The sequence below is a fragment of the Centroberyx affinis genome, unplaced genomic scaffold (genome assembly GCF_046629955.1).
Source record: "Centroberyx affinis isolate AG114_WGS23_722 - 3 ecotype Tasmania unplaced genomic scaffold, CSIRO-AGI_Caff_v1 ptg002593l_1, whole genome shotgun sequence".
Lineage (NCBI taxonomy): Eukaryota > Metazoa > Chordata > Actinopteri > Beryciformes > Berycidae > Centroberyx > Centroberyx affinis.
This window is the reverse complement of record NW_027280796.1, coordinates 103150-175238: the sequence shown is the minus strand read 5'-3', so window position 1 is coordinate 175238 and position 72089 is coordinate 103150. Positions and strand designations below refer to the sequence as shown.

The 72089-nt window shown below is 42.2% G+C and overlaps 1 protein-coding gene across 2 annotated transcripts; it reads right to left on the bottom strand.

Moving 5' to 3' along the window:
- Window positions 1-40728: 40728 nt before the first annotated feature.
- On the bottom strand, window positions 40729-69818 carry usp25 (ubiquitin specific peptidase 25). Of its 2 annotated transcripts, XM_071534658.1 has the most exons (26): window positions 69634-69818; window positions 62928-63005; window positions 61960-62104; window positions 61027-61150; window positions 60664-60826; window positions 59410-59496; window positions 57934-58071; window positions 56947-57023; window positions 56687-56760; window positions 55712-55863; window positions 53870-53997; window positions 53642-53737; window positions 53292-53456; window positions 51515-51753; window positions 51291-51361; window positions 50939-51167; window positions 50207-50470; window positions 49555-49694; window positions 48532-48705; window positions 47545-47640; window positions 46147-46325; window positions 45317-45395; window positions 45012-45091; window positions 44463-44586; window positions 42560-42752; window positions 40729-41609 (listed from the first exon to the last, which is right to left on the bottom strand). In XM_071534658.1, the coding sequence occupies exons 1-26, from the start codon at window positions 69673-69675 to the stop codon at window positions 41437-41439; spliced, it is 3510 nt and encodes a 1169-aa protein (XP_071390759.1). In that variant the 5' UTR covers window positions 69676-69818; the 3' UTR covers window positions 40729-41436. The 2 variants fall into 2 exon arrangements, with proteins under 2 accessions (XP_071390759.1, XP_071390758.1); XM_071534657.1 differs by lacking the exons at window positions 47545-47640; window positions 48532-48705.
- Window positions 69819-72089: the final 2271 nt, after the last annotated feature.

The window sequence follows — 72089 nt, the reverse complement described above, 5'->3', positions numbered from 1 at the left end:
TGCAACACACCCAGAAATCACATGCAGCTGGGAGGGGGGGGGGAGAAGCCAGGCATCGGTCCAAAAGTTCACGTTCATCCATTCGAAATTAAACCATTTGTCTTTAATTACCAGTTTTCGAGCCAGCTTGTACAAAAGCGTGAAACATCCTCACATGGCCTGGAGGGGTGTCTGTGTGTGTGTGTGTGTGTGTGTGCGTGCGGTGGGTGAGGGAGTGCTAGAGAGATGCGCCCCAGTTGAAAACATGTGGCTCCTCTCACCCCAAAGCCATGTAGCCCTACAGAGCACATGTGTCAGTCAGCCATGATTCGAGGCAGAGCAAACGGGATGGGACAGAGCGGGGATTATATGGCAGCCTGGTGTTTCCACTGGGGTCTCCCCTGCTGGGCTACATGGTCCCAGCTCCCTTTGTCTGCTGTTAACCCGTTAAATCCCGCGGAAGAGCCCATTCAGAGAAGTGTCACACACCCCGGGGGGGCATTTTGTGTGGAATAATGATCTTAAAGGGGTTACATAGCATTGCCACTGATTCCAGCCCCCCCTACACCCGCCACCCCCCACACACATTCATTTGTTTCCTGGGGTGTTTGTAGTTTCAATTATTGTCAGCCCTTGTCTTAAGTTGTTGCAAACACCTTCAAACGACGTTCCCTAGGAGGATGTCCCCATGTTCTCAATCAACACCAACACAGTTGTTGATAAAATCACTCAGTGGGCATTCAGTAATTCTTCACAGTTGTGGATAAGAGGGATATTGACTTTTGGATATCATACCTCTTATGCTGAATACACACTGCTATGTAGCATTTCAGCAGTATAGCGCTGGCACTTTCTCCCTTCCTCTCTCATGTGTTTGTGTTGAGCATAGCAATGAACACTTTGCAGTCGACTGCATCACGACGGCCGTGTGTGTATTTGTGTTATAGACAGAGATAGAGAGAGCACACACGGGGAAATGTTGCGGGTACACAGAGAGAAAGTGTAATTATACTGCAGTAATGCCCTCCATGATTAATGATGTGGGCCTCTGAAACCACACCATCGGGCCAATGGCAAATTACCACGATAAAAATAAACCATGATGTGAACAGGTCAGCGAGGCCAGAGCACAAAATGTCTCTTAGTGTGTATTTATATACAGTGTATGAGCGAGCGGGGAACAAGGTCTAGTAACCCAATTAGTGTTCGTCCCAAACCAGCTCCATCTACATCACCGTGCTATGCAGTTCCTATAGTCGTACAAGACAGCATATATGTTGTGCTGGCATTTTTCGCCGGCAAATATGAGACATTCGTGAGAGAGAGTCTGAGATGCTATCGTGCATTTGCACTGGGAACAGGCACAGAAACGAGGGCGGAGGAGCATATGTTAGCAATGACAGTGATGGGCTAGCCTGGGTAAAGCCATGGGAGCTAGTAAGAGAGAGAGAGAGAGAGAGAGAGAGAGAGAGAGAGAGGGAGAGACGATGAACGATGTCCTCTAAATTCTTGTTGACATTGTACCATCATCGCTGCACTGGCAGGGAATATGGTACAAATAAATATCAAGTGTACAACTGCATGACCTAATCCTTATGGCGCAAATTATTCCCAGAAATCAGCGGAGGAATGAAGCGGCTTTGGCTGAATCCGGACAGCGCAATAAACCTGCGACTGAACTGAAAAAAAAAATCTTGGAAGGTTCTCTTGAGCCAAGTTCGCGTTTCTCGTCAAACGCCGCGACTACACCGCTGTACGCATAACCACATTTGATCAGTTCCCTACAGTTTCCCCCCCCCAACCCCCTGTCCCCTCCACCCTCCCCATCCCCAACAACACACACACACACACACACACACACACCCTTCTCGGTTGGAGAGCACTTGACTCGTACCCAAATTGAACTCTTATGCACTTCTATGAAAGATAATGCCTTTTTTCACAGGCAAACTGCAATGGAGTATTTTACTGAGAGGCCGACACTCAAAGTAGCAGCAATCAGGGATTCTTGTGGTTATAAATCAGCTTTTGGAGATCCCCAGAGCCGGTTTCAAAAGCGTGGAAATTCCGCAATTAATTGACAACGCACAAAAACATGGTGCAAAATTTATAGAGCTTTATGTCAAAATCCTGCACATTTTCCACTTGAGAGATAACTTGAATGTCACTGCCAGAATGAAGCCAGAAAGAAGATCCCTAAGCAATGGCACTAAAATAACATGCTATTTTTTCCCCCTATTTATGTCTCAAATCTGTGACAACCTAATATCAGTAACTACCCCTAAACACACACACAAACACACAAACACAAACCACCCTCAATTAATTAAAGGTACAGTATACTGATATGGTTAGGGCAACTTATCAGTAACACAAAAATGCTATATCAAGAATATCAACTGCAATAGTGACAGTACAGATGACATTTTTAAATCATAACTACCTTCAACTTTCTGATATCTGCACTGAGATGCTAGAATGAAATGTGTTGAGTGGATGAAGAGCCACCTGCCTTCACTTCATGCCACAGTGATCTTTATCACAGTTATGACTGACTGATTTTTTTTTTTTTTGTTCCTCATGATTCATTTGTATGGTTTGAAATGGAGTTTAAAACTTGTCAGCATACCTTTTACATGCTGTCTTCATAAATCCAAACATCCACAGGCTAAATGAAATAAACAAAACACAATGTTTCAATGCAAGTAATCCATCTAACTTTATTGCACATTCAAATAGATAATTAATGACCCATTAAATGCACGGCCTGTGGTTTCTTGCGAGTATGAATTTGAAGTGTGTATGCATCTTAGCATCAATCAGATGAAAGCCTGACAAGCGGCCCCATTCTTTTTTAATAACAATAAATCAAAGAGCGCACATGGCCATCTCTCTGAGACAGAGATAATCAAAAGCAGAGAGTAAGATGGCCAAACATCATGTCCGACGTCCCCCCAAACCCAAAATCGACTGCTTCCAATTAGGATTGTAAAGACACATGCAAAAAATAGAATGAACCCGTCAACCCTGCCGCCTTTGACACACACACACACAAAAAAAAAATTACTCTATGTTTTCTTTTAAAAAAATAGCACATCTTTTCCATAGGTCTCCAGCTCTTCCAGTTTTCTCTGCACAAAACAAAACACTCGCACTCGCACAAAGCGTTGTGCGCCATTCTCTGTGCGCCTATGTTAGTTTTCATTTCTCATTTCTTTCATTGCTATTTAATCCAGTCACAGCTCCCTGAGCAGGTGAAGTCAGCCAAAGACTTTCCCACGGTCTGAGAGCAAATCCAGCGCCCCGAGCCCTTCCTGAGGGCCGGCCATCTGTCCGTTCTGTTTGGAGTGTGTTAGGGGGTAAAGCGTCAGCTGCATGACCAAATTCAACGTTCCAACACACCCCTCCTCCGTCAAGAAAAGCCCAAAGCATCCATTCAACTCGACGCGCACACACACACACACACACAGCTTGTGCCCAAACACAAACAAATCAACAAACAAACAGACAGATGTGACTTTTCACATTCAGCATGATTTGCATTCAAAAATCCTCACGCATTTTCTGTATTTAATTGTAACATTTGTAGTTTGCTAAGACTGGTCTTTTAAACATATATATAAATACTGCTTTTTTTTAACAGCTTACAGTTTTTTACTAATTAATGCTGAAAATATTTGTTGAAAAATAAAACGCTACGTAAAAGCACAATGTGTTCAACGCAATAATTTCCTTTAACGACACACCCTTTTTTTTGCTTATTTGACTACGATCGTCTAAAAGTTGAAAGTTGCTGGTTGGGGTGAATCCTCATTAAGAAGAAATCCCTGCCTCCCAACAAAGGAGTTCAGCACATAAACCTTGACCTTTGCTCCCTCCGAGGATAAATCATCTATGCTAGTGACTTCCACAGAACAATACAATTTCCGCACAAAGGCAGCACAAAATCTAGACCCAACAAATTCGAGAACAGCGTTGCGCCTCGCCGCTAAAAAAACCCCAAAAAAACATCTTACTTTGAATTAGGATTCGCCACGATCATGTGACGCATTTCTTTCTTTCTCAAGCACATGCCGCCGCCCCCATCGCAAAAAGCGTTCCCCCCACTCTTTTTTCCCCTCCTCAAACTGACATGTGCTATCATTTTATTTCCCCTCTCAAAGAGCGACTCTGCCCGCTTGTGGATATGGTCCTCGCCCCGGCCTGACGCATTTTTAAAATGCGTGACATTGCCTCTGTGGGAGCATGAGAACGGAGCTTCCTCAATAGTAGGGTCCCCATACCCGGCCCGTAACCATGGAAGCAGATGCCTGCCCTCCCGGCCCTCCTTACCTCCTGGCGGTCGCGGGCTGTGAGCTGCTTCGGCAGTGAAAAGAGGCCATGCCTGCCTTTCTCCTCGCTCTGACCGAACTTGCCCCGCTCCTCAAAAGGAGCCATTGAACAGGTCACTGGTCTAGACTTGTTTGCACGGTCCAGGGAGCAGCCTTGATGTAACCCTTGCTCTCCTCTCTCTCTCTTTCTCTCTCTGCCTGCCACACCAGCCGCCCAGCGACTGCAGACTGTGGAGGGGTGGCGGGGGGGACATTGGAGACGTGGATTTGAAAAGGAGCCCGTCCGATTTTGCCATTGTGCCTTTTCATTCATCGATCGAATGAATATCGAACCTTCTGTCCCTGCGTGTGTGAAACGGATAGCTTAGCAAGCATTTTTTCTCCCCCCCTCTCTCTCCCCAGGTCTGTGCTGTGGGCCCAGAGCTGTGATTTCTTTTTCACTCTCACTTGTAAGAATAGAATTTTATAATTTATTTTTTTTATTTGAAACATTTTTTTTTCCTCTTTAATAACCCCTGCTACCTTCTAATTCTGGCATAGCCTCATATTTTGATAAGTGATTCACACAGCAATGAGGTCTGGGGATTTCATCACTCTTCACTGAACATTGATTAGTCTGATGAGTGTATATTTTGTTGAGTGTATATTTCTGATATTTTCATTTGGTGCTAAACAATTGCTACATATCTGTAAAATAATCTAAAAGGATGTAATAATGCAAATAATTAATAAAACAATATAAATCATGGATGTTAGAATGAATCAAGGAATAAACAAGTGGAATTAGGTGCAAATTAGGTGTGTAGCAATTGAGAAGTGTATTTATTCAAATATCAATCAGATATTTAAATGTACTTGCTATACTCCTAAAATAAATCCAAAACCTTTACATTCAAACCTTAAATCATCTGGGGAGAAAATGTTTGGAAAAAAGAACAAAAAACAAAACAAAAAAAAAACACTTATATTGCAGCTTTGTTTCAAAAGACTGTTGAAAATTGAAGTTGAAATAGTTGTTTTTTTTCATATATATATATATATATATATGTGTGTGTGTGTGTTTTTTTCCTGAGAAAGATTTGATTTTTTTCAGATGTAGAGTTTGCAGGTTAATGCATACATTGCTACATTACCTGATTCCAACTAGTACTTTTCAATTTAGACAATATGACAAACATAAATGACTACAATTTTCATTTCAAGTCAACAAAGGCTCAGTTTGTCAATTGAGTAAATTACTTCAATATAATGATTACTCCAATGCCACCAAAATTATATCTGTTTATATTAACATGACAAAGTAGTTTGCGTTTATATATTGACCTCCTGCAGTAAATGGTTATGGCTGAGTATATATGGATCTGACAGGCAGAGAGAGAAACAGAGAAGGACAACGAGAGCTTCGACAACAGCTTTAGTAAAAGGTGAGACGATCAATGTCAACATATCAATATTGTTCAATCAGGGATGAGGCCGGGGATAAGGTGACTATTTGTGCAAGCCTCTGATTCATAAAGCAAAACTCATTTCATTGTCCAAGTGGCATAATATTTTATGACTTGTCACCCACTACTTTTTCTCCAAGTTTAAACTACTTTTAAAATGCTTTAAAAGAAAACAGCAAAATTCATCCCAGGTATTTTTCCATGATTTATCTTACATATGTAATTTTTAAAAGGAATTAACAGAATCAAATTAGGCTATGTTCACATAGCTGGTTAAAGTATTAGTGATTGACTTTATAGTGTCATCATGATAACACCCTTTTTAATATTTAGACTAAATAAAGAAGAAACTGATTCTAATAGTAAGAGGTAAATATATATATTTGAACTGTGTTAAGTTGGGTAATGTCAGTTTGAAAGACAGAACATAATCAAATCTGGTGAAAAACAAATCATAAATGTAGTAAATTTGCTTCTTGCAGTCAGATTTGGAAGGTAGAGACTGAGGAGCAGCTCCAGCTCCCAGGCTCCATGTGACAAGTTGCTATGCAGGGGCCAATCAAAGGGGGCATAAGGGGGAACAAAACAGGGCAGAAAATGAGCAAATTCAAAGGCAGAGGAAGGAAAGCAAAGGAACCAGTGAAGTAAGAAGGCAAAGGCATTGTGTGCGCAAAACAATCAAGGCTGCTCCCACAGTGAGTACCAGGCCTGCCTCCGAAAACACTGCTCCCACCACAAGCCACAGCCGAGCAGCGCTGGCTCAACCAAACCACACCAGTTTAAGGAGTCTGGTGTTCGTTTAAATAAATCTGGCTTTATGAGAGAAACATGAAAATAGCTGGATTTAATAAATTGGCTGAAAATGCAATGGCAAGAATGACCGTGAAAGATTCTGTTACATTGCAAGTGACACTTCAATTTATTTGCTTTGGGTTGAATTTGGTAAAACTGTAGGAAATTTATGGTCTGAGATAATTTTCCATTAAGAAATTAATTTTGACAAATTTTGATCTAAACAATATGAATAGGAATAATTCTTTATAATTACAATTGTGTTATATATATTTGATAATTTCAGTGAAAACTAGAGAAAGGATCATATATATGAATTTTTATATTCCATTTAACATTCCTATATTGAACAAAAATAATGATAACATTAAAGAAATAATTATCATTGTTAAGAGTAAAAAATATAGTTAAAGATGTGACAATTTCAGGTTTCCTTTCATTTTTTCCTTTCTTTTTTTTGCTACTTCTTCTCCTTTAATTTAAAAGAGAGAAAACATCCTCAATTAAAATAGATGCAAAGTAATCTTAGTCAATTCAAGCCCCAAAAATAAAGCAGAACTGTATTTATTAATTTGCTCAAGAAAAAGACCTGCAATACTCTAACAACAGAAGTGGCAGGTTGACTATCTAGAGCTGGATGATTTGGAGCAGGAAGAGGATTGTTGGAGAAAATGGAGGGTGACAATGGTTTTGACTGCAGCTCAGTGACTGGGACCGCCACACACACACACACACACACACACACACACTTGGGAACAATGGTGGAGACGGGGGGGAAAGGAGCGGCGAGACGCCTCGGCTGAACCAACACGCAGCACACCGGCAGGGATAGGCGAGCCAAATCTGCCACAAAGACACGCTAAGCCTTCCTCTCTTCCTAGCTCATATTACACACACACACACACACACACACACACACACACACACACACACACGCCTTCATTTTAACAGAAATTATAGGATGGTGCAATTTGTGCCTGACTACAGGAAAAACATTTTATCTATTGTCCAATGCGAGCTAAAATCATTTTTGCACTCAGTCACTGCAGCCTTAAACCAATTGCAAAATGAGTTAAACAATTGTGGTCATCTCTTACATTTGCTTTGTATTACAGCATGGTTAAAAAAGAAAAGAAAAGACAAAAGATCCAAACATGCCCTTCAATGAGGCACATCTTTTTCAAACGTCATCTCAACTTCTCCTTGAGTACTTAGGAGGAGTGGAGCAGAAAGTGAGACTCTTAGCCCTGCCTGGTCCTGCTCATACTGTAGTGTGCATCATCCATCACATTTGGGTCGTAATTGAATGACAGGCAGAACAAAAATCGATTAAAAGGTAACAAAGGACGGCGTTGGATTTCTTTGCAGCGCTCACTGTCTCTGCACCGCGCAAACAAACACAAACACAGACACACACACACACACACACACAAACACACACATGAACCACAGCCTCGGCAGATGTTCCCTGGGACATGCGAGCAAACCAGGCGTCCCGTCATCGCCATCGTCCTGCCTGGATACAGTGGCAGCCGAATGCCAAGTGCAGCCCCCCCGCCATGTCTGATTTCACTGCGGCAAAGACGCGACTCGACGACAGGAGCACACACGCGCCGTTACAAGGCGGGGACGCTAATCGAATACAAGGGAAAGTTTGCAAGGGATTAGAAGTTCCAGCACCCAGTTAGATGTGTCTCTCTGTTTTTTGGGGGTTTTTTTGTTGTTTTTTTTTCCCCCAACTCTGACCCGATCCCTTCCTGGTTTTCTGGATGCAGATTGGCCAGCCGGCAAACCATGTGACTGTTCAGCTTCCATGTGACATATCTGTGGAGCTTCGGTCCTGTTTAACGATGGTTATGGAGGAGAGAAGATACAGACTTGACTTGATTACCATTGCTGCTAATTAGGCTTCGACTGATATGGGGTTTTGAAGGCCAAGACACTGATATTTTTAGACTTGTGTCTCAAATAGCTCATATTTTCTGCCGACATTCAATATCTCTAAATTTGACCTTTTTAAAAAAAAATTACAAGTAGTCACTGCTCGCCCCAGAATTGTATTCTTGTCATGGTGGAAACGCCTCTGAAGCTGCATTTAGACCGCCATGAGACACTAAAACTCTCCACTGAAACCCAGACTGATGCAATTCTTTTAAGGTGTGCAGCTCTTTAAGACGGGGGTGACCCACCTATTTAATGGTAAGGGACACTCTGGGAGACATTAAGCCTTTAAATGAAGAATTAAAAACATTATTTAACAATTAAACGGATACATAAAATGTGCAAAGAAAATTACATTTCACTGCAGGGTTTACGGCCTGTTTTTATGTAGCTGTGGTCAGGGAGGAACCTCCATCATATCAGTGGAGGAAATGACTGGCTGATATCCGATTTTCATTAAAAGGCCAATATCAGCCCGATATATCGGCAAACCAGTCTAACCCCACCGCAGACCTCCTTGACGCATGCTCACGCACAGACATACTAACTTAGACACCATCACTCATGATCCCTTGTCCCTTCTCACGGCCACAAAGGCCTGTGGCGCCCTCCCTCAGGTCAAGCCCATAGGCTCCAGCACAAAGCACAGAGGGCATCATAATCTCCTAAACCCCTGGAGTCGGCCCTGCTGAAAAAAAAATCCACAACGCTAAGCAGATCCAAAACATCTTCACTACATCGTCTGGCCTGTACCGTTTCACTATATTTGGCTTCGTGTTGGCCGATGTGAAAATTACTTATCGCATTGTTGATTTAGTTAACAAAATCTGAGCGCTTCATAATTAAATCTGCCAGTTGTGATAATGATTGTGGACATGAGAAATCGTCTTAAGAAAACTCCGTCTCATCCGTCCGACAGGCTCGACATGAAAAGTTATGCTAATTTGCGAGGTGAAACGTCACGCGGGACGCCTCTGTAGATCACAAACTGTAAGAAAAGCTATGATCATTCTCTTCGGCTTTTCAAGCGCGCGCCATCACTGTCACCAAAGTCAAACATTAAGCTTTCGAAGGTGCTTTAGAAGGTGAACTGGAACAAAGGGCCCTCGCCATAACCACTACTCAAAGGGCCATTTAATTAGGTGTAGAGCAACAAATCCTCCCTTTTCAGTGGCCGGACACTTGTGGCGGTGGAGTGGAGTGTATCGTCGGTGAAAGACTCCCGTCATAACACTAGAGGAGTGTCCCCTCCCTCACAAAGACACACACTGACTCGCTAAATGCCCGTGTGTTAACAAGCCCATCGTCTGCTTCTCTAACTCATTGTCTCTTGAATGAGTGCTAATGGAGAGACAAAACAGCAGCACACACACTGAGGCCCTCCTGCAACGTGCTGCTCTTTTTATGGACCGGACACTTGTGTTTATAACCTGAGGGACGACTCGCCATGCTGCAGCTTGTCACATGTTGGGCTGAGCCTGAACACGACGAGAAACAATACAAGAAAAAATGTAATTAAACGGACAGTAGAAAAATAGCAAGTGCATATTTCCAAATAAAATGAAGAAAATGAGTTCCAAAAAACTGTATAAGGCCTTCTAAGATGAAAAGGCTTAATTTAAATTCAGAAAAGAATGTAAAAAAATTATTATAAATTCCTTATTAAAAAGCAAAATGTAAAATAAATTTTAAATACAAAAAAATGCAGCAGTATTATATATACACTAAATGTCTCCAATCTTTCATAAATTAATAAAAAAGAATTTATAGTGAAATGTTATTTCTTGTTATCATAGCCTTAGTTTTTCTAATTCAAACAATAATTTGACATTTGATTGAATTAAATGAAAGTAAAGCCTTTTTTGCCCTGTTTATTTACTTCATTATATTCTGTATGTTTAATTCAGTAAAATTTCACTTCACTGAAACAAGCCAAATTGCAGAGATAATTTTCAAATGGTTTTGGAATAATAAAAAAAAGCTGATATGTTACTGATAATCAAACTTGCAGAGGCACACTTTTCGTAAACACCTAGCTGTATAAAAGACAAAGTCACTCAGACTAGCGTTGGATCGGGTGGTGGGCTCTAATCCTGGAGGACAAAACCAGCATATCCACCGAGACAAATCTTGTTTGATGGATCCCTGCTGCTAGATCCAGCCACAGCACTCCAGTCTGGGAGGCCCATTGTGTAAGAGACGCTCGAGAAGGAAACACACTCCAAATTTATTAGAAACGGGACTCCTCAAATACAATATTAATTCAGAGACATCATAATAAAAGCAAATTGCCTTAATCCAGCGTAGGCCCATGCAGATTCTCTCAATGGGAATACACAGTTTTAATGTCCTTGCTGCAGCATTTATGTCCTTATATAATTTCAGCTAAAGAAACTATTTATTGCTATCCGTATTTATTAATATTCTGTGCTGTCACCTACTGAATTTAATATGTATATTTTAACTGCAGCTACTCTAATAAAATATTAGTGCAAATATTTTCATGGTTGTGCATGTGTGCAGGGCATTCTCCTTTTTAAAGCAAAGGCATCACATAAACACATATGAGTCCCATTTCATTGTCAGATGTAATAAAATAAAAACCTACCATTGACTGCTCTATAAATTTTAAGCTTTTCATTATTTGGGTATTACATAGTAATAATTTCTTGGCCGGCTCAACAATAAAAAAAAAAAACTTTGAAAAACAATCCAACTACAAAACTGAAAGCCAAACTTTCTTCATTCTGCTCGAGGAGGACGATCATCTGGTCACAGAGACGGTTTGGGTGGGCGAGAGAGGGAAGTGAGGGTTAATAAAAGAAAGAAAGGATTTGAGAGAGAGAAAAAAAAAAAAAAAACGAGGGGAGCACTGCAACACTGGCGTCTCCCTGGGATTTAGCATGGCTGTCTGTGTATGTGTAGGACAGAGACAGCGACAGAGAACGAGACGGTGCTCAGTGTTCCCAAGTGCTCAAGTGTATCTAATTGTGCGAGTGCAATTATGAGCATCTGCAGGTCTTTTTTTTTTTTTTTTAAGTGTAAGTGTGTGTGTGTGTGTGTAAGTATGGGGTGAACGTGTGTGTTGCTGCTGAAAATGCACTCGCCTCTCAGCCTCTCTGGTCTGGGGGCCGAAGCTGGGCAGTGTCTTTAAGCCAGGCTCTGGGTCAGTCCAAACACTGGCAGCCATTCATGACCAGATCAAGTTGATGTGAGAATCTGTCCCTCCTCTGCCCCCCATTTCCATATGAATGTGGAATATGCTAAAGAAAAAAAACAAGCAAGATCCTTGTCCCGGGGAGCCACCACAGGGTGAGAAAACACACATTTGCGGAGTGGACTCTAGATCCCCTCCATGGCAAATAACAGGAGTAGTGACACCGTGAGCGCATTTAGATCGAATAAAAAAAAAAAAACATGAATACAATGAGGTGCATAACAGCTTAGATACATACACAAACGCTCTCTCTCTTTCTGTCTCCCCCCACACACACATACAATCAAACCCAGCCAGACAAAGGTCAACCCCGCTGTCAGCCCAGCAGCTTATGAATCAAAACACAAATGGATACACACATTCAGACATGCTTTATCATAAACACACACACACACACACACACACACACACACACACACACACACACACACACAGACACAGAAGGGACAGCTCCATGCAGGCTACATCCCAGCACCTCAGTAAAAAGGGGTTCAGCCAGACAAAGAGTCCGCACTGAAAGACAAACAGCGGGAAGCAAGGAAACGGCAACGGACGGCGAGAGAGACGGAGGGATGAACGGTACGCGTCAAAGAAGCGAGGAAAAAAAAACAAAAAACAAACCCTGTGATGGAGAAACATCCGCGGATTGAAAAGGCGGAGGAAGAGTGAAAAAGGAAGAATAGCGCAGATCTGCATACCCTGGATGTCCCCGCATCCTCGCTCCTGCTACCTGGCAGGCCCGAGGTGAAGCCCTCAGCGCGTCACCGTCACGTGTCCCTACATGTGTCTCGGCCTCCGTACGCGCACACAGACAGTGTCGCACGCTCCTATTGTTCCCCTCCGTGGGCTGGCCGGAGACAAACCCCCCCCCCACCCCCCCCACTCCCAAGTCCCGTCTAGCTGTTTAAAGGTGGGCTCAAACCCAGAGCGATGAGGCCATCTATTACCGAGACGGGGAGGGGAGGGGAGGGGAGGAGAGACGGAGACCCCCTAGATGGGGGGAGAAGAGCTCAGTCGGCTTTGGTCTGTGACCGCCGACGAGCACCGGGAGCCCAGAGCCTGCCGCCGCAGTCTGGAGACACGGACGCACTGGATCTCAAAAGTCTGCACGTCATTTCAAATGTTTTTTGTTTTTATTGCCTCGAGGCCTGAACTGAAACCCATTAAATCAGACTTTTTCATTTTTCATTTGGACACAGTCAGGGACGTAATGGAGGGTAAAAGGTGGTAAAGGTGCCCACCTTTTATTTGCAGAATAGTTTACCCTCCTTTTTAGGCTGGTATGAATCTTTATGAGGTAAAACCAGAGTATGCATCATAGTAAGTAGAAACAAATGGATGTATGATACGTGAAACTAGGATCATATGTTAATGCTTTGGTATGATTCATTTGTGTTTCCATTAGTGGTTATTTGCCTTCTGATGATCACCGACTGGGGGTCATAGTTTCAACACTACATCACTGAAAACACTAACCAGCAAAGTCAAGATCAAAACAACAAGCTACTCATTTCTGATAATGTATTAAAAATGGAAAAATAACACTGCATAAGTGTGCACCTTTCATTTAATACTCGGTAGAAGCACCTTTTGCTTTGATAACAGCAGTAGGTCTGTTTGGATAAGTCTCTGCCACCTTAGCACATCTGGATCGAGGAATTTTCTCCCATTCTTCTTAGCAGAACAGTTCAACATCACTCAAACTGCAAGGGGACCTATAGTCTGATTTAATGGGTTTTCATTTCAGGCTTCAAGGCAATGAAACCTAGAACATTTGAAAGGGTGTGTAGACTTTTGATATCCATTGTAGATGCAATCATGCAGCAGTGAAAGGCTCCAGTGTGATGTTAATGAAACTTTCACAAAACAAAAAGGAAAAAGGAACAGAGGGAAGAACAGTTTCCATCGCAGGATAGGTGGAAATGTGTATAATAGAGTTATTGTTGCTTTCGCCCATTCAGTCCTTAGTCGTCAACAGTGATGTGTATGTAAAATAAATAACTATAAAGCATTCATAGCTGGCCATGGTGCAGTAATCATAAACAGAGTAAAGCAACTAGCCCTCTACTTTGCGACAACATTGCAGGCTAATTTGATTATAACCGTCCCATGTGCGAGCTAACTGCATTAATGTAAATTCGGAGAGTGACTTTCCGTGTTTCTCCCTCTGGTCATTTTCTTTCCCTTTTTCTGTCCTCGTCGTCTTGAGAGGACGAGGACTGGGCTCCGTTCCACAAGTGCCGGGGTCTCGGGCGCGGCGGGTTCGCGCTACTCGGAAACGTCTGTCACTGCGGATCACTGGGACACAGAGAGACGTGTATGTGTGTGTTTTTATTTAGACGGAGCCAATCAGACAGCGGGGGATTTCGCCTCCCCTGGTCGCCCCTTGAAAGACACACAGGTGATATTTGTTAGGACCAGTCGCTGTGAGGCCTCCTCCCATGTATACACAACCTGATGATATTTAAGCAAGTTTGATTATGCTGCTATGCTGGAGTTGGTTTATTATTTTTCTCTATAATATCCTGTGAAAAACTTCCGTTGTATGCTGTTTCAGTGACCCTGACACAGTTTAAAAAATAGACTCTTACTCTCTGTGATATTGCAGCAGTGATTTATTTTCCTTATGCAGACTTCAGTCTGGTCTGGTTACCATCAGCCCAGCGCCGGCCACCTGTGCCCAGGTCCCTCCTGTATTTACGTTGCGATAATCGCAAAGGGGGATCTCGACCAGATTGCGCGTCTTATCTACAAAGCGCGCTCACTCTCGTCCGGATCAAAAAGTTGCAAGAGACTCGAGACAGATTCAAATCCTTCAATGTTGGCGCAAGATTTTGAATCGTGTCAAAACAGAATCAAAGAGAAAACCAAAAAATAGCACAAAAAAAGGGGACTGTGGATTTTTGTGGCAACAGGGACAAAAAATAAGGGGGGGTTGATTTTATCGGAGTGTTTGGACAATGTCCCGCTGGGTTGTTCTGGGTCCTGACTGAGTCGTACTGTGTGACCCTCTCCAGCAGCAGGCCCAGCCTCTGCCAGCTACACAAACAGTGGGAGAGAACATGACATCACCCCTCTATCATCCACTAGATACACTCGAGGCTCACAGTTCAGCAGGTTCAAATGCTCAATGCAGATGGAGGCTAATGTTAACTCACTGAGGCAAGGGATCCTTCGTACTATAGGCACCGCTTTTTTACTTTTTTCCCCCCTAGCACTGCCCTGTTTAACAGACGCTGGAAGTCATTACAAGGGGATTGTGTTACTGCTCGGTCTGAGGCATTTCTTTTTTTTTTTTTTGTCCCCCCTTCCCCTCTACCCCACCCTGAAAAAGAGACCAAAAAAACGGTGACAGAGAGAGATCCGCTGCAGTTTGACCATGCTGGATGTTGAGGGACTGCAGTCTCTCTGCAGGCATGTGGACGAGTAAGTAAGTGAGACCAACCTCAGCAGGAGTAAACAGAGACACAAATCTCTCTTCCCCCAGGGTGGCCCAGGGAGGAGACATCAATTCCCGCTCGCAGTCACCACTCCTCCATTCAAACGGATTTCATTACACCCTCGCGACATCACACCCTTCAACGGCTAACATGCGGAAATGATTTTGGATTTTGCCTCTGTTTTGATAAACAGGTTTCGGTGAAGGCTCCGGATTTGACAGTCGGCGAACGCCAAACGAGGGTATTGTTTTTTTGTTTTTTTTTTAAATGGGTCAGCCTCAAAATGGGGTGTCATTATCACGACATAAAACTGTCATGACCCTGTGATGCATTTTTCAATTTACCTATAACGCGAAAAGGAGTAGTTTCCGACAGGAAAAATACAACCTCGTCTGACCGGGACATGAAGGCCGGTGGAAGAGAAAGAAAGAGAAGGAAAGAAAAAAAAAAAAAAAAACAGCAGTCCACCATTTGGCCCACAATCTATTCATTGCTCCCGTTTAATTTCTTTTGGGTGCATAATCCTTTCACTTTCAATAGCAAATTTAACAGTCCCTAAGGCCTAAGCACCAGACTGGTCAATAGAAAACCAGACAACTAATTACTGAGCGCACCACACTCTCTTTCTACCCCCCCCACCCCCCTCTTTTTTTCTCTCCCTCTTTCCTCTCTCTCCAGCAGCTGTGGGGTTCATGTACACAAGAGCAGCAGTCAGGCAGTATTAGGTTTCCACTTCCCAGATCTCCCTTAAAAGCCTGTCCCATAATGGCCCTTCAGTCACACAAACACGCATAGGGTTTCACACAAAAACACACACACACACACACAGTTGCACAACCACATGTGAATATATAGCCATTCACTTGAGCCATTTTAATGATTCTTAAAATAGAGTTCTGTGTATTTGCCTGTCTAAGCTGTCACTGAGTTTGTTTTCTTATTTTTCTCTTTTCTGGTTTCTCTAGCAAAATATTTTTTACAATATTGAAATTGTCGAGGCTAAATGTGGTTTATGCATAAAGCTTGAATGTGTAGTTTCCTAGTGGCTAAACAACACTGTTATCCCAGGATACAATGGCGTGTTTATTGAGAAATAACAGTGTAAACCTTCATAATGTCTAGCAGTTAGACGCTAGCTTTAAGAGCGTGTAATTACCATGTAATTGACTTCTTGTTTTCAAGTAATAAATTAGAGCACAACTTGACAGGCTGTTTAGCTAATAAATTAACTGCTAAAAGGCTGACATACATCCGACCAGACAGTGGTTAGCACTTTGGGTACCTAAGATATTATTTAGAAAGTATAATCAAAAAGGTTATACCCATAGGTAAACACTAATACAGTTGCATAATTACTGAAAACACAATTATAATTATATCCATGGCCATTTCACACAAGGGAGCTCAATTGTAAGTTGGTTATTCAGTAAAAAAAAATAATAATATGGAGATTTTATATCTTGCTCAAAAAAAGATACCCATCTTTTTTATTCCTCATATTGTCAATTTATAACCCTAAACCTAAACCCAACTCTAATTCTGAATTCACTCAACATTAAAAAGACAGTATGATTGATTATAGACTGACTATGATAACACAGGCAGACTAGGCATAGAAACCCCTCAGCTGACCCCTCTAACATATGGTACTTGTGGTGTTTTCAGATGAGAAAGAACTTATCCCCTGCTTCCCGAGAGTAAATGCTCTAGCTGTGACAATGATAACATGGTCATGATAGCATGTTCAGTGCTAACCCAGCCCCATGTTGTGTGGTGTTGTGACTGCTGTCCTATGCTTTACAGCCTCCCTCTATAAACAGACCCGCTCTCCAGGCTTTGATCATGACCCAACGCACACCAGCCACTCAGCACAGCCCCTAATTTGCTGATGGGTTTAAAAACTCCCTCAATTAAGATCACTTCCCTCAGATAATGGGAAGAGTTGGCCCCACTGTGACCTGAGTGGAGTGGCCTTTGTCTCACTCCTAATGTTTGCCTTAGCCTATTGTGTCTGCATTATCCAGCTTCTCCACCCCTCCTCACCACACAGCTTTGACGCGACAACCCACTGCACCACACTGGACTGCCCCCCAAAGAGGAAATACTAAATGCATGGAAGCCATTTCCCAGTGTACCCCTCAGCTGTGTATGGCCTCCCCTCCCCCACGGTCCTCAACCCCCCGCGTCTGTGGGACCATCGAGAGGCCGGTGCTGAGACGGTTAAAGAAGCCTAGCTGTTTAAAATGGTGTAGAGTTAATGTCATGTGGCTAACGACGGTGGGCCCAACCCACACACACAATCACACACACACACACACACATATAGGCAACTGACTAATTCCACAAACAAGACCTGCCCCCCTCAGCTCGCAAACAAGGAGGACGAGCTCCTGTCTGCTCAAAGGCAAGCAGACAAATTGCCTGTGATCTCCTGACCCAGGAAACAGGCAACTGTCCAAAATAAACCCTTCTAAAATTGATGAAACACAAAATAAGACACATTTATTTGCAAAATGGAATAATATGTAAATTGGATCCATCAAGGCTCAGACAAAGCAACACAACCATGTCATCAGCACTTTTCATAAATGGCTAAGATTTGGCAGTGAGTTTGGCCTCAGCGTCTTTCACTAATCATTGGGACATTTTCATTGCAATTATATACAAAAACTGGCTGCAAAAAATCAGAATGGAGACATATAGTCCACTCCTAGTATACTTTTCTTATTTTCTTGCTCAATCCTTTCTTTCTTTCTTTCTTTCTTTCTTTCTTTCTTTCTTCTTTCTTTCTTTCTTTCTTTCTTTCTTTCTTTCTTTCTTTCTTTCTTTCTTTCTTTCTTTCTTTCTTTCTTTCTTTCTTTCCTTTGTGTCAGTAAGGACAGCTGGATAAGAAATGGATCACTGGTAAAGGGACACACAGTCTCCATCACAGACATGACATCACCCCCTTTATAATCAACCCAATGGGGGCCATTTGTGGTAGAATTCAATGCTGAGTGTGTGTGTGTGTGTGTGTACACGTGCACTCTGCAGGCTAGCTGTGTGTAAGCAATATCTTTTTCTAGTTAAAACACCAACATGTTGTTCTAGTTTGCCTATATTCTTATGGTAATAACAGGTTTTAACTAAAAGTTTAATGAAGGGTATTAGTTCTTTGCAGAAAACAATGAAACTAAACATCAGTCCTATTTTGTTCCATGAACCACGACACCCACTCTAATCATTAATAATCCCATGAAAAATGTAAGTTATTCATATGGCCATCTATCCTTCAGACCATACCACAAAATAAGTCATGCTCATGATCCATGAAGACAGGATTTTCCTTCACTACAAGAATGAAGATCAAGTTTGTTTCCATGTCTTGACTGGAACGCCTCAGAACATTCACAGTGACGAGAAATGGTATTCGTCACCCTTGGGTCTCAAAGATGCATAACTTAAGATTCATTTTGATGTCACTCAAACAATCACTATGGCCTTGGATGAGTATCGTCGCTCCCACTGTAATCCCTCCCTTCCCATCCCTTCAGAATCTCACTTGACAATTGAATGCAAGACGCAAGAGCTCAGTGGAGCTCGAGACGCCTCATCAACTCTGTAAAACTTAGTGAACAGGCTGGATGATATGGATCATATGCCTGAACATATCTCCACTCAGGGTTCACTCATTCCAGAAAGAGGTCGCCCTGCTGGTGAAGGGACCACAATAGCACTTGGGGCTGGAAGGCCTTGACCACATAGGCCTGTGAAAGTTTCAACAAGTCAATTGGAAGGACTTGTGGATCACAGAAACCTAAGTTTCTTATCAAAATAGCATACAAAAAGTGTGAGCACATCTCAGAGACTGTGTGCAGGAAGACTGTTGTGCTCTGACTGGGAACTAGTTGAGCAGATCCTCTTCTCAGTCTCACTAGTTGTTTCATAGTCTGAGGTTTCAGTATCTTAGGCAAAAACAAGGCCTTTGGACAAAGCAACACAACCATGTCATCAGTTTTCCACTTAATTCAATAACCACAGAGAAGGTATGCAGCTCGCTCATGTGCTTGGAACAGAACAGCCTGCAAAGAGGAAAACCCTCTTATGAAACGTGACAATGTGATCTTAGCTCAAAGTGATCTATAGAGTTATATGAAGCAGTTGTCAAGGAGTGCAGGCACAGCTTCACAGCATCTACTGCTTCATGAAAGACAAAGATGGATTTACATTTAAATAGTGTTTGCCATCCAAATTCAACTTAAGGGTATTATTAGAGTGTGTGGAAGGTGTTCTGGTGTACTATAAGGCATAATTCCTGTTAGATGTGTTCAGCAGCAGGCTGACCCGTCCTCCTAGAGATCTGCAGAGATGGGTAATGGCTCAGGCCAAATGAAGGACCTTTACTAACCAAGCTCTCCAAAGGTAACTGCAGAATCACCACATTGATCACTGCGTGAGAACGCTCAGCTTTGTCCAGGACATTCTAAAAGTCAGGATGGAGCGACCATCCCGCCCCAACCAGCAGACTGATGAGGTCCTTCTAAGGGGGTGATGCTTGTGCCAGTCATATCTGTCTCTGTATTCACAAGGAACAAGGGAGCTGGGGCAAGATGGAGTCAATCAGGCCCCTGTTATCTTGGTTTTCTGGGTTAGAGGCTCCTAAGGCTGCATGAACAGCTGCATTGTTGGAGCAGCTTACCTCATGACCAGTCTCATCATATTCCTTCCTGGGAGAGTGTGGATTAACAGCCACACACGCTGTACCCAGATTGGTCAAAGAAGCCATGTCCCACTCAACTGGAGGCACGTCCCCTTGCCCAGTCTCTAGAGTGTAACTTATCTTTGTCTACAGTTAGCAAGGAACTGACATGTGTTATTGGGTGCACCCTACATCATCTTCACAATCACCTCTGGACCTTAAATATCTTTGCTACACCTTGGAGGCAAGGTTGTCATGTCATTTGTTCATCAACATTAGATTAAAATTCTTGTTCAAAAGTCAAAGACTGGGGTTTTCCAGAGCTGCTGGCACTGCCTGAATGCTCATGACTACTACAGAGGGTGTTGTGAACAAAACAGAAGAGGCCATCAGGGTTGTCCCTGTTGTCCTCCTCATGGGGAGGTGGGTTCCTAGAGTAGTCCTGCTTCTGTGCCTCTCCCTACTTAAGTGGGGAACTCTAAAAAAAAAAAAGCTAATAGCACGTTGAAAAACATAACACAATGTAAAGCACGCAATTGCTCTCTTCTGTGAGTGGCATGGAGAGCAGCCTCCTCCTATTTCCTGAAGCTGATCCTCAGTTCCCGCTGGCTTTCTGAGTTTCTGTTTTCATCCTGAATGGCACCTCTGTCAGTCACATAGCCGCGGCAGGCTAGCAACTAATAAATCACTGGTACTAAGTGAGCTTTTCCTTTCACTGCTTGCAAACAACAACCAGGCTAATTTATAACTAGGGGAGGCATGAGGGATATGCTAAAATCGGTTATGGGGGTAAGGCAGGTCAACAGATGACATATATTCACCTGGCACAGAAGACAACAAACAACTCAGAACATCTACAGACAAACTGCAGATCATATGCACTATCAATAAAAATATAAAGTACCTCCTAGCCCAGATTCAAATAATCTCTTTCATGAGATGTTGGACTGAGTCATACTAATGGACTTCTGAAGAGTGAACCACCTAAACTCTGTAGCCTTTCTCTTGAGGCATCTGCACTATACATAAATTCAGGAGCTTTATTTACTCACTTAAAATATGCTTGTTCTTATTCAGGCTGACAGAGGACATCCCCTTCTAACAATAGTGCGGTATGATTTGTAGAACTGCAGAGTAGCACGAGGGATAATTGCATTCTGAACATGCTGCGTAAATTGTAGGTGAAGGGAGGAGGTCGAGATGAATGGCATCAAAACCATTGGTAATGGATCAGACTCTACAGAAGTAAATAAAGAATATGCACAATAGCAAACTCTGGTGGCTCTAAGGGCCTACAAAATGAGATGAGAGGTAGAGCAGTGCACTGTTACCAATTACTTTTTCCATGAATAATACACAGACAACATTAAGGGTGCCAGACAAAACAAACGTGTTCAACAAACTCATAAGTTGAGTTTGGATCCTCATATTGTTGTGAGAGTTGACTTATGATACTGAGAATAAAGTTTTGACACTAGGGCCCTTAGCTGTCGAGCAAATGATCCTCAAATTCATATTGCTCATTATAAAATCTACTTGCCAGTATTGAATAGGCAAGTTAAATTTCCAGCTGCAGTAATATTGCATACTTGAAGCAGCAGCCACTTCTACCAAAAATATAACTTTTTGACAGTAACTTCATGAGTCCTCATTAAAAAGGTGTGCAGTTCTGCTACTTCATTAGATTGTGACCTACATGCCCGAAATAGAGAACTAGATTCTGCAGCAGACACAGTTTGTGTGTATTTATAAAAGAGCAGTGGTGGCGATCAAGACCCACCAAAGTCCCTCCTCATATACTATAAGTTATACCTGCATTATGCCGCACTGAGAGCAGGGCCCAAAATAAATTCAAACTGGCTCAAATCTGCAATTTTGTATTTCCTTAAAATTGCCCATTTTGTTTTAATACCAACTTTCAAAGGAGAAACCAGAGAATTAATGCTGGTCGAAATACTTAATATCCATGTTACTCGGATGCCTAATGAATGGAGGGAGCGAGGGAGGTATAGAATGAGTCATAGAGAGACCTCAAAGAGAATAGGGAGTGAGGTCAAAACCCCAAACTGCAAATGAACCATCAAAGTGAGATACATAAATCAAAGCTCTGAACTCCAATAGGTTCCTGAAAGTTCACTCACTTACTTAGCTGACCTCTTTCACTGAGTTTTCATACTAAAGTTCTATGTTAGTTTGTTAACAGGCTGAAAAGACTCCTAATGTTTTCTTAGAGTTAATGCTATTAAGGATTGCCTAGTAAGTAAGTTTTGTCCCTCAGAAAATGATGATTTATTGAAAGTAAATAACAACTGTATGGTATTTCTTTAAGATGAATCATTTTACATTACCACTTATCTGTTGTGATACAATTCAGAGGGCATTTTGCTTGTAAAACCTACCATACATATACACAAACAAATGGAAACAAATGTCAGAGTGCAGCTGTATCATCTATATGCAACGCTATTGTTCAAAAGTTATTCCTTACATTTATCACATAATAAATCAATTCAGTGACTATGCAGTAATACAGTAGCTGCGCTAGCACCAACAACTACCATGACCAGTTAAGACATGCTACAGAGTTGAACCAATTGCTAATAATCTGCAAACAAGCGTCCTTTCAGCAAGCCTTTTTGTTCAATCAGGATTCATGGAGCATAACGTTCTGGGCTGACAAAATCTAGATTGTGATCGTGATCTTGGGATTATATGGTTCTTTCCGATCAAAATTTAGGCATCCACATATTCATGATTTTTGAATGTTATTTTTTGTGGTGTTATTATTATTTATTTTTTTTACCTTTTTTGGGTTAAATATTTAAAGACAGAAAGTACATAACAGTTTTGCCAGATGGTGATGGTAATTCGATGTCAAAACTTTGCTCAATATCTCAGAACTGCACTCCACCCAGAGAGAACCTTATAATTCCAAGCTCACTAAATAGTGAAACCTCAGTGCAGCTGATCAATTTCAATTAGCTAAAAAAGCGGCCTCCACAACGAGTCAGTTGAAACGTGTTTGCTTCCAAGTTTTGCGGCAGGCACATGTTTCACAATGACCATGTCATACTAAAAAGTTTACAGAGCCACTGTGCTGTGCTTATGTCTGGACTAAGTGCTATTCTCTTTCACCCCTCCAGATTCCCTTCCCCCATTCCCCCACCCCCACCCCACCTCCCTTCTCTCTCTACCTTGACCCTCAAACTTGGTACAGATTCAAAAGCACAAAGCCCCCTTGTCACCATAGCACACCAATTAATCGTTACGATCGAGCATGAACTTGAATATACTTAAAGAAATCCTCACCCAAAAAAAAAAAAATTAGGCTTGACTTTCTGGTCAAAAACAGAACTGGAAGTACAGCAAAATAATTTACAAAATAATTGTTTGCAACATGTGGATCAAAAGCAACGACAAGTGAACAAAAGAATAATCAAACACATTGCTGAGAATTCAGGCATACGCAGATTCCTGTGTGTATATAACTTCCAGAAAGTGCTCAAATGGAAAAAAAAGAGAGAGAGAGACAAGCACTCACCACACAGATCCCGACATCCGAGCCCAAGAATGAAAGATTCCTCTCTCTTCTATCTCCGATCCACTTCCATTTTTCTGAGCTCCCATATGGCGCCCCCCACCCCTCAGAGGGGCAGAAAGACAGATAGAGTGAGAGAGAGACAGAGAGGCAGAGAGAGAGAGAGAGAGAGAGAGAGAGAGAGAGAGAGAGAGAGCGAGAGAGAGAGAGGCGATAGTCCTGGTGTGGAGATGGGGAGGTGGAGGGGACTGTTGCAGCTGTGCACCCCCGTCAGTATCTCCTCAAATCCAATCCTCTCCTCCATGTGTGTCTGCAGCACCGCGGAAAAAGCCATCGGAAACAAAGTGATCCTCTTACACACAGCCCAGAGAAAGAGAGAGAGAAAGAGAGAGAGGGAGAGGGAGAGTGAGAGGGAGGAGAGAGAGAGAGAGAGAGAGAGAGAGAGAGAGAGAGAGAGAGAGAGAGAGAGAGAGAGAGAGAGAGAGAGAGAGAGAGAGGGAGGGATAGAAATATAGACAGAGAAAGGCCGAGAGAGAAAACAAGTGGGCTAGTTAGAAGGCCGGGGCAGCTGGAGAATAACAGGTTCAAGTTTTCAGCGTTTCCTTTACTTTGTCGTGGAACTCCTCAGCTGGCTGAGTGGGAGGGAACTAGCAAGAGCTTCTAGGAAGGCAAGGAAACAGTGCATAATCCCTACCAGCTTCCTTCTACCCCCACTTCTCTCTCTCTCTCTCTCTCTGTCTCTCTATCACTCTTTCCCTCTGTCTCTCTCTCTCTCTCTGGTAATACGCCTGGCTGCAACAACCCCCTCCTCAGGGCGCTGGAATGCAAGGCAAGAGTTTCAAGAGGCCCAGTTAGACAACCCTCAGAGTCAGTGCACCTTGACCCTCGGGTCAGACACAGTGTGTATGTGTGTGTGTGTGTGTGTGTGTGTGTGTGTGTGTAGGAGGGCTGGGGAGCTTTAGTGTGTCTGTGTATGCTTAAATTTTTGGGGCCAGCTTTGCCTCATGAGATCACATATCCGTACCCGGACTGCCACTTGACAAAGATAATACTGTCTCACATCCACACCACAGTACCAAGTTACAATCAATGTGATATTGACTATTGTTACGTGCGCACAATGACTGCCTTTACCCTACAAGAGTAATTTTGTTAAGCTGTTTTAGTTGGGAAAGAACGTTACGTTGAAGGACCCATATTATTCGCTTGATTTTTTTTTTTCAAGTGTTGTATGTCTCAGGATAACAGTATTATGTTTGTGTTTTTTATCTTTTTCAAATAAAAATAGTTTAGAAAATCAGGTATTTGAGTGAATAAATTTGAGGTTCTGGCAGATTGTAGCATTAGTCACATTATTGGAGAGTTATAATGTGTTAACAATTGACTGTGGAAGCGAGTTATAGTACAACATGCCTTCCATGTGTTGACTTGTTGATGTTTACAGCTACTATCTTTGTTTACAGCTACATTTCATGCCTCTTGAGTCTCTGCAATGAAGAACCTGTAGGAATGCTGCCCCAGAACAACAGAAACATCATGAGAGTAAAATGACTGTTGAAGATAGGAGGGAAATTGCTGTCAGTTGTAGCTTCTGGCAATTGACATATTCAACAACATATTCAAACACTGTATGCCAGTTGGTATGCAAAAGGGAATTTTTATGGGGTTCTATTTTAGCAATTCAAAGACACGGTCAGATTTTGTTTAGATTTAAAGTTATCGACTTATCCATGCACGTTTTTTCAGGAGATTTCCGACTAGCTGCGGTTTAAACTTCACAACTGGGCTTGGTTTTGTTTGGAAGCCCTCCCTAAACAAGTGCTTAAATCCTTCCAATCAGGCAGGTTTGCGTCATTTGAATCAGGGACTGGTACTGTCTGGCAGTCAGGGCCCAGTATTGTGGCTGTTCTGCATGTAAGAACCTATTCTTCAAATTCATTCAAGTGTCCCTGCTAATACGGGTCTCTCCTGTCCTCTCTCTCTCTTTCTCTCTCTCTCACACACACACATACACACACACACACACACAAACGCACGCACCCACACACACACACACACACACACACACACACACACACACACACAAATGGCAGTACACACCATTTGGCAAAGGTAAGACATATATTTACTAATGTGTATGCGAATGAGCGTTGTCTTCTTTTAGTATACAGTATTATTAAGATAAAAACATTAAATTCATGCAGCAACGCAGATGGGCTGTATTTCCAATACATTTATTTGAAATGCACATTTAATTGCATTTATAGTATATGTCATTTTTTCTTTTGCATGTGTGAAAATAAATCATGTTATTTGCAACATGATTATTTGCAATGACAGTATTTTTGCATTTCAAAGAGTTATATAATAGGAACAAATGACATTAAGAAAACAAAAAACAGCTCGATGCTATGATAGTAAGAAGCTGAGACTACTGATAACGTACTAAAATCACAAAAATCAAGCAACTGATCAAACCAATAAAACTAGATCATAAGGCTCATGCTCAGAGCAGTTGAACATCTATGTTGTCGCTTCACTCAGACTCAAACCAGAAGGGTAGCTCTAACAGGATATCCTGTTCAGGGGATATAATCTACCCTCTATTATGCATCCACTTCCAGGACCCAGATGTCCTTATATCATAAAATGAGATATAATGAGATTATATATCCCATATAAATGGAGACATCTAGCCCAACAGAAAGATAAAAGGTATTTACATAACATCCGGGTTACAAACATTTTCATTTTTGTTGAAATTTGCATAAGGCACTTGGTAAGATTTTGTTTTGTTCATGGAAGTTAGGAAATAGCTGTTTCAAAGAAGTATTTTCAGTATTTTAAAAATACAAAAATACATTAATTTTAATTAAATACATGTCTTGCCACTAGTATTTTGTAATTTGATACAAAAGTTTGATGCATTTTTGCTCCTCCTTGGGCACCAGTGACTCCCTCTAGCTGAAAAAAGACCTCTGATGTTAGTCAGTAAATTGTTAATCACTGTTAAATGTGTCACGAATACCCTTACTGATGAGTTTGTTTGTGCTTTATTTAAACATAGCTGAACCGTTTAAAATTTAGCAGACATTGATTTTTAAGGCCATGGCAGTGAATATCCTCTATTATATCTCATTACCATCTGCCGGCTGGGGTGACCTGTTCCGTCACGATGATCAAGCTAGCTAGCTCTTATCACCAGTCTCTTATCTTGTAATGTTACAGAATATTGCACACTGGGTAGTTGTCTGATGATACACAAAGTTCACAACAGCTGATAAACATAGAAAAATGGGGCCGCAAAAGTTAGAATTAGTTTATTTCAAGTTAGTAATATTATTTGTAAAATCAGAAGGACAGCAGTCATTGTTTTCTGTGTATTTGTCAAGTTTGTAATGTTTTTAGGTTCATCCCACAGTTTAGGTGTGGGGAAAAACAGAAACAAACCTGAAGACCTTCAAAACTGCATGTATCTTATTTGCATATAATCATGTAATATATATCATGTAAATACTGCTATGAAGGATGCAAAATGCCTCTGTAATTTGATCTCTGACAGCAATCAATCACTGACAACTCTTGATCAGGTGGTGTTACGGAAAGATATAATGTTGAGCACCATCACAAATTGTCAAGAGTCCTTGCTATTCTTCACCGGAATTCTTAACCTGAGGGAAATATCCGCAAATATGTTTTATGATTAACACAGACAAATATTAGAGGAGCACTTCTCTGAGTACTGGACTTGTGTCCTCTGGCTAGAGCCCTAATTCATCCTTACTTTAAATAGGCACTTGTCCAACCCTGTTTTAAAAAGCAAGGCATGGACCTCTACACTTAGTAATTATTGACATATTTCCAAACTTCCTTTCTTATTAAATCTAAGAGACAGTTGTTTATTAGTAGCTAATGGATTGTTGACCAATAAAGTATTTGACTATTTCTCATCACAGATCTAGAGAGACTACTCATCTCACTTGAGACTTTCTCCACAGCTAAACTGATTTGGATTGTATCTTTCTAACAGACTGTTTTGTTCTGTATTTTAAATGTTAAGTTAAATGTGGAATGCCTCAGGGTTCCATCTTGAGTCCCATTTTGTTCTGACTTTAGATGCTACCTGTGAGTCATTTTATTCACAAACACGAGCGTGTGCTTTTTCATCGTTATTCTGATGACAGCCAGTTTTAATTACCCGTAAATCACAATGAGAGCCGTGGATTGTGGACATTAAATGAATGGTCATATTCTAGCACCTATATTAAATGGGGACAAAGCTGCCCACAGTTTGTGTGCTCAAAGGCTTTAAAATGCAAACTTATGCAGAAACACAGTATATTTGTTGTGTAAAAGAGCAAATACTTTTTGATTGTCAATATAAAGGCAATAGCTTCCCTTGTTAAAGGCACTAGCTCCCAACACACACATGGTTTGACTGACTAGTCAAGTCATTAGCAACAACTGCATTATTTAGTTCCAGACTAATCATAAAGAAAACACCTTAACATGTGACCAGACACAAAACTGGTTTGACAAATAATGATCAGCACTGAATTATATTGACATTTGAATCATCAACTAAACTCAATTCAATAACTCAATTCCAAACTTGAATTTAACCCAAGAATTTACAACATCTCTTTATGTAGCTTTTATGTCACAAAAACAGATTTTCAAAAATCAAATAACTGTTCAATTATGGCATGGGGAAAATGGCCCCATAAAATGTTCTGCTCTCAAACAATGCAGTGTGATGATTCAAGGATTCCATACTCCAACTAAAAAGTATTGGGAAAATATTTTCTTTTGCATTCTCCTTTAAAGTATTTCTTCTCAGGCTCTTATTGCATCTTACTAAGCACTGGTCCTCATGATTTGTTTAGTGTGTTGTCACTACTTTTGAATTGCAATTCCATCAAGACGTTTGTTTATAGCCTGCTGTTAAATCTCAGCCTGTTCTGTATAATCAGCTTAGAAATTCAACTCAGCAATTGGAAAATTGGTGGATATGACTTTAAAAGGGCCGGGTCTGAGCCTAGAACGTCAGCAGGGGCTGAGCCTGAGGTAGACGTGGATCCAGGTTTTCGGCCTAGCATTGGACTAGAATGAAAATTTAGGCCCTCAACATTGTTCTTCAGAAAAAGGGCGGTGTGTTGTTGTTCTCCTTCTTAATCTTATTCTTCTTGAAAGATTTCAGGCAGTCTAGATGCATCTCCAGCCTACTGCTGCCCTCCACAGGTAATGAATAGACATACCTAGAGCCAGATTATGAACACTGAACGTAACTGAGGAGCTGTGTATTTTCTACTCCCATTCTCTATAATCTATGCATTTCAACATTAAAATAAAAAGCAACAACAAATTGCTCTTTTATGCACTTTTAGGTGTTTTGGAAATAATTATTCATTTAAACATGAGATCTGGGCATTAGCACGCTATGAATGTGTAGGAAATATAACGTGCTCTCAGACTGCATTATTGCTTTTTGTGATAACTCACTTTAAACTATGAGCCTATTTCTCAGACAAGTGGAACACACATCATATTTCCTGTGCAAACATGGGCATATTGTAGCTATGCCACACTCAGCAAGTCACAGGAAAACATATACCTTTACAGCTCTCAGGATTTGTTTCTCTGATTCTTAATGTGTGGCAGCACCAGTCTCCAGGTTAAATTCCACAGCAGGCTACAGATCTGTAAACCTTTGACGGCCTTTCTCCTCTATATGGGAAAAATGACACTTTTTGGATATTACATGCACGGCAAAGTTAGGCTCATAAATAGAGCGGTGTACAGACACTGATGGAGATGCTGAGTAGTTCGGGAGTCTTGTTTCTCTCTCTCTCTCTCTCTCTCTCTCTCTACACACACACACACACACACACACACACATAGGTGAGTGTATTATCATTATCAGCGAGGTTTAGAAGTTTTGGTCTGTGTGATATTACATGCAAGGACTCACAATAAGTGAGAGTGTGTGTGTGTGTGTGTGTGTGATGTGATGCAGGAGCATCAATTCATTAAGCTCAGCTATGGAAAAATCCCTACATCTAATTAGGGCTGGGCGATATGGACCAAAAATCATATCTCGGTATTTTTAGGCTGAATGGCGATACACAATATATATCTCAGTATTTTCTACGAAGTGGGCTACATGTTCAGTTGTAAGTAGGGCTGGGCGATATGGACAAAATCAAATATCACAATATTTTTGACCAAATACCTTGATATCAATATTGCGACAATATTGTAGGGATGACTATTGGTGCTTTCACAAAATATTTACACAATGAGATTTTTGATAAATAATCATCAGTAATGTGGATATAATGACTAAGTGGGTAAAGGCAAATAATAGAACAGCTAGAACAGTCTGGTAAGTTCAGAAAATTACATCACTTTACTGTAATGCAGCCTTTAAAACCAGGAGAAGACAACACTTATGCCATATCACGATATTACGATATCCAAAATCTAAGACGATATCTAGTCTGATATCACGATATCGATATAATATTGATATATCGCCCAGCCCTACATCTAATATATGGCTGTAAAAATTCCAAATCCTGTTTATACTGACTCAATATTTGGGGACAAGTGGACCAAAGATGTAGGTCACTATCACAGCTTAGAACAAACATTGCTCCTGAATGGTCGTTGGTCCCTGATGTGATTTTTGGACATATCTAAAACATGTTGCATGATCTTTGCCTTCCATTATAGCGATAAAGACTACAACAACAAATGTGGACTCATATAAGGCTTAGGGCTAACATATGGTCAGTACCACACCTTTCCAAAGCTACTCAGTTGATGGAGTGCTGGATGTAACAGACTGAGGTTTGCCCTATATGACTTCTCAATTAAGACATAGCAGATATACAATATAGGCTACTTATCCATCTCCTTCTCTTGCTTTCTCTGCACACAAACCGACACTTGGATATACAGAGAAGAAATACGAGAGGAAAACCTTAAGCAAAAATGGTTTGCAGATAAGGCAAGGACATGCACACACAGCTAGCTTGATTAAGCTAGCCAGCAGCTAACTCATTAGCTAGGTCAGCGGTCACCCAGGTTACAGGTATGCTGACAGACAGCTAGGCTAAATTAGCCATAATTTTTCATTATTCACACCTTGTCACATTATAAAAAGCATTATATTTAAAATGTGACTGCTGCTAAACTTACTAATTCATAATTGTCACTACAATTGAATTCACTAACTTCATCCCAATTGGCAAATGCAGGCTATTAGAATGAGTAGGCTATTAATTAGGCTACAGGTTTGACTCTCACCTGTTTCCTCACATACAGTGGAGACTTATACAATTCAAAACCAATGACAACAAAAATCTTCCCTGGGATAAAATCTTATCAAATGGTGGTCTGTGGCCTAATGGGAGTATATTTGGTGGTCCATGACATGAAAATGATTGAGAACCCCTGGTGAAACACACAAATCACTTGGGAAACCTCTACTGGCATATACTGTATATCCTCTCTTTTCTGTATGACATAAGGGAACTTATTTCTTTGCACTTTGTCTTCTATGGACGAAAAACAACCTACACATACCTAATACAGTTACCACAACCACAGTGTATGAATTTTGTCTGTAGAAGGAACATAACTTAATGATTTATTTATGAAGATAAAAGACAATGAATAAAAAGTGACTTTCCAGCGGCTTTAAGTTGTAAAATTGACTAAACTTCGGAAAACTAGAGCCTACCCACTCTGTCCATTCTGTCCATCAACAAATTAAAGACGCCAATACTCCAGACTCCAGAGATATGGAGCTTATTGCTCTCTACACAAACAAAATGTATCAGCAGAAGAGACGGAGCCCCTGCCTTTCTTCAGCAGTGGAAATCTGTAGCTGACTTTAAAACACAGGGAATGACAGGGAAATGGAGGACGTGAGGCTGAATCTAAAGCCTCTGATGAAAATGAGGTACAATTACTAACGGCTGCTTGACTGGACTCACCCCGTGGTTTTCTCCCCGTTGTTTTGGTGAGATGTCAGCTTCAGATGAGGGAGAGGAAGGATCCCAAACGTTGTTTTTTGGTTGGCTGAGACGGCAGTTTTCCTGGCAGCTTGCGTCTTCTGTGCAACATTTCTGTTCTTTCATCCCTACAGCGATTACAATGTGCGCAACTGGCAGTGACCTCATTGTTACAAGGTTTAGCTGCACTTTACACCTGATGCACATTTGTGTTTTACATTAGTCATTGATAGATTACTGATGATTGCATCTTATTGTGACCTAGCCTACTATTTTAAGCTAATTGTAAAAATACTGTAACTTGGCTAAAGTAATATCCGACTAAAACACTATAGAGCCAAATTACGTAAATTTCTAATGTAACTGACAATGATTGATAATTCACGAGGTACTTGCATGATAATTACATCATACTTTAACTGGAAGTTAACTGTAAAGCGACTGTAAACAGGCTACAGGTGGATACGCTACAAACAGCCTTGTCATTGAGGTGCGCGAAGAAATGAGGCAACAAATTAGCGTCGAAAGTGTCTGTAAACTTTTGTGTCATGTTGTAACATGTCAGCATCAGTCTGAAGGTCATGCCCGAGGGGCGGGGGGGGGGGACGAAAACAAAGAGCCTCGCAGGAAAGAGCTCCGGCTAGATAGCACTAGCTGTAACGACCAGGGAGCAGAATACTGTGACTCGCGCACTGAATTATGGGAGACTGGTGGGGAAAGAGTGCTCAGCTTGGTCATAGCTCAGAAAAATGAATAAGCTATGTTCCAGTTGGCCATTTGCTCGCAAAGGCTACTTAATCGTTTTAATTTTAGTTGAGACAAATCTACACATTACTTTCTGTCTAGCATTCAACTGAATTCACATTTAGTAGTGCGGCCAACAAACTGGATGTCCAATTGAACTGCCTCATGACCCCTAGCCTAAATCTTAAAAATAAAATAAAAAAACAATACTGTGCTTAACAAATGATTATGAGCGATTCAGGGGGCTGGAGCCAAAGTAATCTTATCTCACTTAAGACTCTGTTACAATTTAGCATGTGTTTTATTGCCTAAATACCACAGTGGTTGAGTCATTATTGCTATATTTTGTCATTGCTGCTGTCAAACAACTGCAGGACAATGGAAAGATAGTTCATTTGGGGGGGGGCATTAAATGCCACCAGGCTTATGAGACTGATATTTAGCTATTGAGCATCCTGTTATTTTTCTTTTTTTTTTGTGCAAAAACTGTGATATCTTGGCAGACAGACGTCGATGTGGGAATGTTTAGGATTAGGTTTTGTCAGTCACAGCACTTCTCAGCGTGATGCAGACATCCATCCAGACAGGTCTGACCTGCAGTGGGCATTACAGAGGGAAGCCCTCTCCCTTTGATGGATTTGCGTGAAATTTGGTACGCACACTTCAAATAGAGCTCCTGTATATTGTAGTTGCCACGTTTCAAAGTGATTGTGAGAGCCCAATTTCAGTTCAAGTTATATTTTGTCATGATGTCATCACTGACTGGACTGAGCTTTTGACAATTGGAAATGATCATTTCCACATTGGATTGAATTTCAGAATCGCTTCTTATGGATATATCATCTATTTTTATAACCAAATATTCAGCATTGACTAAGCTAACTATTTAACCCTTTCCTTCTCTATGCTTCCCTCAAAAAGAAGTTTAAACTGAACTATAGTTGTGACTCCTGCTCACATTTCAGACTTCCAGTAACCCAGTTGAACTCATTGCCTGCTGGTGATACATATTAATCAAATGCCATCCCACAATATGGATTCTGATTTAATTAAAAACTTGCTGGGAACTGTAATACTTAACAGCGTGGCCGTTCAGGTAGCAACCAAACATTGTGTCTTTCACAGGAAAGCGGCTGTGTTTAAAAACCACTATAATTAAAACATGTTGGCTTGGCAGCCGTCGCGGCCCACATCAGTCACGCAGACAACTTCTTCATGGCCGTTTCCAGCATGAAGTTCACTGTCACATGCATTAGTCAGACTGTTGATATAAAGAGAGGTTTCTTGAGGACAGCCTCATAAATACCTTTAACACCCCTTATTCCCTCCCGCTGCCAAATGGCCCATGGGTTCTAAATAAAACGAGATATGCCAAGTGAGCTGGCAAGAGAAACAATGCTCTTAGTGAGTTGCTCAGTGATCTGGGCCACGAGGCAAGGAGGGGGGGGTGGGGGGGGGATTAAAGAAGAAAGCCGTGCACTGAAAGGGCTTAAGGTAATGATTTATGACCCTGTGTTTAAATGAACGTTTCTTCTTCTTATATTAAATGCATCAGTCTTGGAAGCCAAGACGCTTTTTTTTTTTTTTTGCTGATGGTTGACTTTGTCTAAATGGGAAATTGAACGCTTCAAGTCTGGAGTGCTTCTTGCAGCCAGGAGTCTGTCTGAGTCGGGGGTCTCCTGCGTCTCCTCTCTCCTCATCCCTCTCTCTTTTATCCCATGCTATCAGTAGAGAGCCAGTTGCTTCACCGTAGCATGCCTTCAGGGTCGGTTAGGTAACTTAGAAAATGGACTCAGTTGCAGTTACTAGTCGCCTCAGTAATGTATTGTGCTATTTTCAGATTGCTTTGCCACATCTGAGGTATAAAGGTAAGAAAAATTGAAAAATGACACAGTTGACATTTTTGACATTTGACATTTTTCTTTATTTTTCCTTTTTTTAAATGATTTTTTCACATTCATTTTTTAGGTCACATAACAGAATACTTATTTTATATAAGTATTCCAGTAGTACCCAGCCCTGCCTGCCTTACTGTGGACATTAACAGCAGCATATCATGAGTGACTGAGTCCCCATCTGGACCTTCACCAAAAGTCAAACACCTCATTTACAGAGTTATTTTTATAATAGTCCTCTATGTGGCTGCTGGACAAAGTGTTCAAGGTATTGCCAATGCCAAGGCTGTGTCTTCCTCTGTAGCCTGTGTGCCATTTGTCCTTATGGAGTCACTGCATTTAGATAGGCATCATATGGTAATATACATAGTAATGACACAAAGTAAAAACTCTATCTGTTCATCACTGGTAAATGTGAACAGCCACAACAGGTTATGGACCCCATTACCAAGGTAGCCGGCTCGCGCAATCCCATAATCCCCCTGTGAGCATCTTGTGATGTCACTGCTCCATCCTGTTGCAGTCTTATCGGGGCAAACACATGCCGGCTCCTTTCCACAGGCGCTGATTGAATGCAGATCATGAACCCTGTGCCGTGCGTTTGGAAGGAAGACTGGTGGCACTTTGTACTTCTTTTTTTCTTTTTTCAGCCAGTGCTCCAGTAGTCGCAGGGTCTGCCATGAGAGAGAGAGAGAGAGAGAGAGAGAGGGGGGGGGGGGGGGGGGGGGATGGTAGGTAACAGGTCACCTCATTGCCCCCCCCCCCCCCCCCCCCCCCCCCCCCCCCCCCTTGTGCTGACAGACTTACGAGAGTCAACAAGGCGAGAAAACGAATTAAAACCAAATCAAGGCGAGCGGCAGAGAGCATGCCCAGTTTCGAGGTTGGACCTGATTCCAAAAAAAAGGGAGAAAAGATCTGAGGGGAAAAGTGCAAACAGACAATCTGCAGCTTACAGTGAGATGCCTATTTCCTAGGCAACCTCGCTCGTGGCCACAACAAGAGCCCCGATCTCCATGAGAAAAGATTTATGCTCAACACCTCGCTCGTTAACCGCAAGACGCTGGCGAGCGGCGGTCCCAACCGGTCCGCTAAAAAGGAGCGGATTCCAGCCTCAGAAAAAAAAACCTTCCAGCCTCACCGGTGGAAGCCTTGTCCGGCCCAGCTGCGTCTCCATGGCAGTGGCACCTTGAGAGGCTCTCCAGCGCCCACCCCACCTCCCTCCACCAAGTTTCTCATCACGCCCCCGGTGCGAGGCGGCGGCGGCTCTGAAACACCGGCCGCTGGCACCGAGCCCAGACGGCATTTTTCTCCCTGTGCAACTTTTATCTGGCCGTAAACCCACGGAGCCGACGAGGGCAGGGCTCTCAGAAAGCATCATTAAGCGCTAAGTGAACGGGCAGCAATTTGAAATTCCCTTTTACTCTTCCCCTCCCTCCCTCCCCATCGTCTATTCTCAAACTTCAGCCGGCTAAAGAGGTGCTTGTTAATTGATATTCAGTTCAGAGGGGGGGGCAAAAAAAAAACCCCTCACATGAACAAAGATGTTAAATATGTGCTCAGAGAAAGAAAAGTCCTCCACTGCTCTCTATTCATGCCGTGGCTGCAGATTGCCAGCAGCAGCGTGAAGTTAGCGCGGTCCCTCTCCTCTTCTATTGGCCTGAACCGAGCCTCCGTTTGTTGTTATTACAGTTCCTTTTGCACGCTTCTAACGTATGAATCCTTTGACGAACGCAGAGAGCTGACTCGGCTGAAACTGGAGTGGTTTAAAAAGATGCTCGTAGGCCTTATCAGATGTGTTCAGATGAAGCCCCTCGGCTGTTTCTCCTGCCATCTATCGGCCTCGGCTGCACGCCTCTCTCACTTCACTGCGGCAGTAGCACAATTGGTTTTTTTTGGGGGGGGGGGGCAGACATGATGCTGCCTGCCTGGGCCTTTTTTTTTTTTTTTTCTTTAGCGTGGGAAGCAAAACCGACTTATTTACAGCTCATTTATTCAAACGTGCGGTCATTAAAACCGTAGCTGGCTGGCTGGCTGGTGAGGAAATTTGTGCGGAAAGAAAAAAAAAACAAAAAAAGTCTGTGGGAGCCGTTTCCCAACATCACATCAATCACAATGGGACTCCTATTCCCACCTGGAGACAAATAAACACACACAGGAGGCAGACACACACACACACACACACACACACATCACTGACCACTTCAAAACCCTAAAAAACAAACAAACACAAGCAAAAAAAAAACTGGCTGCATTTGTTAAACCAGCACCTAAACTGACTTCAACTGAAATTTTGGGACCATTGAATCTAAAATAAATGACTGTATTCAGTATAGTTAAGCCCATGTACATTTTATCCAGTGTCTGCATCTCTTGGAAATTGCAGTGTCCTCATTCCTTCATCTATTTTTGCCTGTAACCGTGCTATTTCTGGTTTTGCTGTAACTGTGAAACGTCTAAAGACTATAGAATACGGTATGTGCATACTTCCTTGACCATAATGCTTTACATCACGCGTATAGGAGCATGTAACCCTGTGACAGTTTAACAAACTTATTTGGACAGTTCTTCAATAAGCACCGCACTCACTGAATGTACAATTAAAGTGACTTGGCAGAGGTGCGCAGATTTTCTTCGCTGATTTTTTCCCCTCCCAACATCTATGGATCATGCATTGGATGGATAGACTTTGAATATGGATGCTGTTGCAAAACCAGTTCCACCCACTAATCTGGCCTGTGCATCAGGATCAAACATGCAACTGAGTCTAGTCTATAATCATCACAGAACTTGGCATCCCGCCCTATTTAAAGTCAATTAAAATAATGAGCAAAATGAGGGGATGCCATCGCCAATAATGATAATGAATTTCCCATAATCATTTGCAAGCCAACAAGGTCTATTTAGACAATTTTATCAAGGGTCAATTCAAAGATGGCTATGTTGAGAAATCATTGCCTGATTGGCCTGGGGACTTGTCTTTGGACGGGACAGACAATCCTTTATGTTTCTGCAGCCCAAACCAATGGTGTGCACGCTGAAATAAGATAAATAATTTAATTCCAGTGTCTGTCATCACATATTCATGGCTTTGTGAGTTAACCCAATACACACACACACGCGGTTGGTATTCAAAGCCGGAGGGTAAAACAAGGACAACATATCTTACATAGATCTCCACCTCATATTACTTGTTGGGTCTTATGACGACGGTTAAATACTCAGAAGCAGAGAGGTAGGCCATTGATTTCCAGATAGATGTGATCCACCACAGCTGGGGATGGGACAGTGGATCAGGTGTCACCCGCTGTCTAGACGCTCACAGTGAAGGATCAGCGTGGAAATGGATCGTGTCGCGGAGTCCGTCTGGCCTCGGAAAACCACCTCGTTTTGGAGAAAGCCCTCCAAAAGGGATTAAAAGACAATAGTTTGTTTTTTAACAGAGTGACGTATATTTTAATTAGCCTAGAGGGAGTTAAAATAAAAACAGAAAGCCTTGCACTATGGAAATGAAGCGTCCAAGCTCCACTACACTGAGTGGACGAAACATCAGGACTGTCCTGCTCAGACCGAAAAGGTGAAACTAGGTGAACGGCCGTGATGCCTTATTCGATTTCATCTGTCACATCCGCTTCAGTCAGAGTAGATGAAGGGGAGGAGACGAGCGAAGGAAGGATCTTGATGCCTTGAGGCCAAAAAGATGAGAGAGGGAAAAGATCTAACGTTGATGAGTCCAGCTTTCTCTGGACGTAGTGTTGACTGGCTGCTGTTTAGGAGACAGCCTGGATTTCACTCTGAAGTTTGGATTCGTCCATACTGAGGACGGGACGATATGCTTATCTCACGATTCGATGCGCGATGTGGGGTTCACGATTCAATACAACCATGAGAAAATCGAATGAATAAAAGTTCAATGATAACAAAGTATGACTGTGCAGACTTATGTTAGTGTCTGAGTCAGAATGTCATTACAAAGTTCAAATAATAAAATTTGGATGGAGAGCTTGTGAAACTGTGATGGTCAAGCGTCTCATTTGTACGAGGATTAGGGCCACATTTAAAAAATGTATTTGAGTTCTGAGTTTAAAGTCAGAATTCTGAGAATAAAGTCAGAATTCTGAGAATAAAGTCAGAATTCTGAGTTTAATGTTAGAATTCTGAGATTAAACTCAGAACTCACATAAATGTTTCACATATGGCCCTAATCCTCTTCCCTACATTTGTGATTACTACAGCAGAATAAAATAGCCAATATCACGATTCATTTTTCTTCCCAACGATACTATTGTCACATTTTTGTATTGCGATATATTTCATTTCAATATATTGTCCCATACCTGACACCAGAATTTAATTTTAGGCCGATAACACAGATGTATTTTTACATCAAAATCTTTCCGAGTGCAGCTTGAATTGGAACATGTAAAAACATGCCAGGGACGCCAGTTCAAGTGTTTCAAGAACTGCAACACTGCTAGGTTTTTCCACACTAGGCACTTACCAACGAGCACTGATAAAAAAATAAAAATAAAAAAAAAGGCCAAAGGAGGCTGACACACATTGCAACAGACAGGCTGTCAACTGACAGTCCAACAGCGGTGCTGAAAGAGCCATAAAACAACGCACAAGCAATCGTAACTTGTCACTACAAGTTCGTCCGAGGTCGATGGCAGACGGAACGTAAACGCTATACGCTATTTGTCAGGCAGCTTGTCAGTGTGTTGCAATGTTCTCTGCCTATTCAAATTATGAAAGTGGAGAGTGTGTTATTTCGCACTCCTGCGCCGCTCCAAACTCAGCTGAACCTGTAACTGATACTCTTATCTTGAATCTATATCCCTACATCCTCTGAACGGCCCGAGCTTCTCTTGTCTGGGCACAAAAGATTCACAAGAGGTCGCACCAGGTCACTGCGAAGTGAGGTGAAAACTGGAAAATCTGTTTTGCCTTAAACGGAGCTGTTAAAGACCACTAACACCGTGTTAAAATAGGTTTCGTGGAACCACAAGAGTCTTATGTGCAACCCACACACACCCCCAGTCTCTACATGTCTCACTGTTACAGCCGTTTGGCCTATATATGTAGGATTCAGCTGTGAGTAAACTTGGCTTGAAATTACTCCTGCCAGGCAGTACGGACAATAAAATGAGAAGAATCCGGTGCTTTTATGAGTTTCATAAATTTTGAATTCATTGCACATTAAGCATTTTTGACTCCATGAAAATTGAGTACTTTATTGAATTTAAGATGGAATGTTAAGAGTGGGCTGGGATGAGTTGTTTTCCTCAAAAAGCATCTGTAATTTCTTAATGCATTTCATTAGCTAAGGATGACAAAACTAAAAATAATGGAGTCAGTAACGATTTCATAAGAACACAGCAAAAATCTAATTTTCCAACAGCTTGTCATAGCAGCTTCTATTTGCCTTATTGACCTAGCTTGGATGCATGGTAGTATTTTGTGGTAGGTGTTAAGTGCTGAGGTGAAGTAACTTGCCCATTTAATTCATTTTCCTACTCATGATTTTGTCTTGATGAGAAGTTGCTGTATCCGTGCAGCTATACTGAAATATATTGAATTCCCTCTGTAGCCTTTAGGTCAGCCTTAACCGACAAAAAGTTCCAAAATAGCTCCAAGGCTGTACTTGTGGCCCCTGATGGCATAGTATATTGGACATATGACCACATTAAAGTCAATAAAATATCAGCTCATACAAAGTGAACACTGTCATGACAATATAATGGGCAGGTAGAGAACAGATAATGTGTGGAAATAACCAAATCATAGTAACAAACTAGAGAAGAAACAGGATAGGCTTGAACTAAAAGACAAACTAGCATCAAGTTCTCCCTCAGTGTGAGTTCTTGTGGTTCTTTAGTGTGGAGTCCATTTCCTAGCACTGCAATTAAAGTGGTCATCCATCAGACAAATCCCAAACAATTCTGAATGACCACTTTCATCTTAGAATCCATTTTTCACCTTGGTGGGAGTGGTGTTTTTTCCCCCCACAGGATGACAACACCCACATAAACAAAACGTGATGATTTGAACCTCTGGAGGGGCTTTCTGAGCGTTTTCTACCTTCATCACATGTGCTGAGTAGCCCAAAACCATGTCAGAAAAAAATTACTCCATTTCAAAGTCACCATCATTAAATCTTTCTTTGCATTTTCATTCATTTGGCCAGATTCTGTATGCTTTGGCGTTTGTATTAACACAGTAATGAATTTCTGTATCCAATAACCTGCATAATAACAACAGCTAACTTAGAGCGGCAGGGTAGACGAGTGGTTTGAGAGACCGTCCTGTTCAGGTTTGATCCCAGCGAGCACCATGCATCTTTGAGCAAGACACTGAACACCTGCTTACCCTGCTAACTGCAAGTCGCCCCGGATAAGGGCATCAGCTAAATGCCCAAAATTAAAAGTAATATTTCACTTGTAACATTTTCCAGTGTGCTAACCTCAGTGTGATGACAACAGTCAACTTCTAAATTTAGCTGGGATGACTTTCGAATGAATGCGACTTAAAGGCACGTTAACTGACCGTTCACGAGCCCACCCCAGAAATGTGCCCAAAGATGAAAACACTGTCCCAAGGTGAAATACAGAACTAGATGAGTACTATGAGTACAGGATAATATGGATTCATGCATCAGTAAAAATCAACAGACATCAGACAAAACAATTGTTTATTTGGCCTAAAAGGGCCATAAATAAAATTTTATTCTCTCGATTTATTAACAAGCCACAGAGTGTCCATGGCCGTCTACCACAGCACTTAAAACGTCTCATTCTGTCGCAGTCCACAAAGACATGAGACCCACTTGGGATACTCGGAGCCGCTGATAAATCTTAAGGCTCTCGTTTCCTTACTTCCTTAGAAAAATAAAACAAAAACATGATAATACTGTACCAAACTGGTGGCAGAGCAGCAGGGTGATCCTTTTCACGCAGAGAAGGGTGCTTAAGAAAGGGCTATGTGGGGTGGTTGGGGCGCTTAAACCAAACAGCAACAACAACAATAAAAAACTACAAAAAACCCTCAACCTCGTTTTTTTTTGTTTTTTTTTGCAAAGCTGAAGCAGAATGTGCTTGGCTTTCAATCACTGCAGGATTGCTATGTTTTTTTTTTTGTAACTTCTCCTCGCTCATTTATTTTTTTCCTCCCAACAGTCCTTCCTTCTCCTTCTCCTTCCTCTGTCGCGTTTTGCGTAAAATAAAAGTGAAATAATATTTATAATGATAAAACCTATAGCAGCAAAAAGAGAAACGGAGGAATAACAGCTATAAGCGAGTGACCCCTGGATTTATAAAGGAAGGCATGGGTTAAGAGAGGTCCATGGATTTGTGCCCAGGGCTGGGCCTGTGATACGGGAGGGGCGGGGGGCGGGTGGTGTCTAGCTGCCCCTCCCGAGCTCATCTGCCCTCGGCGGGCGCCCTCCTGTGCCCGGCGATGATGCGGCCGAAGCGCTCGCACAGCTCCAGGGTGGAGTAGGTGGGCAGCTTGGGCGGGTCGTGGAAGCTTTTGATCTCCGTCGAGCAGTCCAGCAACTTGGGGAGGAAGTCCGTCAGCTTCTCCTGGAGGTTGGCTGCCATGAGAAGTTGGGACAGACAAGGAAGATAAGAGAGTGAGCGATTCATTGTACGGGCCTGGCATCGCGATGGCACTGACAATCAGATCCTCAAACAGAGAAATCACAAGGTAAATATTTTCGCTTCGATAGCACCGTCTGAAGGCGTGCTCCACAAAGAAACCCAGATTGTAAAAATACGATGAAAGGGATTCTGGGTGATAGCGCTTAGTGTTTCCTGAACAGAGGCCAGGAACTCCAACAACTATTTCTCTCTGGACTGGTGCTGGGACGTACTGCCATGATAAAGGCTACTTCATCTCAATAGCAGTTTTCTACCAAAAAATAATTAGGCAGGAGCATTCTCTGAACACATCTTTGTGCAATTTGACAGACAATCTGACAGTTCTCACATTGTAGGACTTCTGCATTCATTTGCAGCACTTCAGAAAAAGGTTGAAGTATGCTAATGTGGCGATATGCTGACAGTGAGCCAATGGGACCAACTGAAACTTATCAAAAGCAGCCGAAGATATTTTTTGGTTATCTTTTTAGACATTTTAAGGCTATGGTTTTAATTAGGGGAGCAATTATCACTAGGAGGGTTTCTTCCTCCATGAAGAGATTTTCGAAAAGCAGCTTAAAAATGTGTTATTTTTAATGATTTGAGAAAAGGCCCTGCAATCATCATCCGATTTCTTAAGCTATCCAAGGTCCTGACATTGTATTCCTTATTTAAATGTAGTTTTTCCACATAAAGCAAAAGCCAGTGTTTAAATCTTCAGGTTTTCCAGGACAAGCAGGAAGTCTGCACAACCCTCCTAGCGACAGTCATCTGTGAACTACGCAGTGGCCTGATTCTGCTGATCTTTGGCAGGGGTACGGGGGAATGTACTAGTAACCTGAGCCTTCAACTCTCCAGAAATATCTAATAGGCCGAGTGTGTTCCCTCTCCCTCAGGGACTCACATTCCATCTCCTGGCCCAGGTAGGAGCACCAGCGGTTCCTCATGTCCTCCACTGCGAGCAGGTCCTTCTCCGCGTCGTGGACCAGCAGCAGAGGGAGGCAGGGCACCACCAGCTCGTTCATGATGCCCAGCCCCGTGGTCACCTCCGGCTCCTCCCCCGACTCAAACATGGCGGCCGCTTGCTCGTTTAGTTTCTATGGGGGGGAGACGCAGACAACTCATTAACAGCTATGCGTTTTGAGTTACTGAAAACAAAATATTTCCCTGTACAGCTGATGTATAGCTTTGACATTTGTCCGAAGAAGTCCATTTGTGACTTTACGTCTCTAAGTTGCCTATGAGCTGGATTGCAGCCTGAGATCCTTAGGCTGGGCCCTAGACTAAAGACTAAATGTGATTGAACAGCCTTACTGACTGTCCCTCAGTTTAGACTAAAGACTAAATGTGATTGAACAGCCTTACTGACTGTCCCTCAGTCTAGACTCCAGACGAGTGAGATTTTGCCATCAGGGCCCCTAGAAGGTGGCATTCAGATAACTAATTCAGTACCACCTTTTAAATCACTTCTTAAAAACACATTTTTGTAGAATCCGTTTTGATTTTGATCACTTTATAATCCTGTGATGTTTCTTATGCTTTTTTCATCATATTTATTTATTTTTTATTCTCTTTGTATGCTTTTGTGTAAAGCGGTTTGTATACCCCGTTATTAGAAAAGTGTTAGATAGCTAAAGTGTAGCAGCACTGGTAGTAATCCCACAGACATCATCATCAATGTCACAGCATAGCCTACAGCCGCTGGAACTGATGTGGGGCCTGACGTACTTGTTGATGAATGTAGACACTATCCCTGTTCTTGTCCAAAGCCACATTGCTGTCACAGACAAACTCCCTGACCTCCTCCTCCCTGAGGAAACAACCATTTTTGCAAGCTAGCCTGGAATTATTGGCTATAAGGCTGGATTTGCAAAACATCCAAGTACATTAACTGTGTCAATGTTAGCAGTGTTTTCAATTAAAACAAGAGCTGAAGGTAAACAGCTGAGCGGACGGAGCAGGGAGCCAGAGGTTCTGGCCGGAGATCTGAGATGGCCGATCCGGCTGTGCAGAGCTGAGGTTCGAGGTTAGCCGAGGACACGGTTGTGTCTCATGGTAATGTGTTTACACTCGCTGGCCCTCCTGCTTCCTATTCCCACTCCAATGATTACATTATGAGCACAATGCTGGTGTAAGGTTACTGAGTGCAGCAGCAACAGGACCGCTACAGACCAGTACAAGGCTGATCAGACCAAAATACCCTCAGCCCTAACCAATAATGCCTAAGCACAGCCTGAAGCCTGGTGGGAGTTAAATGAAAAGGGGGCTCGCATCAGAAGACTGAAAGAATTTTCATCTGTCAGTATCAGATGAAAAACGTTCATCGGAACCTTTTGTGGGCCATAAGGAAGCCAAAGCAATATCTCAGCAAAAGTAATTTGATTATAGCACCACGGCTCAGTATTGAAGGGGAAACGTCTGGCGTTTTTTCGCTGAGTCACTTTAGGAGAGGAAGTCTAATACAGAGGAAAGGGAGTTACAAAAAGGAGACTAGGATCACAGGGAAGAACCGCTGGACACAAAGGTTTCCGTTTCAAAACAGAATCTGTATGTTGGCAATGCCTCCTTTGTAATCACTTTCTTAAATTGTAGACATATGACCATGCCTGTCAAAACTGTATAAATTAAATAGGTCAATGTTTTATCATTATATCTTGCTCAAGTCTGTAAGCTAGTCATTTTGGTCTGCTGTCTGCTGCGGATGCGAGTTTGCAACAACAAGGGAATCCACTAACTTCAGTCGAGATTGGAAGTCGTTCAAACAAAGCAGCGATCTAGATGCTGTGTGACTGTGTGTGTCGTCTCACCAACAAACATTCGCGGCGGTAATAACCAAGAAGCTCCTCGTCATGACCTCTGTACAGCCCCTTGGACAAAAGCTCCCTGTTGTACTGGTACGAGTAGATCAGATACATCAGGGCCTCCACATAACTGGACAGGAGGAGATGCACACATAGAAAACTCAGATATTATACTGAATATTTAAAATTGTACTGAGAACTTGGCCAAAAGTACATTGTGATGTGAAACAATTTAAAAAACAAAATAAACTTGATAAATTCAGTGAACATGCACAACCATCTTGTCCTATACCAGACTTAGATCCAGCTAGAAATGGGTTGCGTATATTTGCTGCCCTCTGCAGGTGGCTTTTGAAGATTCATTGGCTGCCCCAGATGAGGGGAAATACTCAAAGTAAATCTAACATGCAACAGTTATTGTTAATCATATTTAACTCTTATGCAATAGCACAGAAAATCTCTAACAAGATAACAAGATAGGTGGAGAATAACAAAGTCAAGTGTTCCTGGAAGACATTAAATATTAGGAAAAGCGCTGGCAAGGTGTCACCGTACTTTGTCTTCTGGAAGAGCTCCAAGCCAATCATCAGAAAGATGGTTGTCTCACGGAAATTCCTGTAGTCCTGATGCCACATCTGATAAGAGGTACAGAACAAAAGTTAATGAAAACGAGCTCTCTTCTCAGACGGGATGTGTAAAACTGATTTAAAGTATTACTTGCAATTTTTATTTTTAAGTTTTTCACAGCAAAGGCAAAGACGGCAAAGTCATTTTGTAATGCTATCTTAATGCCAGCCTAAAAAGGGCTCAAAACTCTTGATATTTTAAATAAATAAAAGCCAGAACATAGTATTGCTGACCTCATATTCATCCATGTTGACCTCCTCGGGCTTAATTAGGTCCAGTTTGGCACGTGCCACATTCATAATGCTCTTACATCTAGGGGCGGGAGGCGGGGAGATGGGAAGAGGAACTGGCGTTAGTGATGAGATGGTGAGTCATTGCGAGGTACTCCAGGAGATGAAACGGTCCACCCTGCCCCTAGGCCTTAACATGGCCTAATGAATCACTCTTTAGTGCTGAGAGGAGAAGTGAAACACTCCTCCGGAGGCTCCTATTGAGGCCACATCCACACATAAATCTAATTATCCTGCTCAAAATAGAGGAGAAGGGAGAAATCAATTTTTCACTCATGAATATGGATTGAGGCCAACAAGCGTAGTTGAAAAGTTTTTAGAGATAGTAAGGGGCACTTGATACCCTAATGACATGAGAATCGGTATGTTAATAGGGAAGGAATCTTGATATTCGCTAGCAGTATAAAAAATGTCATTATTGGATGTGTGTCTCTTCAGATATGCGTTTGTACAAAGGTGGAGGCAATGCTCATCAGTAAGGATTTGCTGCAAAAATGCACTGACCAGATGAGACATTATCAGGCTGCAGCTGACGGCAAGCCAACAGGACTGTCTCAGACTTGTCAGAGTCAAGGTCTCTGCTACCCTCTGTTGGTGATTTTGGGAAGTTGATCCCATGTAAATGACCAAGCCTGATGCATTAGGGGTAATCTTTGACAAACTGAAGAGAAGTGCCCACTGAATGGTGTATCATGTTCTATATCTCTGAATAAATATACAACAAAGGCACATGATAAATACTTGCTAACGGCAAGGTGCAGAGTCCAGCCTACCTCTCATCGAAGGCCAGGTTCCTGTCAGCAAACTGCGTGAGCAGAGTCCTCTCTAGGATCTTCTTGGGCGCCTGGTTTTGGATGAAGTAGACGATGATGTGCTGCAGCCGGTAGTCATTCTCCGGAGGCGTGTCCTCTTGGGCGAATCTCAGCAGACGAGTGTATTCCACCTTTATGGCCTGACCAGAGAGAAAGAGGGACGAAGGGACAGATAAAGAACTCTGATTGAGGTCGAGGCGGTACGGACATGCATACTTGCACCTGCTTATTCAGCTCCTCTTCAGTCAAGAACTTAATTAAAAGGTAACCAGTGCTGGATTTCATATCACGGTTAAATGAGTTGTGGATATAATTGTCGGTGTGACATTAGGGCCCCCGTGAGCTACTTTTTTAATCAGGATATTATCTTATTAAGTATATATCAATCCCCTTCTCACTGCTTTTGATGTGTCATGTGGGTTATTATCTGCAACGGCACCAGTAGATTTTTTATGGCTAGCATTGAAATGTGTTTCACAAACTTTATAGCAAAACAATCAGATGAGCACAGATGCAACAGTTTTAGATGTAATTTCAGACTGATGTTAATGGAAATGTGGTAAAGATTTTCTGTCTGCACATGACAAAAACTTGGGCAGATAGCTATGAGCTGATTTACTAAAATGACAACAATATGTCTCAAAGCAGAATGATTTGGGCAACACGCTTACCATTTTAGACACATACTTTTGCAAGACATCTGGAGCTCAGGAGCTCAGATTTGCAAAATAAAATGTGATTTCATGAGATCCAGATGGCCTGCAAGGTACTGACAGGCCTGTCATGTATATACAACAAGATCCATAAGCAAACCGTCCAAACACTGTCATATGAATTCAATACATGTTTGATTAAGCTACTGACAACATTAACCATCAGGAAATAATTATTTGCCAACACCATATAGGCCTAATATAAAAGCAATCATAATCACAACACCTTATGTGATCATAATCCCCATCATCCTCCCCATCGCTGTAAAACAAGGACGTAATTTGTGATAAACTGCAACCATCTTGGTGCTTAATTGACTAACTCAGGAATAGAACCCAGGATGTCTGGCGTGGCAAACCTATGCTTTACCAACCGAGCTAGCTAAACTCAAAGTGATGCAGCAATCTGGACACAGATAAAGTCTCACAGAGACTTTATAGCTGTGTCCAGCAATGGCACATGTGTAGTTAAGTTATATTGAATAACAACTGACAGACTGCCTTATACTAACTTTGAAAAACGGTTTAGGCTCCTTGTGTTAAATAGAAAGAAAAGACAAAGAAATGATGAGCGATATATCAAAGGAAGGATGGATGAAGGTGGAGAGGGAGAGGAGAAAGGAAAGGGGGAGATGGGGTGGTGTACCTTAAAGAAGGCCGCCTCAGGCCCACTCTTTTCATATACGCTGCTGGATTTGCCAATGGCCATAATTATACCCTGCATGTTTGGGGTCATCATTGCCTGCCCAAGAAGGGGGAACTGTGTTAAACAAGACAACAGATCCTTGGGACAAACCAAGCAAGGCCAAACACTTTGTTATGTGCTTTGAAGCACTACAATAAGGCATACCATAGTCAGGGCATGCCAGACATCACTCAGCAGTCCATGCAATGGTTAGAGTGACAACTGTGAGAGACACAGCCAGTCAGTTCAATGGCACAATGCTTTATCCTAACAAGGATAATGTGTAAAAACCAAGGCAGCCATATGAAGGCTGTGTAATATGGCTCACAGCCAGCTAATGGTGCAAGGAGACAGGCTAGACTGACTAGACAACAGCAGCTCCACACTCTGTACACACCGACTTAAAACTACTGCAGATATCAAGCTACTCTTCTATTACATCTTCGTGAAATCTGTGCAACCCACAATATCAATAGAACTGGATGCATTTCAGTGTGTATGCTGACACAAGTTAGATCTCAAATGGACAACATCTTAACGTTCCTCAAGTCACTAAAGTGGCCGTGGCCTTGTTCACTTCAAAGAGTGATGTGGGTGAAGAAGCACAGTTGAGCTTTCTGTCAAGAGGTCAATATGCCTTTGTGCCAAGATGCAGGATTGGCTCAGGAGACTTTTCAAGACTTTTCACACAGGAGTTTTGCAGGTAGACTAAACAAAAGGCCTATTTTATTCTGTTGCGGTTTCAAGCACAGGCCTTTTAAAACTTGGGTGACGGTCAGCCTCAAGCCAATCCTGACGTCAGTCAGCATAAGGCGTAGGATTTTCTCAGGTGTGAAAAATCTTTTAAAGAGCCAGTAGAACGAGCAGTGATGCTCTTACTCCACATATCAAACAGGCATTGACTTCTCAGCACAATAGGGAGAGAAGACTTGGTGGGGCGAGAGCTACCTCATCGTCATACCCCCCTTCCTCTGACTCAATGACAAAGGTTCCCACGTGAGGGATGGCCACCTCTACCGTGCGCTGGCCAGGGGCCTCATCCTCCGTGACGAGGTCAGGAGGAGGGGTGGAGGAGGCGTTCACCTGGACCTCGGGCTGGGGGGAAGGGAGAGGGGAAGGAGACTGTGGAGAGAATGGGACAGATGAGACAGGACAGGTAGAGGACAGACAGAAAGGCATGGAACATTAAACGCGGAGGGAAAACCGTGTTTTGAAACCTCATCTTATGTCTGAACGCTACATCGTGGGGTTTTGAGATGGTCATTGTCATTTCACAAATTAGTTTCATAGACTAACTAACGGAGTTTGTAGGCTCTGATGTTATTTTCTTTTAATTATTACACAACCAGAAGAATTTTTTGTTAGTCTAAATAAAGTTGTCTTACATAATGTTTCACAAAAGGTCAAGATACATGTTGATTTAGTGACTTTGCCATTAGTTTGATTTTGGTCACAGAGCGCACTAGCTCCATTTATTTTGTTGCCTTGGTCTTGAATGCTGCTCTAGCCAGCAAGGTAGTAGGCTGCTATAGGTAGTAGCAGCACATTTACTTAAGCAAGGAGGGAAAGACACCGCTGGAAAAGCTTGAACAGCCACGAAACAGAGATGAAGGAAATAACTTTCTTGTAGTAATACTGAAATATTCAATGTTTAGGAGCCAAGATGACAGTTTACACCACATTTAATGAATAAAATGAAAACTTATGTAAAACAATTACTCCTGACTGCACTTCTAGCAAAGTATCCCATGACTTCAGCTGCTTGAGAGGGAAAGAATTTTGGTACCATGTGGTCACCAAAAAAAAAATAAAAAATAAAGAAGTGAGAACACATAGATGGAGAGATTGGGCTTAATGTCAACAAACTGACAGGTGGAAAAAAGACAGGTGGCACATGATTGGTGACAATGACTCACTGCCCTCTCTCTGTGTGCGTGTGTGTGTCTGTGTGTGCTTGCATGTTTTACACACAGCGTTCAGCAATGCCTCGGGGCTCCTCTCCTCCTGCTCAGCAGCAGCCTTGGAGATGGCTCTCTCTATGTCCTCCTGGAGGTGCTTGGAGTCATTTGTGGGTGACGGCTGCTCCATGTACTCTGGGTCCTGCTGGGGTGCTGGAGGAGGACGACAACACCGATAAAGTAATGTGGAATGCATGCAACATTTCCCAAACACACAAAGGACCAATGTTGTCGTCGCAGACCGAGTTTCTGGCTCATTGTGCTCTGAGAAAGCTAACAACCTAGGACTTTCACTGCCTAATTAGGGCTCAATCCAGCCAAATGTCATACTGTTTGTCCACCATAATTCAACAAAAATATAGGCCACAATACAGTATACGCATGTGTGATGCGGGCTGCATGGTGAACATCTAAGCTCATCTGCACACGACTTTCAATCTTTTAGTTAGAACTTTTCCTTTGATATATGTTATACAACAGCACATACGTAGAGCATTATAGCCTGCACGCCAGTATTTTAAGGTCAGTTCCTCATTCTTTACATCATACTCTTGGGGACCATACAAGTATTTTTCCCTGGGCTGATCTGCCTACCAACTATTGATTTCCAATTAAGCATTCTGCTCTGCATCCCTACTCGGTGCCCCTGAGTTTGTGACCCTGACCTGCATTGTCTGGAGGGCTGGACTCGATGCTCATGGGCTGAGGGGAAGAGGACAAGGTGGAGGTGCTGGATGCTGCCGAGGCGGCGGCAGCAGCTGCTGCGGCCAGCGCCAACTTCTCTTGCTGGGCCTTGCGGGCCTGCAGGGCGTCCCACTCCTCCATCTCCTTGTCAAACAGCTCATTGTCTTCCTTCACGTACTGCTTCAGGTCTGGAGGCAGCTTGTCCAAGCCGCTGAGCATCTGACCCGTCTCTTTATCAAACTCCTCTGCACAGACACAAGGGGAGCACAGTGGACAGAACATATTAGGCCTAATAACAAGTATGGTTACTTAGCAAAGCATTACTGCAATATTATTGCTTTTTCCAGTCTAGTATTACAATTACTGATCAAAAAATGGTTACTTTTGTTATCACCCCCTCTAATCAGCTTGAATATGACTCGTTCAATTGCAGCTCTGAGCTACAAGTTATCCTACAGGGAAAAAAATGGTAGTAAAGTTTACTTTCTCTGGGTGAAATTATGCTAACTACTTTGATTTAACTGAGCCAAAGGATGACAAGAACATTGGAAATCAATGCTATTTGATTCCCCTGAAGCTCACAGTCGAAGCAATTAAGGTATCCCCGTTTTTGAAGGTATGAGATTATGCAATCACCAATAAGTCTGTAAAATAATAATCAAATCTGCAATATAGGAACCATACTACTGCACTAATCTTTACTCCATGTGTACCTTCTATGAGGAAGGGCTTCTTGTCATTGATATACATGAGGCAGTAGGCGCTGGCATTGCGGTAGCCTCCGAACGAGTCCCTGACCAGCTCCTCCCAGGAGGACTTTGTGACGGAGATGTCATTGTACTTCATCCAGCGGCGCTGGTGTGGGTCATAGATGTAGGCCCAGTAGTGGCCTGCGTTGGCCTGGCCTTCGTGGACCAACACCGCATGAAGCCGGTATGGAACCTGGAACCACAGAGAGGAGATTTTAAATGCTGAAAAATAATAACAAAGAGGTTGATGTGGCCTTTCAAACTGCATATTTGCTGTTTGTTTTTGTTGATGAACACAGAAAAGGCTGCTGCTCACCTGCATCATAGACTTATCAGAGTACATCATGTCAATGGTTCTGTGGATCCTGGATATGCTGCCCTGTAGATCTGGAGGGAAGACAACCATTATGAACTGTTACTAAGGCTCATCTTATATGCTACCCTTGCCCAATGAGTATGTGTTGGGCAAGTAAATCATGCTCAAGGTTCCACAACAGTGACAAACATAAAGGGCTGCATATGGGAGGCTGGAAGTCCTACCGCGGGTGTCATTCTCCACCTCGCTCCTCCAGCGATGCAGGCAGCCCTCCAGCACCCTCAACTCCTCTTCAGTGATGTGGCGCGGGGCAGGGTGCATGGGCAGGTCGGGGGGCAGCCGGGACTGGGTGAAGGGCTTATGAATGGGTACTCTCTGCTGCTGGGCTGCGGCGGGGGCCGTGGTGGGGCCCGAGGCCGGGGCCGAGCCCTCTGGGGGAACCGAGGAGCTCTGCTCGGCTGTGCTGCAGGATCAGAGACACAGCGCAGGACATGGGATTTAAAAAAAGCAAAACACTATTTTTATGGTCTAATTCAATGTTCCAGTACTTCCCACTTAGCAGCTTGAAATTATGGTACAACAATGACATACTGAATCACACAGCGTGCCTCTATTCAGGGTTGGAGGTCAAAGTGCTGTCAACTCAACCGATTCAGGAAGTAAATGTACTTCAAACCACTGACTGAAAAGCCATTTTCTTAAAAGGGCTCATATATCCTATTGAGTGAATGCTCTATCCTTTACAAATAGTTTCACTTCACATCTTAAAGTGATTGAATTCAAAGTGAACTGACCTCACCTTGGCCCATTAGTCCTTTCTTCACCTACCTTCTGCTTTCCTCCATGACACAGAGGTCTGATCCCATTTTACCCAATGCTTGATAGGACATAAAGAGGTATAAGTGCCAGAAAACAGTTATGGACTGTTCACCTTTGGGTGCTTTAGCTTTCTGGCTGTTCAGGATGTGGACAGCCATGCCTTGTTTATCTGTGACATGGTTAGCCTTTGCACTGCAAGATGTTTTTAAGTCACAGGCAAGCGCTGACTGTGGGCAAGTCCAATCATGGTAAATTCTGCTCAGACTACTTGCATCTGCAAGGGTGTTTTTTATTTCTTCTCCTGAGTTGAGCAACCTCCCTACTTCTATTCCCCAAAACAGTACATACCCCGAACAAAATAGCACTCTGAATGGACTCACACTGCATTTGAATGGCAAACTGAACTTAAAAACACATGTAAATACTGTATACCATGTTTTCATTGTGTATTTCTTTTTCGTGTTGCATTCAAGTACTTTTCATGCTCCTTGCTATCTGCCTATGAGTTTTATACAGAACCACTGCATATGTATGCATTTTTAATACCTGGAATGGAAAAAATACTTTTTATTTGTTCTTAGCCCTTCAGTGAAAAATAGAAATCTCTGTGAAAATATTGATAAAACTATAAACCTTCAAGATTCAATTACTCTAAAGTTGATAAAATTACACTGTGTACTGATAAAACTGATAGTGCCGGTCTTCAGTTCTAAATCCAGCCAAAGCCATTGTAAAATAACAAATAAACGCACATGATTGCATACCTGATAATAGCAGTGCATATGTGTCACAAAGCCACCATGTTGTTTAGCTACTGTTCAAAAACGATATTGCTTGGGAGAAGAAATACATTTCATCATTATTATTATTTAATTACTATTAATTAAAAATAAACGTTTTTATCAAACATATTTGGTCTTTCTACCTCTCTAAGAGGTAAACAAAATCATTGTTAAGTAGGGCCACTCAGCTTATTCATTAATTTGCCTGAATCCTCAGCTGATGTCTCAGGTATAACACTGAAGAACATGTAATCCCATCACCCTCCTCTGCTCCTCCTCTCTTTCCCTCCCTCCCTCATCTCCTCCCAGTTACTTCCTAGTTCCTGAAACAAGAAGCGTGATGGAGGGGGAGGAAAAGCAGTGAAAATGAAAAGGGGGTGGTGTCCATTGCGCAACTTGCCTTGGTGGGGGCAGCTGTTGCCCGGTTGTGCCACCGGGGGGCGCTGATGTGTCAATGTCTTCCACAGGGGAAGTGCACACTGGCTTACTGGAGGCAAACTCCATGGCATACTGGAGGACATCTGCCAGAGGGAACCTCTTGGGGCCCGAGCCATAACTCAGATACCTGAGGGAGGGAAAGAGAAAGAGAGAGAGAGGAAAGCAGAGGGAGAGAGATAAAAGGAAAGAGGGAATAACGAGGAAGAAGAGACAGAGAAGGGCACGGCCAGAGTGAGAAATTATTCCCATGGCTGTATTAGAAAGCTTTATTGACCTTAGCTAAGTAAACGGGCGTTGGCCGGCATGCTGTACCTCTCCAGTCGCTGCTGGAGCAGCGTCAGATGCTCTTTCAGCCTCCTGATCTCCTCCCTCTTGATCCTGGTGATGTCCCTGTTCCTGTCCATGTACCTGCCAGCACACAGAGCAGAGCTGGGGCTTCAGGCTTAAGGAAACCAAGTGTCATTTACAGCAGAGAGAAATTTATTAGAACACCCTCTTCTACTCTTCTATACTGATGACCAGTGCTAAGATTTCCATCACCTGTCCATGTAAAGCATAGAGGGGAACTCAAGCTTGTTGTGGATCTTCTCAGGTCGTCCCAGTGCTTGGTTGAACTCAAATCTGGACAGTTCAAAGGTCAACACAGGAGGGAGTTCAGTGAACCAGTGCTGAAAGAAAATAAAATGTTGATAGAGATTATTTACTTATACATTACATTAGAATGAATTAGAATAGAATGAACATGTTCCCTTTAGACCAGGGGTTCGAAAACATGTGGACCCTCGTTTCCTAAGATTCAGGGACCCCCATCTGGGAGACTTGTTGTTGTTGTTGAATTAGTCTTGAATTGTATAACTGCCTACACTGTGCGTGGGGAGACAATAGCGGTGAGAATAAAAGCTATGATTAAAAGAGTCCTTAAAATACAGCAAAATTATACTATTCCTCATTTTACTGAGGACCCCACTTTGAAAACTGCTGCTTTGAACATCTAAATCAGATTTGTTGCTGCTGTGTTAGTGTGTTCATAACAGAAGTAGAGGGACGGACACCTGAGACATTACAACATTAATGTTATCTGGCAAACACACACATGGCCTAGTTGCACTGTGACAGCCAGGTTATGTGCTGAGAGCCAAGCCTCTCTTCACCACTGAAGAGAGGCACACAAACACATAAATCACAGTGTATCTAAGTGTTGACACCATGGAAAGAACACACAGTTCTTCAGCACAGCCCCCCATCATTTTTGACATTTCTTCTTTATTTGAGTACTAAATAACTCACCACCAGAGTCTACAGAAAACTTCAAACATGGTAATTTTACATCTAAATTGTTGCTTTTGAGCATCAATTCACACTGATGGTTATTCCTATGACGTGAACACAGCCTCGCTCTTACTCTATCTCTTAGGCTCTCTCCCCGTCTTTCTCTCTCTCCCTCCTAGTTTATTCCAGGGGGTTGGGTGCCATGCCCATCTGTGTACTGGCCTGGTAATTAGCTGCTCACAGCTGCTGTGGGACAGCGTGGGCAAGGCTACAGCTAACCAGAGGTCAAACTCAGACTAGCAGGGGGGTCACTGAGGGGCAGGGGGGGGTCAACCCTGTGGAGAGGATCCACCACACAATCCCAAATTATTTAACACCAATGTCTTCTCTTGAGTGCTGCTGGTAGCGGGTGACTGATGACTCCTTCGTGGAAGAGTAAATAACTGTGACTTTTTGATTTGTTACTGAGCCTCAGTAATTTGTACTTGGTTTGCCACTGCGCTGTTATGAAATCATTTCCATGGCACACTCACCACATCTTTATATTACAATATAAAGATGCATAAACATATTACTAATGCACATGTTTCTTTAGGTCGGTTTCCATCCAAGTACTTTCATGCCAATTATGATGCATCAAATAAGAAAAGTTGAATGTAAATGACACATTTTTATAAAAAATTATTCCAATATCGCACAACAGATTTTATGGAAATGCATTTGTCAAATAAATACTGATATAGCATTTTTTCCATCATTGCCACATACACTGTCACTCCCATGTATAAGTCTCTTTTGTGCTTGTATGGCCATGTACCAAATGCATTTCTTTGTTTTCATCTTTGGATGAAAACAACATTGGCCAAAATTAGTCAAGTCCAAAAAATATCATTCTCAATTTGTTTTCAGTTGCTTTCCATTTTTCTCATGGATGTGTTTCTGACTTCACTTGCATTAGCTACATTCAGGAAGCCTATTTACTCGCTTCCACCTAGCTGTGGGAAACACACTTAATTCACATTTTATTTTTTCCAACATACTGTATGTTTGCTCAAAATAGCTGGATGGAAACATAACTGTTGTGTGTGTATCTCATCCCGCCTTGGCACTGACCTCCTGTCCGGACCTGGCAGAGTTCTCTGCCGAGTGCAGGGACTCGATCTCGCCCTCGATCATTGCTGCCTCGAGACACTCATGGAGGTCTTTGAAGCCATTCACCTGCAGGGGGTACTGCCCAAACATCTCTGTGTTCTCAAATTTTTTACCTGAGGAATTCACACACACACACATAAAAAAAAGGATTGCGATGAACAGATGAGCACCCATGGAGTGACACACAGATTGATAATTGTTGACTTAATTGAAAGAGACTTTGAGAACAAGCACAGTGTGTACCTATTAGAGGCAGTTGCATTCCCTATTATGCAACCTACTCCTTAGAGCTGTGTCCTCACAGTGAGTGAGACAGAGAGCGAGAGAGAGACGAGAAAGAGAGAGGAAGAAGGAGAGAGCGAGATGGAGAGCACCATATGTATAGGCCCGGGGAGAAATGGGTCAGGCGTGAGAGAAGAGCTGGAAAGGCAGAGCGCTTGAGAGAAAAAGCAATAATAGGAGCCATTTCACACTCGTTTGCATCCAAGCTGATTTTCACTAGTTCAGCAGTCGCTCACTCATCATGACCACTTTAACAGCAGCACAGACCTCTTTGTATCAAGTACTGATGAGAAGTCAAAAAATAAAAAGGGGTGGAGGGGAGTTGTTAGCGGACATGCAGATGAGGCATTAAGGTCATTTTATGAGCAGAAGTGTCCGCTGGCCCAGCTTTCGGTGGCTCTGGGCCAGTATTGTCATGCATAATAAGCGCAATGTCAATCAGCCGTCAAGGTCTTCCACGATCAATGCAGCTGCCCTCTTCCTCTTTTACATGGGCCACATCTCATTAAAACAAGGTCACCTTTCATTACCGGGGGCAAGGACTCGCTTGCTTTCTGGCTGCTGCGTCGAGGCCATGCTAAGCCTCTCTCTCTCTCTCTCTCTCTCTCTCACTCTGATCAGTTTGTGTTTTAACACCGTTCCACCTCATCTCACCTTCCAGGACACCCACAGCCAGGAAGCGTCCGTAGAAAAGCTCCACCATGGGGTTCTTTGGCTTCTCACCCTCCCTGACGGAAAAAAGAAGAGGAGGTCACAAACACACAAGCCACAGCTGTTTAAAGAGGGCATCTCTGCCTCAGAGCCACGCGAATAACGCTCATTTCATTTTCCGTTTTGCACACTAAAACCACCACGCATGTGTCTATTTCCTGTCCATTCTCTCCTCAGTGCTAGCATAGCGGAGCGGTGCTTACCTGTCCTCCTCGGCCTTCATCTGGAAGGCGTCCTCCAGCCAGTCCAGCAGCTTGTGGGTGAACTCGCTCACATCCTGCTGTTGGGCAAAGCACAGACATAAATACATAAAGACCAATTACGGGGCTGCGTTTGGGACACAGAGGTCACAGAGTCAAACTACGGGACTTTTCTACGCCTCGGAGCAAGCGCTCAGTTAAATCAGTGTTGTGTCTGTCATTTGCTGATATAGACGGATATGAGATGACTCGTCTTGGCAGAGGAGTTCACAGATTGCTGAACTTCAAAGGGAACCTGCAGGCCCCGAGGCCACTCTCTCATAGACATCAATGCCGCCCTGTAATTCAGGTCAATGCCTCTCCAACCTGACTAATACACAGAGGAGATACATGACTGATGAGTACAGCGGCCAGAGGGCTGACCTCAGTTAACCTACACAGAGACGTTAGCTTAGTGCAATTGCTATTGGAAGGAGAGGGGCCGGGGACAGTTTTGGGACGTTTGTCATATAAGCAGTACATTACAGGATATTTGCATACACAGGCTAATTCCTGGTCGATATTGTTTTTCAGAGTTCAGCGGGGGTTTGTGGGTTTGGGGATTAACATTTATAGACATGGGAGGTTAAGCGTCTCAGAATGGAAAGAGCCAAGTCAGCAGAACGATAATGGAACTGAGGGGTCAAGCTCTCGACCAAAAGGACAAGACACAAAAAGGGGTTGAAAAGGTATTAAATCTATCAGGTGTGTGCAAATGGAAAACTATGATGCAGTGCTTGTTTTCCAAAGGAAAAAGGGGGGACAGATGTCACCAACTGAGTTCTACCCTCGCAGACCTGGTTCTTATGAAATCATTTATGCTCGCGCAAGTAACTTTTCCCACTCATACCAGTATACCACCCTTCAGTATTGATGTTCTCCTCATTGGACATTGCCATTATTAAGTGTAATAATGTAATCACACCCAGCTTATGGTTGGAAGAGGCTTACCTGCTGTGACTCACTGGACTTAAAGGCATCTTTGAGGATCTCCACAGCGCGTGAGGGATCCACGTACTTCCTCTTGGACCCCACCATGAGGGAGAAGAGGTTCCTCAGCTCCTGCATGAAGGGCAGGTTCCTGTGCTCCTGGTTGGAGAAATGCAAACAGTTCTACCACAACTACTTGGTGTAATTGACTCATTGAAGATCGCCAAGTAGGTGCGTAATCTCAAGAGAGAAATTCAGTTGTCACAGCAGAACAACATATGACATAGTAATCATAATACATGGTGTGTGTTTAATGCACACAGTGACACACACACACGTAGTAGGGCTGCAATTTTTGCAAATTTGAAAATGTTCTATGTGTCTATTGCGATTTGGAAATTGTGGTAGCCAGTATTCAAGGCAGTTTCAATATTATCTTAATTTAAATTGGTAATTTTATAGAAAGTTGAACAATACCAGCATAGTGATCTGCTAATAAAGACCATAATGAGAATGAGGATATATGGCAAAGTCAAACTTAACACTCCATACTGAGATTTGTTAACAGCGCATGATAAGAAAACATTTGTTTTTCTGTTTTTCTGTGCTGGTGAGTCAGGGATGCTGATGTCAAGATTAGGACCTAAGCTCTAGCAGTCTCTCACTGTTGGAAGCAAATGGTCAGTGATTAAGACTGAGGGGACTGAGATCAAGAGATGACTGCCCCGAGCCATACAGCCACAGCAGAGGCTTAGACCAGATTAGTGACAGGACGCCAACCCTATGGTGAGCTCTCTGTAGGGAAAGAAGGGGAAAACGACAACATTTTGACAACTATGAGTGCTAATGTAACGTGGACAGCGGCTAGGCCAAGTTAAGCAGCTCAAAGTTGCCGAAACCCCTGCAGCACTTGAAACATACTTTTTCTTCATGTGTATGTGTGTGCTGGTAGAGAAATGCCAAGGCTCCATCAAATATTTGAGAGGACTGTCCGGGGGCAACGCTAAGCCTGTGTGACCTAAGGGTGAGATCACACAGCTGCTGAGTGGTGCCTTAACATCCTACATCAATTTCATCCTGGTGGCTCATGGCTCTCTGTAGAGGGTCAAGCCTTCTGAGCTAAAACCCTGGTAGGTTAGGGCTGCTCTGAGGTAAGCTGGGCAGACACAAAGTCCCACACACAGGGGACCGGATGAACTGGCATCAAAAGAGATCACACTCTGACCTAAAGGTTAATTCCAGTTATTTTCAACCTGGATCTTACTTTCCGAGTTTTTGCCATCATGACGATTGTGTTCAAAATTTCATCACTTACTTCACTGTGGAGTTTTACGTTCCTCCAGTTTCTCTCCAATACACACCCACAGGGTCAGAAAAATAAGGGCCAGGTTGAAAATAACTGAAATGATTATATTAGTATATAAGAAATCTGCAATGCAGCTATCGCCATTTCATCCTTCTCTGTTGGAGACCTGGGAGGATGGGAGGGTGTCTCACCTTCTGGTTGCGGGGCAGGTCCTGCACCCTGGCCGGGGGAGAGTAGTGGAGCACCAGCCTCTGGAACTCCAGCAGGTTGAACAGAGACTGCAGGGGAGGAATAGACGGGTCAGTAACATCTCGTAATAAGGCAGCCTTGGCCCAGATATGTGCCATTGTCTTACATGAGAAAACATCACGCAAACTCCACTGAAAAATCTAGCGTGGCTTTGATTTGGTGTGGCCTTGCTCACTGACAAAAATATACTTTACAGAACATGACTTGAGACTTTTTACAAATTGTTAGGATCCACTCTTCAAATCAGCGTACTTCCAATGCAGCAAGCAGCACAAATTTAAAACGTTTCTGCCCACCACAGTCTATTTTGGTGGAAGGAGGCAAAACAGTATGTAATGTATGTTTTCCTATAAGCAAGACCAAATGAAATTGCCAGAATTTGACATGACGTTTGTCCCATACAACAGAATGGCACATACTGGGGCCTAAGACGTTCAACATGTCACACTCCTAACTGCCTTAACAAGAGCTCTTCATGCTCATAACTACAGCGTTTTAGAGTGTGATAGTCCTAGTGCTTGTCAGTTGAATTTTATGGTCATAGTGCTGTTATTGCCCTGTTGTATGTGAAGTGAAGAAAAAAATAGAGAGTCTCTTAAGATTTAGAAATCCAGTAACGAAAAGAGAAAGTTGTTTACTCCTTTTTTGTCACCTGCTTTCAGTAAGCCTAGCAGAGGGGTCAAGTTCGGACTGTGCCATCTTTTAAAGGGTGGGGGTTACATTACACACAGGAGCCAGGCAGCATGTGACGGTGTATCCAGTGTTCATCTGGCATATTTCATCTCAGTTCACATTCTACCACAGGCTCCGCGAGGATACAAGAAACTAATGGTGTTTGTGATGGCGGGGGAAAAAGATTTCTGCATACAAGCATTTAGATGATGCCCTTATCCATAGCGACTTAAGATGACTGCAATAGAATAAGCTTCAATTACCGGATCACCAAAATTACAAGCAACCAAAAAGAAATGAAATAAGGAATGTAAAAGCCAGTGCCCTTGCAATATTCCTGTGACCACACCAAGATTATGTAAGTGCAAAGTGCTATGAGAAGAAGAAAACAGAAACAAACTGAAGGGATTTTTAGAGCACAATTAGAGAGGAGTAGAGAGAGGTTAACATTCAGAAAAAAGGCTCAATTTAAGTAAAGATTGTTTTTAAAAGGCTCCATTTTAAATTTCATATGATCTGTGCACCTGAATGACCGCACTGAACCAGCAGGTATTGCCGACATTCTTCAGCCCCACAGGGCAGTTGTCCATCCTCTTCCTGTCATGGGGGTTGGGCGAATCACTCCATACTTCTGTGTGGGTGCGCTTCAGACTTGCCTTGTTCTCTGCTATGCTGGCCTCCAGAACTCTACATAGGGAGGGAGGCACATCACAAACATATCCAAATAAAGCAAGTTATACTCCAATGCCTCCCTTAGGGTTTTACTGAAAGACTGAAGTTGACATTTAAACCAAGGATTGGTATCAACAGGTTGTTTTCTTTTTTGGACACAAGTTGCATTCAGAATTTCCTGGTGTATAACAGGTGAGTAATAATGATGAGCCCACCTGCTGATGGCCTGCTCCTCATCGGTGATGCCCGTCTCCCTGAAAGCCCGGTTGGACTCCTCCAGGCTGAGGGCGATGGCCCTCTGCAGGTCATCCTTGTCATCCCCAGTCAGGTCAATCACGTCTGCAGCAACACACACACAACAGTCCACTCTGTTCATGTGTGACTCACTGGCTATGTTCACATGCAGACTAAGGCTATGTTCAGCCAGGCAGCTCAAATCTGATTTTTTGGCAAGTCAGATATTTTTTTTCTCATGTGTGAACAGTAAAAAAACTACATGGAATCTGATCTTTTCAAATCAGGTTTCATGTGTGTGTGGTTTGAATTGATTGAGTTTATTCAACAATTCTATATAAAAGCAGGCATATCATGACAGGCCAATACATTACAAACAGAAAAGGTCAAGGATGACACAATAAAGCCCTAAGGCTTATTTCGATTGTGGTCAACAAATGCAATTCAAATCGCATTTGTGGGCATGTGACTCAGTTGGACCGCTGTGATCAGATTCCAAGTGTTTTTTTCCCCTGCGCAACGTTTGACCTGATATGCTGCGACTTGAGCGGGAAGCAACATAAACAAACAGCAACATATCTGAGCAAGAACAAACATCTAGAGTCAGGAAAATTCAAGTGCCTGGACCAAAGAGGAGGATGCAGACAAAGCTGGCAGGCATGTATAGAAGGCGGAATTAAAAGTAAATTTAATTCATATTAAAATATAATATTAATATGAAATAAATTAAATAATAATATTAATGTAAAATTCATATTCCCTTAAGTCCACGGAAAATTTAGAGGAAAACTGGGAGGGAGACGAACACACTTAGCTCCCTTCTCTCCTCTACCCACCAAACCAGTGGCAATCGGCACACAGCTGATTGACAGCTAGGAGCGAAGCCAGCAGCGTTGTCCAAGTATGCTACTCACTAGTGTCTGCCTGGCTGCCCACGCTGATGTATCTGTCGTTGGCCACCTGGGAGGTCTGGTAGTAGGTGGCCTCATCTTGCTGAGGCACCTTGGCGTTCTTCTCCGTCAGGAACGCCACAGCCTCCGCCAGGTCTCCATTGCTCACCTGCAGCAGCAGAGGGGACAGGTAAGACTGTGGGGAAGCACTTCTGAAGTGTCACAATGATTCATAATTTATGTAAGTCTCGGCTAGTGTTTCTGCACACGGCTTATGGGTGGTTCAGTGCTGGTTGGATAAGAACAGATGAAATGAATTTGCATCAAAACTCAACTTGAACAAGGATCCTACATATTGTTGCATTTTTTTTTTTTTTTTTCTTAACTGGATTTGAAGATTTGTAAGCTGATAGTGGCTGGGGAACACTACTACTGAATTAAATTACGCTATCTCTCTACTCAAGCTAAAGATTATTCTTCAGCTTGAGTGTAATGGCAGTGTGTCCCAAGCTGCATGTTAAAAATGTGTGGTCATGTTCATATCAGAAATAAAACTTTTGCCATACTTTTGGGAATTGGAAAGACCTGGAAATTATCAAATTGATTTTCCAGTTTTTCCAGACCTGCACAGTAACTCGGCAAACTGTCAGTGACACAAATTCAAATTAGGACAACTGTGTAAATATGTGTATATATGATAATTAGTATCCTCTAAAGACCAAGATAAATGTAGCAAAAATTGATAATTTGCTACATGCACCTCGAACACTGAGGGAGCTGCTCTCTCTGCCCCCCGTGTGTGTGTCTGTATGTGTGTGATAATAAGTGAAGACAGATTTTAAAAAGAGAGAAACTGAGTTTGCATAAGACAGTGTCTGAATGTATGCCTAAGACGGACAAAGAGACAAACAGAGCAGGGGAAAGGCTGTATACATGTGCGTCAGCCCTGATATTAGTGTTTGTGATGCATGTGTGCCATGTCAGTACTGTACCTGCAGGGCCTGCTGGAGCAGCTGGACGTCTGTGGTGCCTGTGACCTCCCTCAACTGGTTTAATAGAGTCTGCTGGTGCTATTGGAGGAGAGGTGGGACACAGGAAAGGTCAGAGGGGAGCATGGAGGCAGAGAAGACAGGTGAATAAACAGACTCAGACAAAAAAAAAAAGTCAATAAACAAGTCAAACATGGACAACTGTAAGACTGAAAACACTGCCAACATTTCAACCAAATCTAAAATAAAAATAGAAAGTCTGTTTGTGGTTGTATGATATTGTGATGGGACAATTCAAATAAGTCTTATGTATGGGATACAATGGGTTGTAAAAGAACAAAAGCTACATTTGATATTTACAGCAAAACATTGTGACACTACTTTATTGCTAGGCCAAAGGGTCTCAATTGTTCTAATGTGCTGCCACTATATAACACACAAAAAATCTAATTATAAATTGTGTAGAGACATAACAGCAAGTCTACAAAAGGAGCTAGCAAAATACAAAATACGCTTCAGGACAAGAAGCATAATTGCATTAATTTTGAATGGGGACAGGGAGTGTTGTCATAAACTGATTCCATTAGATGTTAATGAGTTCAGGGTAATGTGTTTTCATTTTCTCCTTTATTTTTTTTCCATTTGGAAAAAAACAAAAAAACGTAAATGTTGTCAAGGAACTCTGAGATGACCAGCTACCGATTTTGGCCTCCTGGTTTGAAGTAATTAACCCTCACACATTTCAAAGCATTTAAACATTCTCACCAATTTGGAAAAGCTAGGCTTTGCTGTAACAAATGAGCCAGGAGAGAAGAAAGAAAGATGTCAATCCTGGAGGCCACCGTCTTTAGCTAATGAGTGCACCAGTGTCTGACCTACTGTTATATGTCAAACCCAGCTGGGGTGCATGGCCTTACCACACACTTAACCTGCAATGCCCGCCTTGAATGAATGCACTCTAAATAATGGGGGAGTGCACTTACTGTCAGCGCCCAAGGCAGGCATCTTTTAAAAGTAACAAGAGAAGAGACCAAGGCTTTCACAAGTGCAGCGGGCAACAGATAGGACTAGGAAAGTGTGCTTATTCAAAGGCATCCTGAACAGAAGCAGGTAAAACTAAGATCATATCTGCAAAATGCAAAAATGCACTGATGTAAAAATGATTTCTTTTCATCACCTCCGACCTCAAGCTGTTTCAGCACTACAACTACAACATGTATCTGTAGTCGTCCGTCATATAATTTGCTGTCAAAATTGCAAAACAACAGCATGGTAATTCGGAAAATACACTCTTTATTCAACCATTGAAATGCCAGCTGGCTGGGAGAGGGGGAAAGTGAGATGTCGCAGCTGGTGCACATCAGTTACTATGCCAAGCATTCAAAATAACATGTAGAAACTGTTTTTATCAAAAAACAGTGGTCCAAACAAACGGCAAACATATACCTTCCTAGCTCTAATTTGACTGCTTCCCACAAGAAGAAAGTGATGTAGCACTGCTTCCCACAAGAAACCACTGATGTTTGCTAGTGCACTAGACAAGTGGCATAACAAGCTGAATAACAAGTGAATTTAGTGTTAATCGCCTCAGAAGGATTTTGTGTTGGTCTCTTGCGGTGCACACGCGAACCAAAGTATCTGCAGAATTGTTGGTGACATGTTAAGTTTAAGTTGAACATGGTCATTTTGGTCTTGCACCCCAAAAGTTGTTAGGTTGGCCCATTAATATTAGCAGATTGTTGATTAGTTCCTTTGAGATACAAATGCAGTCCCTTGAATCTCCTCAATGTCACTCAATGGGACTTTGGCAGTGCGAAAGATTCTGCATAGCGCTGCAGTGTGGAATACATGGATTACTATACGATTGATTCAATAGCCAGGCCCTGGGGAAACCAACCAACCTGGATAATTTTCCCATAATTCTTTGAGAATGCTAGCTTGGAGGGACCCGCTGCTAAATTGACCTAGGCCTATAGGGCAACAATTAATAATAAACTAGAAATAACCGCCTCCAGATGTAATGAAATTCCCTCCAGGCGTTCCTGAGATATCGCGTTCATGAGAATGGGACGGACGTGAGGTCGCAGTGACCTTGACCTTTGACCACCAAAATCTAATCAGTTAATCCTTGAGTCCAAGTGGACGTTTGTGCCAAATTTGAAGAAATTCCCTCAAGGCGTTCCTGAGATATCGCGTTCACGAGAATGGGACGGACGTACATACGGACGGACGGATGGACGGACGGACGGACGGACGGACAACCCGAAAACATAATGCCTCCGGCCACGGCTGTCGCCGGCGCGGAGACATGAAAAGCAAGTATTAATAATATTTATCATCATCGTGATCGTCATAATTATAACAAAGTAAGAGTTGGTGGTGGTGGAAGGACATGTAATTCCAACTGAGCCCAGATAGTTCAGTCATTAAAGCATCAGACTTTTAATCTGAAAGTCCAGGGTTCAAGCTCCTGTTTGGGTCAGAGGAGGTTTTCAGGGCAGCAGGACGGTGAACTGGACGGCCCTGGGTTCAAGCCATCCTCCCTGCTGAGGTGTCCTTGAGCAAGACACTGAACCCCTACTAGCCCCAGGGGCGCTGCAGCTGAGCAGAGAGACAGATCATTTTCTTCAATCCTGCCCACATCCTTACATGCCTAGTAGCTACACAATTTTATATAAGCTTAAAAAGTAACCGTGCTTTTTCACCCCAGGGGGCAGCTCTTTTCACAGAGGCATTAGAGAGTGAAAACAGAGTTCACACCCCTGTTAGAGTAAAAGCATATAAATAATGCACCAAACCCATCTTGTCTCTGGCCCTGCTCACAGTTTACTAGGCAAGGATACACAGCTCAGCACGATGAGCTCAGTGCTCATGCAGCTAGCTAGGTCAAAGCACTAGGCTGCTGAGCGTCAACACAACACTGCTCCCTCCCCAGCCTTGAAGATTCCCACAGAGGACAGCTATCCTGATTTAACTGACTTGTCACTGTATTGAGGGAGAAATGCTGCAGTGGGACTCTGACAATCAGTAATGTTTTCCAAGCAATACAGTGTTGAACTAAAACTAGGAGAGAAACTTTCTGAACGCTCTAAATGCAGTGCCTAAATTACACATATAATACACCCAATGGCAAACATTTAACTTTAGCTAATAAAACTCCTCTTCGACAAATATTCATAACTAGGGGCCACCTAGAAAATATAACATTTGTTGCATTAACCCAATCTAATACATCACATTAAAATAATATATTTCCAGGCATTACAGACACCAGAGATGTTTACACACACACACACAACGTGAAAACGAGTTACAAGCAGTAGACAGGCTACTTTTCCCACAGGCTCCAATTATAGCAGGTTGAGGACTGTATAGTTAAGACGGCTGCCTGTGGTTCCAGTCTGGAGTTGGGATGCTTTATGGCATTTCCTCACTATCCTTAAGAGCTCCATGAACAAACCATTCAAAGTTCAGTGTAGTTCTTGTGCTTATACAGGCTTTTCATTCAGCCGTGTTTCAGCCACTGGGTAGACAAGTAAACATGAAGATGGCCAATGTGTTTTGGTTACTGTCAGAGACTAATGGATGCAGGTTGGTCAGCGTGGAAGACAGAAGGGTCAGTGTAGTGTGAGGGAAGTCACACCTGTGACAGATTTGGGCCAAGTCATCTACAAGCACAGTCATACACACACACACACACACACACACTTCTCATCTTCATGTGACATGTCTGGCGCGCCTGTTTGTCACTCTGGTCGTCTGTCCTTAAGAGGCAGCTTGTGAATGACACCACTGGGTTTTAAATGAACAGAATTCTCTGCCTGGCAGCGGGAGCCAACTTTGTGACTTTACAGCAGGTTACAGGCATGAGCGTTCTCAGTGGACTACACTGCTCCAGCACTATCAGGCTCTCGCAGCCTTGTTTTATGTGCGTATGGTGGAGTTGCATACAAAATAAATAACAGGGGCTGGCTTAGTTGATCTTCGACATGACCTCACCATGATCTACAGGTCACAACATGCCTACCTGCACCACACCCAGTTCTCAAGGAGCGCTACAATGACAGAGCAAAACTTAGTAACAAGCCTTGTAATGTTTGTTACTGAAACACATCGACAAGACACGTAGGCAGTGTTTTACAAACTTCTTCCTCAGGTGAGCCACACTGTCAAAACCACTGAGACTTGAACTGCTTTTGTGGGCTGTTGTGCCGACTATTCTAAAAATACAAATTTTTAGAGTAATTGAGTAATCAATTCAGCTAACTTTACATTGCAGTGATGTAGGAATCAGACAGAAATTGATGGATTCTACAGCCCAAGTTTTACAAATAAATCAGACTAACCCATCACCCATTCACTGCCTGCCTTAGATAAGATGTGGATTTTTTTTTATTATTGCATAAATTAGGTGAGACAGCTATAACATGCATAAACATGTGTGTAAACATACATGAAGAAGAGTTTGAAATTAAATAGATCATGATAGAGCAAATGGCTTCCTACATAATGAGAACTGTCCCATCAAAAACCCATATCTGTTGAAGCCACCGATTTTTAGAGATTTGTTTATTATTTTTACCACTACAATTATTATTACATTTAGCCTATACTACCACTACAACAACTACTACTACATCAGCTGATGATGATGATAATACTAATAATAATAAGGGTGCAATATTAATAATAATAAAAATAATAATAATAATGACGATCTTGCTGCAACCCTATTTTGCTCCTAATTTTAGTAAATAGCTTGAATCAGTTTCTGATTCTTACAAGGTTAAACAATAAAGGCAGCTCCATACCGAGTTAAAACTAAACCTTGGCTGGGCTCTACGATGTGATCCTTTTGCTCTCAATTGTCTAAAACATTATTATATGCCAATAAGAAATAAAATTGAAGGGCACATTTTAAGATCCATTCCTTTGTGTTCAAAATAAGAAATCACTGTTCTCTGGCAACAAGGTACAATACTGAAATAAGCACTGGACTCTTCTCATTTTGTTCATAACAGTCACAACTCTCCATGCCTCTCCTCCTCCTTCACTAAAAGTTTGAAGAAATGAGAACTCCTGTTAATATTAAATGAGCCATAGCAACAATGTCCTGAACTCAAACATCCCTGATTAAATCAGCACTTACTACCAGATACAGCCTAAAATGAAGTAATCTGAAGTTGAAGGAGACTGTGCCATTGCAGTTATTCCAATATGCTCAATATGGCTGGACCACTGAAGATGTGTCTGTTAATTCACTAAAATATCACTGATGAAGTTGCATCAGTTGCTCTGCCACAAACAACACGGTTTGAGTCCTTTGAAGTGGGTCACTAATAGCGGGCTATAATTATGTATGATTTGTATTCTACTATTTTAGTCTGTTTCGACATTCATGTGGCAATCATGTGTTCATTCAAACCAATCACAGGACATACTGCATAATCAGGTTTGTGTAACACTGCTGCTTTTTTGGTTTGGGTCATCATTTAAGTCTGGACTCAAATTAGTTATTTTGGCCCATATTCCTGCCTTCTGAACATCAGCCCAGAAAATAATCAATTCACTGTAGTGGCCAATGTTTTTTAGGCCTGTATATCAGACTTTGCTTTCTACAGTAGGCCTATGCCACAAAATAGAGGTACTGGAATCTGCGCAGGGCAGTAAAAGCATGATAGTGATATAATTCATTAGAACATAAATATATATTTTTCATTGGGACCTGCAGAAATTTCTGCAGAAAATGTTAAGGTTGGATCCAGATTTAACAACATCAGTCGTTACATAACCAACCACGGTAGGCTATGCTCTGTTGGCCATGATGGTCAATGGATAAATTTCACGACTAGTTAGCAACGGAATCACTTTGCTAAAATGTCAGTACGGTCAACTGTACCCGGTGATCTGCCTTTGGTCCAAGTTCTTCTAATTATTGGCAATCTTTCAAAATAGCATGCATTGCCTTGCAGATGTTAACTATCACACACTTGGCGTGCTAGCTAGCAGCTCAGTCCCACCAGGCAACAGCTAAGAGCTCGACTATGTGTCTCTCCAACGTCACCGCTGGCCATGACTTGTAAACAAAGATATCAGATATGTTATGAGTAACCTAAGAAACATTTGCGAACAGAAACCACCAAGTGCTACGCCTTTAAACGAAACATTAACTTCCTTAACGTAAATGGGAACATAGATCATGCAACGTCTTTAACATAGCGTCCTGTGAAAGTAACCAGATTGACTAACTCAATATTATGTGGTTGATGATAACAAATACGAATCTGTCACTGTCACTCGGCCTTGTTTATTTCAATTGACGACACAGTTAGCTAAGGTAGCTAACGTTAGCAAGCAAAGCCTCAGCTCGTCTTTAACATGCGCATCATAACTTGCTAACGTTACAAAACTGCCAAAACTAACGCCAAGGTTTAACTTACGTACTCAAGTTAGCAAACGCTAGCTAGCAGCTAGCAAAACATTAGATAACGCTTCACGTTAAGTTAGGCCTGAATTAACTTAGTTGTGATTTGCAAATAGTGCCTTCAGCTAGCCTGTTACTTTTATGAAACAACTCTGCAATGTAAACCTAACTAGCTAGGTAGCTGGCTAGCCGACTTTGACTGCAAGTAGTTTGAGTCCGAAAACTATTTAGCTAGCCAATTAGGCTAAAGTTAGCAAGCCTCCAAGTTAGCTTCTCTAAGCTTACCTTCTGAGAATGCTGCTGGAGGACATTCTGCTCCACGGTCATGGCCGGTTCAGAGTGAAATGAAGTTAAATTGAAACCAGGAGAAGCAAAACGCGCAGTTTAATTGTCACCAAAGCGAATTAAAACACGATGCTAAGATGTCCCCTCCTTAACCAGCGACATAACGGGCGCCATAGCAGAGTAACTAGCGCAGGTCGTCAGGCATGAAAACATTGCTGCTCCCTGCCTGGGATCTGGGATCGATTACTCAAGTCTGTCTGAACTGCATTTACGTCACGAATCAAAGTCGTGAGAATGACGTCATTTTCAAATTACCCACGGAGATAATGAGATCTTAATACTTTCAAATCATTCATAAATATTATACTGTCGACTACTACTAAAAGCTAAAGAAAGACATATAACGTAAACTGTACTGTCCAATTATTTTGGAATAGCTCATTTGTTTGTAGACTAATAATTCACCATATCTGCAATTATTTTGTCCTCTCACAGATAAATGTTGTTTTTGTTTTCTTTGAGTGTAATAGAAGCAAGAAGAATAAAATATATTCAATTCATTTTATCTTTTTTGCTAAATTCCATCTTCATAAATGTAAGTTTACAGGTTAAAAAAAACCTATTCACAACATGGATATTGAACAATATATGAACGCTATCTTACATTCTTCCAATAAGAAAGATTTGAAATTGATCAATATTTGTCTTTCCTTAAGGTCTTCAAGTAATTATGTTTCATAACACTATATATATAGGGTTAGGGCTATATAGCTACTTGGTATACATTTTGTGTGTATTGTTTATTTTTTATGCAACAAATCTTAAAAGGAAACCTTGATATTTTGTACGGTATTGTTATTTTACCTTCCAGGGAACTTGACACAGTCGAGGCAAAGGATTTCTGCAGCGGCTCCTTAAAAATGTAGCATTCTGCATTGAAAGCAAAGGGTACTTCTGTCTCCAAATGAAGGAGGTCGCTTGTGGCTGCTCACTCAATGATTTCATTGCAGAATGACAATAAGCTCCTTTAGAGTATCTGCAAGAGAAACATGGCCCACACAATATGAAAAAAGTAAAAATAAAAATGCCACGGTATTCCTTCAGAGTGACTGATAAATAAAGCCATAGACAGAGATTCATTAAGCACATATGAGACTGTATATGTGTTAGACTGTTAGATTAACTTTAATATGTTACATTATAAATATTGGATATACTGTATATACCAAATCCATAGTGATTTCAACCACTCAGTTATTATGAGATAGGCCACACCCAGTGATTGGGAGTTAACTGCACACATTTTCTCCTTTGAAAAAACAAAAACTAAGTACTAGTCCTCACATGTCTCCATCCAGTTTCCTGCCTCCTGCCTCATTTTATATTCGGGTTAGTTTGGGTAATTCATTGCTCTCATACAAGCCTTTTTTTAATATAAAGGACATTTCTTATGTGCTAATTTGTTTCCTTCCGTGTCAATCACTGTCAATTGATACTGAGGCAATTTCAGTGCCAGTGAACGAGCCTCAACAGTGACGATGAAGAAGGAAAGTGTACAGACTCCAAAATGACAGCGATAACTTGGATGGGTTTCTCCTCATTATCCAAATCCAAATAGCCTAGGATATGAAGTGTTCAGTGGGAATAAGTCTACAGGTTTGCTTCACAGTCTCACAGGAGATCTATGATAAAAAAAAAGAGACACACAATGAGGTTAAAAACAGGAAGAATTGTATTTTATGTGGAAACAATCCAGATTGCTGAAGATTTGAAGTTGCAACGTGTATTATTGTTAAACTTTAATATATTATTGTCAAGTTAACTGTGATATCTTGGTTTAATTATAAAGCCCGACCTGGTGTCACACAATGTAAAATGTAGAGTAGAGGCCAGAAGAGGCTGCCAGTCTTCCTGGCGAGGGTCTTGTTTGTTTACAGTAATTATACTAATGGCTCAAAACTAAAGTGATAATGATTTATCAATGTTACAATGCTTCACATAGCACCTTTAAATCATCTTTATTCATTGCTTGTCAGCAATGCAATTTGGCTTTAGTTATGCATTCATTTTATTTAAATGTTATTAAACATCTTTCAGTGTGAAGTAATTAGCAGTTTGTTGTATTACAGTTTAAGAGGACTTTCCTCAGCACCGGCCATAATATCATGCACAAACAACTGTAAAACCTTATAAATATTGTGGCTGTGAGCATCTGCACTAATTTTAATAACATTGTGAACCAGATTCATAAATGTTTTTGGCACCCACTTTAGACAATATGAAAATGTATTGGACAGTACAGAATAACTGTGCTAATGGTGCCTTCAAGCCATGTTGGATTTATTCTAATTAGGAGTTTAGCACACATGAACTACTCAACAAAGTGATATTTATTGTGGGAAAGTTGGAATAACTATGATACCTGCATTTTCTGTGCATACATCTTGCACATTAGT

What these genes read in the sequence shown, in the direction of transcription:
- usp25 (XM_071534658.1), bottom strand. Translation starts at nt 69,675, where the DNA reads ATGACCGTGGAGCAGAATGTCCTCCAGCAGCATTCTCAGAAG. An exon ending in ACCTGCCCCGCAACCAGAAG is followed by an intron (nt 58,072 to 59,409) that starts GTGAGACACCCT and finishes TTCTCCAACCAG; the next exon opens with GAGCACAGGAACCTGCCCTT. An exon ending in GGCTGTGGGTGTCCTGGAAG is followed by an intron (nt 55,864 to 56,686) that starts GTGAGATGAGGT and finishes TGAATTCCTCAG; the next exon opens with GTAAAAAATTTGAGAACACA.